General features: G+C 52.2%; 4 protein-coding genes across 6 annotated transcripts; 2 read left to right on the forward strand and 2 right to left on the reverse strand.

Annotated features, from left to right (window-relative positions):
* Positions 1-10,856: 10,856 nt before the first annotated feature.
* LOC134055954 (cytochrome c oxidase subunit 6B1) lies at positions 10,857-17,706 on the reverse strand. Of its 2 annotated transcripts, none has more exons than XM_062512428.1 (4): positions 17,407-17,706; positions 13,511-13,627; positions 11,686-11,786; positions 10,857-11,054 (listed from the first exon to the last, which is right to left on the reverse strand). In XM_062512428.1, exons 2-4 carry the CDS (start codon positions 13,614-13,616, stop codon positions 11,001-11,003), a joined length of 261 nt encoding a protein of 86 aa, XP_062368412.1. In that variant the 5' UTR covers positions 13,617-13,627; positions 17,407-17,706; the 3' UTR covers positions 10,857-11,000. The 2 variants fall into 2 exon arrangements, with proteins under 2 accessions (XP_062368412.1, XP_062368411.1); XM_062512427.1 differs by having other exon boundaries at positions 13,511-13,626; positions 17,384-17,705.
* On the forward strand, positions 17,532-32,453 carry FBL (fibrillarin). Its single transcript, XM_062512338.1, has 9 exons — positions 17,532-17,622; positions 18,709-18,753; positions 19,552-19,716; positions 20,687-20,781; positions 21,588-21,758; positions 23,701-23,833; positions 28,453-28,565; positions 30,482-30,627; positions 32,306-32,453. The coding sequence occupies exons 1-9, from the start codon at positions 17,532-17,534 to the stop codon at positions 32,325-32,327; spliced, it is 981 nt and encodes a 326-aa protein (XP_062368322.1). The 3' UTR covers positions 32,328-32,453.
* LOC134055941 (keratin-associated protein 10-4-like) lies at positions 21,752-23,710 on the reverse strand. 2 transcript variants are annotated; one of them, XM_062512407.1, is made up of 3 exons: positions 23,437-23,710; positions 22,371-23,336; positions 21,752-22,282 (listed from the first exon to the last, which is right to left on the reverse strand). In XM_062512407.1, exons 1-3 carry the CDS (start codon positions 23,627-23,629, stop codon positions 21,930-21,932), a joined length of 1,512 nt encoding a protein of 503 aa, XP_062368391.1. In that variant the 5' UTR covers positions 23,630-23,710; the 3' UTR covers positions 21,752-21,929. The 2 variants fall into 2 exon arrangements, with proteins under 2 accessions (XP_062368391.1, XP_062368390.1); XM_062512406.1 differs by having other exon boundaries at positions 21,752-23,336.
* A 266-nt stretch (positions 32,454-32,719) lies between the features above and the next one.
* On the forward strand, positions 32,720-48,452 carry LOC134055870 (kallikrein-14-like). Its single transcript, XM_062512340.1, has 6 exons — positions 32,720-32,738; positions 44,829-44,976; positions 45,626-45,654; positions 45,739-45,963; positions 46,488-46,624; positions 48,251-48,452. The coding sequence occupies exons 1-6, from the start codon at positions 32,720-32,722 to the stop codon at positions 48,401-48,403; spliced, it is 711 nt and encodes a 236-aa protein (XP_062368324.1). The 3' UTR covers positions 48,404-48,452.
* The last annotated feature ends 22,134 nt before the right edge of the window (positions 48,453-70,586 follow it).

Below are 70,586 nucleotides of genomic sequence, written 5' to 3' on the forward strand. Positions count from 1 at the left end.
GTGTGTCCCCACCAAGGTGTCCATCAGGAGATCGTCCTGTGCTGACCTTCACTGCCCCAAGGACACCTCGTGTAAAATGACCGATGGTCAACCCCGGTGTGTCCATCAGCGACCGTCCTGTCGTGATGTCCAGTGCCAGAAGGGGACAATGTGCCACATGGTCAGTGGGTGGCCGCGGTGTGTCCAGACCAAGACGTCCATCAGGAGATCGTCCTGTGCTGAACTGCAGTGTCCCAAGGACACCAGGTGTGAGATGACCGATGGTCACCCCCAGTGTGTCCAGACCAAGACGTCCATCAGGAGACCTTCATGCCGCGATGTCCAGTGCTCCAAGGACACCAGGTGTGAGATGACCAATGGGTGGCCGCAGTGTGTCCGTCATCAACCCTCGTGTCACGATGTCCAGTGTCCCAAAGACACCGCGTGTCACATGGTCAGCGGGTGGCCACGGTGTGTCCCCACCAAGGTGTCCATCAGGAGATCGTCCTGTGCTGAACTGCAGTGTCCCAAGGACACCAGGTGTGAGATGACCGATGGGTGGCCGCAGTGTGTCCATGACCAACCATCATGTCACGATCTGCACTGTCCCAAGGACACCGTGTGTCACATGGTCAGCGGTCACCCCCAGTGTGTCCAGACCAAGACGTCCATCACGAGACCGTCCTGTGCTGACCTTCACTGTCCCAAGGACACCATCTGCAAGATGATCGATGGTCAACCCCGGTGTGTCCATCAGCGACCGTCCTGCCATGATCTCCACTGTCCCAAGGACACCGCGTGTCACATGGTCAGCGGGTGGCCGCGGTGTGCCCACACCAAGGTGTCCATCAGGAGACCGTCCTGTGCTGACCTTCACTGTCCACAGGGAGCCACCTGCAAGATGACCGATGGTCAACCCCAGTGTGTCCATGACCAATCCTCATGTCACGATCTCCACTGTCCCAAGGACACCACGTGTCACATGGTCAGTGGGTGGCCGCGGTGTGTCCCCACCAAGGTGTCCATCAGGAGACCGTCCTGTGCTGACCTCCAGTGTCCCCAAGGATCCCAATGCCAGATGACCGATGGGTGGCCGCAGTGTGTCCATCATCAACCCTCGTGTCATGATGTCCAGTGTCCCAAGGACACCTCATGCCAGGTGACCAACGGTCAACCCAGGTGTGTCCATCGCCCGCCGTCCTGCAGTGACCTCCACTGTCCCAAGGACACCTCGTGTCAGATGATTGATGGGTGGCCAAAGTGTGTCCAGACCAAGGCGTCCATCAGGAGATCATCCTGCAGTGACCTCCACTGTCCCAAGGACACCAGGTGTGAGATGACCGATGGTCAATCCCGGTGTGTCCATCATCAACCCTCGTGTCACGATGTCCAGTGTCCCAAAGACACCGTGTGTCACATGGTCAGCGGGTGGCCGCGGTGTGCCCACACCAAGGTGTCCAGCAGGAGACCGTCCTGTGCTGACCTTCACTGTCCACAGGGAACCACCTGCAAGATGACCAATGGGTGGCCGCAGTGTGTCCATCAGCCACCGTCCTGTCACGATGTCCAGTGCCGCAAAGGTCACGTGTGTCACATGGTCAGCGGGTGGCCACGGTGTGTCCAGACCAAGACGTCCATCAGGTCATCCTGCAGTGACCTTCACTGTCCCAAGGACACCAGGTGTGAGATGACCGATGGTCACCCCCAGTGTGTCCAGACCAAGACGTCCATCAGGAGACCTTCATGCCGCGATGTCCAGTGCTCCAAGGACACCAGGTGTGAGATGACCGATGGGTGGCCGCAGTGTGTCCATGACCAACCATCATGTCACGATCTGCACTGTCCCAAGGACACCGCGTGTCACATGGTCAGCGGTCACCCCCAGTGTGTCCACACCAAGACGTCCATCAGGAGACCGTCCTGCAGTGACCTCCACTGTCCCCAAGGAACCCGATGTGAGATGACCGATGGGTGGCCGCAGTGTGTCCATCAGCGACCGTCCTGTCGCCATGTCCAGTGCCAGAAGGGGACAATGTGCCACATGGTCAGTGGGTGGCCGCGGTGTGTCCCCACCAAGGTGTCCCCAAAGAGACCGTCCTGTGCTGACCTTCACTGTCCCAAGGACACCTCGTGTAAAATGACCGATGGTCAACCCCGGTGTGTCCATCATCAACCCTCGTGTCACGATGTCCCGTGTCCCAAAGACACCGCGTGTCACATGGTCAGTGGTCACCCCCAGTGTGTCCAGACCAAGGTGTCCAGCAGGAGACCGTCCTGTGCTGACCTCCAGTGTCCACAAGGAACCCAATGCCAGATGACCGATGGGTGGCCGCAGTGTGTCCATCATCAACCCTCGTGTCACGATGTCCAGTGTCCCAAAGACACCTCGTGTCACATGGTCAGTGGGTGGCCTCGGTGTGTCCCCACCAAGGTGTCCATCAGGAGATCGTCCTGTGCTGACCTTCACTGCCCCAAGGACACCTCGTGTAAAATGACCGATGGTCAACCCCGGTGTGTCCATCAGCGACCGTCCTGTCGCGATGTCCAGTGCCAGAAGGGGACAATGTGCCACATGGTCAGTGGGTGGCCGCGGTGTGTCCAGACCAAGACGTCCATCAGGAGATCGTCCTGTGCTGAACTGCAGTGTCCCAAGGACACCAGGTGTGAGATGACCGATGGGTGGCCGCAGTGTGTCCATGACCAACCATCATGTCACGATCTGCACTGTCCCAAGGACACCGCGTGTCACATGGTCAGCGGTCACCCCCAGTGTGTCCACACCAAGACGTCCATCAGGAGACCGTCCTGCAGTGACCTCCACTGTCCCCAAGGAACCCGATGTGAGATGACCGATGGGTGGCCGCAGTGTGTCCATCAGCGACCGTCCTGTCGCGATGTCCAGTGCCAGAAGGGGACAATGTGCCACATGGTCAGCGGGTGGCCGCGGTGTGTCCCCACCAAGGTGTCCATCAGGAGACCTTCATGCCGCGATGTCCAGTGCTCCAAGGACACCAGGTGTGAGATGACCGAAGGGTGGCCGCAGTGTGTCCGTCCTCACCTGTCCTGCCAGGGCCTGCGCTGCCCACGCCGGGTCCGCGCTGTCCCCGCCCTGTCCTGCTCCGATGTCACCTGTGAGCCCGGAGCCACCTGCCAGGTTCTGCAAGGCTGGCCCAGGTGTGTCCCCAAGGTGGCCTCGTGTGACAGCGTCCAGTGTCCACCTGGATCCACCTGCCGGATCGACGGAGCCACGCCCAGATGTGTCCCTGTGCCACTGACCTGCCAGGACCTCACCTGCCCACCTGGATCCACCTGTAGAATGGAGAAATCAATGCCCAGGTGTGTTCCTGTGCCACTGACCTGCCAGGACCTCACCTGCCCACCTGGATCCACCTGTCGGATGGATGGAGCCACACCCAGGTGTGTCCCCAAAGCTCCATCCTGCCAGGACCTCACCTGCCCACCTGGATCCACCTGTCAGATGGATGGAGCCACACCCAGGTGTGTCCCCAAAGCTCCATCCTGCCAGGACCTCACCTGCCCACCTGGATCCACCTGTCGGATGGATGGAGCCACACCCAGGTGTGTCCCCAAAGCTCCATCCTGCCAGGACCTCACCTGCCCACCTGGATCCACCTGTAGAATGGAGAAATCAATGCCCAGGTGTGTCCCTGTGGCACTGACCTGCCAGGACCTCACCTGCCCACCTGGATCCACCTGTAGAATGGAGAAATCAATGCCCAGGTGTGTTCCTGTGGCACTGACCTGCCAGGACCTCACCTGCCCACCTGGATCCACCTGTAGAATGGAGAAATCAATGCCCAGGTGTGTTCCTGTAGCACTGACCTGCCAGGACCTCACCTGCCCACCTGGATCCACCTGTAGAATGGAGAAATCAATGCCCAGGTGTGTTCCTGTGGCAATGACCTGCCAGGACCTCAGCTGCCCACCTGGATCCATCTGTCGGATGGATGGAGCCACACCCAGGTGTGTCCCCAAAGCTCCATCCTGCCAGGACCTCACCTGCCCACCTGGATCCACCTGTCGGATGGATGGAGCCACACCCAGGTGTGTCCCCAAAGCTCCATCCTGCCAGGACCTCACCTGCCCACCTGGATCCACCTGTAGAATGGAGAAATCAATGCCCAGGTGTGTCCCAGTGGCACTGACCTGCCAGGACCTCACTTGCCCACCTGGATCCACCTGTCAGATGGATGGAGCCACGCCCAGGTGTGTTCCTGTGGCACTGACCTGCCAGGACCTCACCTGCCCACCTGGATCCACCTGTAGAATGGACAGAACCACCCCCAGGTGTGTCCCCATCAAGTTGACCTGCCAGGACCTCTCCTGCCCACCTGGATCTACCTGCCAGGACCTGCCCTGCCCACCTGGCCGCACCTGCCACCCCACCTGCGTGTCGGCCCCGCCCCTCGTGTGCCACGTCCTGAGCCGGCGCCGCTTCCGTGCCTTCGACGGCCGGACCTGGCGGCTGCCGCTCACCTGTCCGCTGGCGGCCACCTGCGGGACCTCACCTGCGCTCCAGGTGTGGCTGTCCGGCCAGGTGGGCTCCGGGCCCGGGGCCACTTCGGGAGTGACTGTGGCTGGAGACGGGTTCCAGGTGGAGCTGCGGCACGGAGAGGGAACCATAGCCAGGGTGAGTGTGGCACCTGGCCCAGGTGTGAGACCTGTGCACAGGTGTGTTCTGTCTGTCCAGGTGTGTTCTGTCTGTCCAGGTGTGTTCTATCCCAGGTAGGACACCTGTGCACAGGTGTGTTCTGTCTGTCCACGTGTGTTCTGTTCCAGGTGTGTCCCCTCTGGCCCAGGTGTGAGACCTGTGCACAGGTGTGTTCTGTCTGTCCAGGTGTGTTCTGTCTGTCCACGTGTGTTCTATCCCAGGTATTACACCAGTGCACAGATGTGTTCTGTCTATCCAGGTGTGTTCTGTCTGTCCAGGTGTGTTCTGTCCCAGGTGTGTTCTACCCTGGGTATGACACCTGTGCACAGGTGTGTTCTGTTCCAGGTGTGTTCTGTCTGTCCAGGTGTGTTCTGTCTGTCCAGGTGTGTTCTGTCCCAGGTGTGTTCTACCCTGGGTATGACACCTGTGCACAGGTGTGTTCTGTTCCAGGTGTGTTCTGTCTGTCCAGGTGTGTTCTGTCTGTCCAGGTGTGTTCTGTCCCAGGTGTGTTCTACCCTGGGTATGACACCTGTGCACAGGTGTGTTCTGTCTGTCCACGTGTGTTCTGTCTGTCCAGGTGTGTTCTGTCCCAGGTGTGTTCCCTCTGTCCCAGGTGTGACACCGCTGTTCCAGGTGTGTTCTGTTTGTCCACGTGTGTTCTGTTCCAGATGTGTTCTGTCCCAGGTGTGACACCTGTGCACAGGTGTCTTCTATCCCACGTGTGTCACCTTACCAGGTGTGCCTCCCTTAACCAGGTGTGTCACACCTGACAAGTTGTCTAAGCTGTCCCAGAGGTATCTCACCCGTCCCAGGTGTGTCTCACCTGTCCTAGGTGTGTCTCACCTCTCTCACCTGTCTCAGGTGTGTCCCATCTGTCCTAGGTGTGTCTCACCTGTCCCAGGTGTGTATGCCCTGTCTCACTTGTCCCAGGTGTGTCTTCCCTGTCTCACCTGTCTCACCTGTCTGCAGGTGTCCGGCCACCCCGTGCGCCTCCCGGTGGCCGTGGCCGGGGGCCAGGTGCGGGTGCGGCGCCGGGGGGGGCAGCGCCAGGTGCTGCTCACCTGGGCAGGGCTGCAGGTGAGCCTGGCAGGTGACGGCGCCGTGACCGTGACGGCGACAGCGGCGGCCGCCAGGGGGCTGTGTGGGGCCTGTGCTGGGCAGGACACCTGTGGGACAGGTGAGTGCTGGAGGGGGGCGACACCTGTGGGGCAGGTGAGTGCTGGGGGGGGAACGCCTGTGGGACAGGTGAGCAGCTGGAGGAGGCTCAGGTGAGTCCCAGAGGTATCCAGGTGTATCCCAGGTGGGAATGTGAGTTCCCAGCTGTCTCCAGGTGTATCCCAGGTATGCCCAGGTGTGGCCCAGGTGCCCCCAGCTGTCCCAGGTGTGTCCCAGCTGTCCCCAGGTGTGCCTGGGTGTCCCCAGATGTGTCCCAGGTGTGTCCCAAGTACCCCCAGGTGTCCCCCGGTATCCCCAGGTGTGCCCAGGTGTGTTCCCCTTACCTGTACAGGAGGGTCCCGGACACTTCCCCTCCCCCCCCAGCTGTGTCCGGGCCCCTCCCCCCAACCCCTCTCCCCCTTACTTTCTCTCCCCTCCCCCCAGCCCCTCCCCCTCTCCCCGGCCCCTCCCCCCCCTCCCCAGGTACCTGCCAGGTGCGGCCTCGGCGCTTCCGAACCTTCGACGGCGCGGGGGGGGCGTGGGGGAGGGGCTGCCCCTCCCCCCTCCTGCTGACCCGCACCTGCGCCCCTCCCCCACCCGGCGGCGCCCCTCCCCCACCCCCGCTGGAGGTGTCGCTGGGGGGAGGGGACAGGAAGGTGACAGTGACGGTGACAATGGGACGGCGCAGGTGGCACCTGGAGGAGGGGAGCGTACAGGTGAGGGGGGGAGGGGACGGGGAAGGGGGAGGGGAAGAGGAAGAGGAGGAAGGTGATGGCGCTGATGGGTGAGGGGGTGGGAAAGATTGGGAGGATGAGGATGAGGATGAGGATGAGGATGAGGATGAGGATGAGGATGGATGGACCTGGTTGGATGATGAGGTTGAGGATGATGATGATGATGAAGGATGGATGGAGAGGATGATGATGATGATGTTGAGGATGGATGAAGACGATGCCAACAATGACAATGACGATGATGATGAAGAATGATGATGATGGATGAAGGATGGATTGAGATGATGATGATGGTGATGATGATGAAGAATGATGATGATGAAGGATGGATGGAGACGGTGATGACAGCGATGATGATGATGATGACAACAATGGGTAAAGGATGATGATGATGTTGATGATGGATGAAGATGATGACGATGACAATGATGATGATGAAGGATGGATGGAGATGATGACAATGATGATGATGATGATGGATAAAGGATGGATGGAGACGATGATGATGATGATGATGATGAAGGATGGATGGAGACGATGATGAGGATGATGATGATGATGAAGGATGGATGGAGACGATGATGAGGATGATGATGATGATGAAGGATGGATGGACACGATGATGATGATGATGGATAAAGGATGGATGGAGATGATGATGATGATGATGATGGATGGATGGAGACGATGATGATGATGATGATGAGGATGATGATGATGGATAAAGGATGGATGGAGACAATGATGAGGATGATGATGATGAAGGATGGATGGAGATGACGACAATGATGATGATGTCGATGATGATGATGATGAAGGATGGATGGATGGAGATGATGATGATGATGATGAAGGATGGATGGAGACGATGACGACAATGACGATGATGATGACGATGAGGATGATGATGATGATGACGATGATGATGACGATGATGAAGGTGCCGCTGCCCCTCCCCCCAGCTGGACGGGGTCTCTCTCCCCCTGCCCTTCTGCCTCCCGGACGGCTCCGCCTGCGTCGGCCACGCCCCCGGCCACGCCCCCGGCCACGCCCTGGTGCTGCTGACCCCCGACCTGCGCGTGGCCACCGGCCCCGGGGACGTCCTGGAGGTCACCGCGTCCCCCCGGCTGCGCAACCGCACCTGCGGCCTCTGCGGGGACTTCGACGGCAACGCCGGCAACGACCTCGGGGACAGCGGGAGTGACCACAAGGACACTGGGAAGTGTCCCCAGAGAAGCTGCCGTGAGTGGACACGGGACAGGGACACGGGTGGGGACAGGGACACGGGACAGGGACACGGGACAGGGACACGGGACAGGGACACAGGTGGGGACAGGGACACGGGACAGGGACACGGGACAGGGACATGGGTGGGGACAGGGACACGGGTGGGCACAGCTGGGGCCTTAGTGGGTCCTTCCAGGACTTTGATGTGACCTCCCTATGTCCACCCTTGACCGCTGTGTCCATCTCAGTGTCCATCCCAGTGTCCATCCCAGTGTCCGTCCCAGTGTCCATCCATGTCCCACTGTCCGTCCCAGTGTCCATCCCAGTGTCCATCCATGTCCCAGTGTCCATCCATGTCCCACTGTCCGTCCCAGTGTCCATCCCAGTGTCCATCCATGCTCCGGTATCCATCCCAGTGTCCATCCCAGTGTCCGTCCCACTGTCCATCCATGTCCCAGTGTCCATCCCAGTGTCCATCCCAGTGTCCATCCCAGTGTCCATCCCAGTGTCCATCCCAGTGTCCGTCCCACTGTCCATCCATGTCCCAGTGTCCATCCCAGTGTCCATCCCAGTGTCCATCCATGTCTCAGTGTCCATCCATGTCCCACTGTCCATCCCGGTGTCCATCCCAGTGTCCATCCATGTCCCGGTGTCCATCCCAGTGTCCGTCCCAGTGTCCATCCATGTCCCAGTGTCCATCCATGTCCCAGTGTCCGTCCCAGTGTCCATCCATGTCCCACTGTCCATCCCAGTGTCCGTCCCAGTGTCCATCCATGTCCCGGTGTCCATCCCAGTGTCCATCCATGTCCCACTGTCCGTCCCAGTGTCCGTCCCAGTGTCCATCCATGTCCCAGTGTCCGTCCCAGTGTCCGTCCCAGTGTCTGTCCCAGTGTCCATCCCTGACCTGTGCCCATCCCCCCACAGCTCTCCGGTGTCCCCCCGCTGCCGGCGCCGCCCCTCGGCCACCCCGGGATCTGCACACAGGTGAGAGGACACGGGGATGAAGGTGATGATGATGATGATGAGGGGACACAGGGATGAAGGTGATGATGATGATGGTGAGGGAACATGGGGATGAAGGTGATGATGATGGTGGGGGGACACGGGGATGAAGGTGACAATGATGATGGTGGGGGGGAGGGAAGGAGGGAGAAAATGGCAGTAGTGGGATGAAGATGATGATGGTGGTGGGATGATGATGATGGTAATGATGGGATGATGATGGCGATGGTGGGATGATGATGATGGTAATGATGGGATGATGATGGCGGTGAGACAATGATGGTGGGATGAAGATGAGGGCAGGATGATGATGATGGTGGTGGGATGATGATGATGATGGTGGTGGTGGTGGTGGGATGATGATGAGGATGATGGTGGTGGGATGATGATGATGATGGGATGATGATGAGGAGGATGATGATGGTGGGATGATGATGATGGTGGGATGATGATGATGATGGTGGGATGGTGGTGGTGGGATGATGATGATGGGATGATGGTGGTGGGATGATGATGATGAGGATGATGATGGTGGTGGGATGATGATGATGATGGGATGATGATGAGGAGGATGATGATGGTGGGATGATGATGATGATGGTGGGATGATGATGATGGTGGTGGGATGATGATGATGGGATGATGGTGGTGGTGGTGGGATGATGATGATGATGGTGGTGGGATGAGGATGATGATGGTGGGATGAAGATGATGATGACAGTGGCCACAGTGACCCCTCCCTCCTTCCCTCCCCACCCCCTCCCCGTGTCCCCCCAGGTCGCCTGCTGGAACCACTGGGAGCACTGGGAGCACTGACACGACCCCTTGGAGCACCACTGGGAGCACTGGGAGGGCCACTGGGAGGACTGGGAGGGCTACTGGGAGGGCCACTGGGAGGGCCACTGGGAGGACTGGGAGGGCTACTGGGAGGGCCACTGGGAGGACTGGGAGGAGCCCTGGGAGGTCCACTGGGAGCACTGGGAGCTCCGTTGGCCCCTGGAGCCATCCTGGGGCCACTCCCGGGGATCCCCCTTGGGCCGTGAACTGGACTGGGGACAATAAAGCCACTGGTGTCACCTGGGGGTGTCACTGGTGTCACCTGCGATGTTACTGGGAAAGACTGGGAGGAACTGGGAGGGAGCCCAGATATAGGAGACAACAAGTCTACCCACAGGCTACAACGGGTATGACGCCAGATCCACCCACAGGTTCCAATGGGAATGGCACCAGGTCTACCCGTTAATTACGACAGGAATGACACCAAGTCTACCCATCGGTTACTATGGGAATAACACCAGGTCTACCCATTAACTACTACGGAAATGAATATCCAGACTGCTATAAGGTGGACACCAGGTCTACCCATAGCATGCGGTTACAGGGTCACCAGATTTGCTCATTGATGGCAACGTGGGTGCGACACCAGGTCTACCCGAGGAACGCCACCAGGTCTACCCACATTATATATAATATATATAGCAGACACCAGGTCTACTCATGGAGTAAAATTGTGGGTTCACCAGGTCTACCCACAGAACTGTCACAATAGCGGTGACACCAAATCTATCTAGGGATAGATTTACCCATTGCTGTAAATGATGAAAGGACACCAGGTCTACCATCAGAGTACACATAAAACCATGGACACCAGGTCTGCCTATGGAGTTCAATTGTGGAGACACCAGGTCTACCTCACACACGTCTATGGGGAGAAATTTCGAGGCTTCCTATTGGGTTTGGGGGAGTCCCAAGCGTCTGAGGGAAGGTTCCAGGTGTTTGGGGTTGGCTGGAGGTGTCACCCCATGGTGCTGGAGGAGTCCCAAATATTTTGGGAAGCACCTGTGAGTGAGAGGGAGGGATCTCAGGTGTGTGGGACACCAGGTCTACCCACAGAATGCAATTGGGGAAGATTTTGGGGGCATCACAGGTGACATTTGGAGGTCTCGGGTAACTTTAAGGGGGTCCTGAATGACTCTTGGTGTCCCAAATGCGGCGAATTCCGCTGTCCCCAAATGTCCCAAACCCTCCCAAAACCAAATTCTGCCGTCCCCAAATATCCCAAAATCCCCCAAAATAAAGTGCCAGGCCCAGTTTTTAACCCTTTATTGGCAGTGCCACCACGTGTCCCCTCCCCGGGGGGGTGACACCAGCGTCCCCTCCCTCCTCCAGGCAGTGTCACCTCCCCCCTGTCCCGGTGTCACCGATGTCACCCGGGGGAGGGTGGGGGACGCTCAGATCTTGCCAGGGAAGGTCCCCTCCTCACGGGCCTCGTCCCACGCCGTCACCTGGGGGACATCAGGGACATTTGGGGACACTGGAGGGGCTGGGGACACCTTGGGGACACGCTGGGGACACTGTGGGGATCCTCAAGGACATGGACACACCTTGGGGACACCTTGGAACACTTTGGGGACACCTTGGGACACTTAGGGGAGATCCTGGGGATCCTCAAGGACTCATTGGGGACACCTTGGGGACACTGAAGGACTTGGGGATGCTCTGGGGACACCCTTAGGGACATTAAAAGAACCTTTGGGGACACTGAGAACAGTGGGGATATTCTGGGGACACCTCAGGGACACCTTGGGGACCCTGAAGAACTTGGGGACACCCTGGGGACACTCTGGGAGCCCACAGGGACACTTGGTGACCCTTGGTGACACCTGGGAACACTGGGGATGCTCTGGTGACCCCTGGGGACCCTTGGGGACAATCTGGGGACCCCTGGTGACATTGGGGACACTCTGGGAACCCACGGGGACACTTGGTGATTCTTGGTGACCCTTGGGGACATTCTGGGGACACTGTGGGGACACCGAGGTCATCCTGGGGACGTTCTGGTGACCCCAGGTGACACCAGTGACGCTTGGGGACACTCTGGTGACACCCTGGTGACACTTTGTGGCCAGCACTCACCCACGAGGTGGGACACAGGGACTTGTAGACACGGAAGTACCACTGGCACGGGCTGGCATCGGCCCCACGGGCGGCCATGGCGCGCTGGCACCGCTGGAAGTCTGGGGACATTGGGGACAGTGAGGGGACATTGGGGATGTTTGGGACATCGGGGATGTTGGGGACACTGAGGTGACATCAGGGACATTTGGGGGACTGGGGACATTGAGGACATTTGGGGACATTGGGAGGACACTGGGGACACACTGGGGACATTAGGGATGTTTGGGACATTGGGGACAGTGAGAGGACACAGGGGACATTAAGGGGACACTGGGGATGTTGGGACATTTGGGACATTTTGGGGGGATTGAAGGATTTGGGATATTGAGGGGACACTGGGGACATTTGGGGGGATTGAGGGGTTGGGGACATTGAGGACATTTGGGGGACACCCCAGTGACATCAGGGACAAAAGGGTCACCAGGTCTACCCCGCCAATACTGAGGGGAAAGGAAACCAAAATGTTGGGATTTTTTTAGGGGATTTTGTATGGAATTTCGGGAGGTTTGTCTTTTTTCCGGGGGGTGCCCAGGTGAAGTTTGGGGTGCTCAGGTGAGTCTTGGGGTATCCCAGGTGAATTTTGAGGAATTTGGGAAGATTTTGGGGGTCCAATGTTGGGTCATCAGGTCTACCCAGCCAATAGCAATATATAAATCCACCTAATTTTGAGGTTCTGGGGGAATATTTAGGAGATTTTGGGAGGAATTTCAGAGGGTTTGGGGTTTTTGGGGTGCCCAGGTAAATTTTGGGTTCCCCGTGTGGTTTTTGGAGTGCCTCAGGTGGATTTTCGGGTTCCCCAGGTGAAATTTTTAGGCTTCCCAAATGCTGAGACATCAGGTCTACCCAGCCAATACCAATACAATCAAATCCCAAATTCTGGAATTTTTGGGGTTTTTTTTTGAGTTTTGGGGTTTTTTGGGGTGCCCAGGTGAATTTTGGGCTCCCCGGGTGATTTTTGGGGTGCCCTCGGTGGATTTTGAGGCTCCTCAGGTGAATTTTTGGGAGATTCCCAAAAGGTTAGGACATCAGATCTACCCAGCCTATACCAATACAATCAAACCAAAAATTCTGGAATTTTTGGGGTTTTTTTGAGTTTTGGGGTTTTTTGGGGTGCCCATGTGAATTCTGGGTTCCCCAGGTGATTTTTGGGGTGCCCTCGGTGGATTTTGGGGCTCCTCAGGTGAAGTTTTGGGAGAGTCCCAAAGGTTAGGACATCAGGTCTACCCAGCCAATACCAATACAATCAAACCCCAAATTCTGGAATTTTTGGGGTTTTTCTTTGAGTTTGGGGATTTTTTGGGGTGCCCATGTGAATTCTGGGTTCCCCAGGTGATTTTTGGGGTGCCCTCGGTGGATTTTGGGGCTCCTCAGGTGAATTTTTGTGAGCGTCCCAAAGGCTAGGACATCAGGTCTACCCAGCCAATAGCAATAGAATCAAACCCCAAATTCTGGAATTTTGGGGGTTTTATTTGAGTTTTGGGGTTTTTTGGGGTGCCCAGGTGAATTTTGGGCTCCCTGGGTGATTTTTGGGGTGCCCTTGGTGGATTTTGGGGCTCCTCAGGTGAATTTTTGGGAGCGTCCCAAAGGTTAGGACATCAGGTCTACCCAGCCAATACCAACACAGAAAAACCCCGCGTTTTGCAATTTTTGGGGGGATTTTTTTTTTTTTTTTGAGTTTTGGGGTTTTTTTTTGGGTGCCCGGGTAAATTTTGGGTTCCCCAGGTGATTTTTGGGGTTCCCCAGGTGGGTTTTGGGTTTGTTTTTTTTTTTTTGTTTGGGTTACCCAGGTAGTTCTGCCAGCAGTTGCGGGTCTGGTTCTGGTTGGGGAAGCGGCTGTCGAACGGCGCCGTCTTGTAACGAGCCAGCTTGGTCTTGATGTCCTCAGCCATGGCTAATTAGCCTAATTGGAGATCTTAATTAGCACCTGGCATCATTAATCTTCCTCTAGTGGGCCTTAATTAGCAGCCTGCCTTGATTAATTGAGGTTAGGGGGCTTTCATTGCTCCAAAAAGAAAGGGGGAAATGAAGATTTTGAGGCTCCTCCAGGGGGTTTTGGAGGTGGATAAGGTTGTTAATTAAGATGATCAGCAGCTAATTAATTAGCTAGATAGATAATTAGTGCTTAATCAACTAACTGTCCGTCTAATCTGCAAATCAGCTCATTAAATTACTAATTAAACCCCCCCCCAACAATGAAAAAGAAAGCAATAAAATAAAAGCACAAAGGCTAAAAGATTGTTAACGATGTTAATTAGCAGTTAATTAATTAGTTAGCAGGCTAATGTCTAATTGGTCAATTAGCAATACACAGCATTAATTAACAGCCTTCTAATAGTAATTAGCTCATTAGAAGATTAATTAATCCCACCCTGCTATCAATAATATGCGAATAAAAATGAAATTAAAACAGCAAAAAGAGAAACTGAAGTCATTAATTACAATAATTAACAGCTAATTAATTAGTTACCACGCTGGCCAAGGTGCAATTAGTTAAAATACGTTGGGATAATTAATAAGACTTTGGTAATAATTAGTTCATGAACCGATTAATTAATCCCACCCTGGAATGAATTTATCCTCAAAACCAATGTAAAATACCACTTAAAAATCATTAATTATGGTAATTAACGCCTAATTAATGAGTTAGCAGCCTGGTGACCATCTAATTGATTAACCAACAACTCAGAGTATTAATTAACAAAGCTTTGGGGTTCATTAATTAGCTACTGTCTTAATTAATCCCATCTTGGAATGCAAAGAGGGCCTGAGACCAATAAAAATAACATTATAAGGCCATTAATGTTGTTAATTAGCACCTAATTAACTAATTAGCAGGCTGATTAGCACTTAATTTAATTATTTAGGAACCCACGGTGTTAATAGCTCCCTGGAGTTAATTAATTAATTAATTAAGGGATTCATTCATCCCACCCCAGAGAGAGAAAGATGAAAGAGGATTAGTGGCATAAAGAATAATTAACCAGGCTAATTAGCACCGAATTAATTAATTAGCACTCTCAGGGACTAATCAAGACCCTTTCGGTTTTAATTAACCCAGCCTGGATTAATTAATCCAAGTCTGAAGGGAAAAATAAGAGAAGAAAATGGGGGCAAAGCCAACAGAAGTGAACGTTGGATGTTAATTACTGACACTAATTAACGCTCTGTCAATTAACTGACACTCCCAGGCACTAATTAAGACCATCCCATTTTCAATTAGCCCATCCTGGGCTAATTAACCCTGCCCCAAATTAATTAATTACAACCCCGAGTGAGAAACAAGAGGGTGAGCTGGGGGTAAAGGTAAGAAAAAGGAAAAGAAAAGCTCGTTAATTATGCTAATTATCACCCTATTAATTAATAGGTACCTCCAAGGACTAATTAAGACCCTCCGGTAATTAATTGAGCTCAGTAATTTAACTCTGAGTTAATTAATTATCCCCAGAGTGGAAAAAGAACAGAACAAAATGGAGGTAAAAGCATTTCAAAGGTAATTAAAAAGCAATTAATAACACTAATTAGTGCCCTGTTAATTAGCTAATGCCTCTATCACCTAATTAGGACCCTCCTGAGGTTAATTAACCCAGCCTGAGTTAATCAATCCCACCTCAGACTGAGAAAAGGCAAAACAAAGCTGCGACAGAAATCAAAAAACCTACAAATTAATTCCTGTTAATTAACACACTAATTAACTCATCGGGGCTCTCCAGGGTTAATTAACGACCCCCGGGTTTAATTAATTACAGCTGCAAAGGGGTTAATTGCATTAAAGCAAACGATGACATTAAAGAGAATCATTGATGCGGTTAATTGAAGCTTCAGAAATTAATTATTCAAATTAGCCCCCCCATTAATTAATTAATAATTGATTAATTAATGAGAGCCCCAACCCCCCCCAGGGTTAATTGGATTAATTAGCACTTCTGGGGCCCTGAATTCCTCAATTACTGAGGTCATTAATTGCTAATTAGCACAGCCTGCATAGCCCAGTCCCTCCCAGTCCAAACCAGCGCTCCCAGTTCAAACCAGTTCATCCCATCACGTCCCAGTAACCTCCCAGTTCATCCCAGTAACTCCCCATACCCCTCCCAGTATCCTCCCAGTTTACTCCAGTAAGACGCCATAACCCTCCCAGTTCATCCCAGTCCCCCTCCAGTTCATCCCAGTAACCCCCAGCACCTTCCCAGCGATCCCAGTTCATCCCAGACTCTTCCCAGTAAACCCCCAGCACCCTCCCAGTTCATCCCAGTAACCCCCAGCACCTTCCCAACAATCCCAGTTCATCCCAGACTCTTCCCAGTAAACCCCCAGCACTCTCCCAGTTCATCCCAGTTCCCCTCCAGTTCATCCCAGTAACCCCCAGCACCTTCCCAGCGATCCCAGTTCATCCCAGACTCTTCCCAGTAAACTCCCAGCACCCTCCCAGTTCATCCCAGTAACCCCCAGCACCTTCCCAGCGATCCCAGTTCATCCCAGACTCTTCCCAGTAAACCCCCAGCACTCTCCCAGTTCATCCCAGTTCCCCTCCAGTTCATCCCAGTAACCCCCAGCACCTTCCCAGCGCTCCCAGTTCATCCCAGACTCTTCCCAGTAAACTCCCAGCACCCTCCCAGTTCATCCCAGTAACCCCCAGCACCTTCCCAGCGCTCCCAGTTCATCCCAGACTCTTCCCAGTAAACCCCCAGCACTCTCCCAGTTCATCGCAGTAACCCCCAGCACCTTCCCAGCGATCCCAGTTCATCCCAGACTCTTCCCAGTAAACCCCCAGCACTCTCCCAGTTCATCCCAGTTCCCCTCCAGTTCATCCCAGTAACCCCCAGCACCTTCCCAGCGCTCCCAGTTCATCCCAGACTCTTCCCAGTAAACCCCCAGCACCCTCCCAGTTCATCCCAGTAACCCCCAGCACCTTCCCAGCGCTCCCAGTTCATCCCAGACTCTTCCCAGTAAACCCCCAGCACTCTCCCAGTTCATCCCAGTAACCCCCAGCACCTTCCCAGCGCTCCCAGTTCATCCCAGACTCTTCCCAGTAAACCCCCAGCACCCTCCCAGTTCATCCCAGTAACCCCCAGCACCTTCCCAGCGCTCCCAGTTCATCCCAGACTCTTCCCAGTAAACCCCCAGCACTCTCCCAGTTCATCCCAGTTCCCCTCCAGTTCATCCCAATAACCCCCAGCACCTTCCCAGCGTTCCCAGTTCATCCCAGACTCTTCCCAGTACCCCCCACCAGCACCCTCCCAGTTCATCCTAGTAATTCCCAGTTCATCTCAGGACCTTCCCAGTGCTCCCAGTAAGGCGAAGACCCATCCCAGTATCACCTCCCAGTCCCCTTCCAGTGCTCCCAGTTCATACCAGTAACCCCCGCCAACCCTCCCAGTTCAGCCCAGACTCTTCCCAGTTAATACCAGTAACCCCCACTACCCTCCCAGTCCATCCCAGTAACTCCCCACATCCCTCCCAGTCTCTCCCAGTTCCCCGCAGTCCCTCCCAGTGCTCCCAGTGCGGCCTAACCCGACCCCAACGTCCCCCCGACCCCCTCAGTAGCCCTCCCAGTGTTCCCAGTTGCCCCAAATTGCCCTCCCAGTGCTTCCAGTCGCTCCCAGTTGTCCTCCCAGTGCTCCCAGTGGCCCCCAATCCCTCCCAATTCTCCCAGTACGTCCCAGTCCTCAAAGTCACTTTCACCCGCGCTCGCCGCTCGCCGGAACCAACGAGTCACGCTGGAAGAGCCAGAGAGTCGCCGGAAATGACGTCACCAAAAAACCACAGAGCGCTGCTATCAGGCCGGGGCGTCTCATCTCGGAGGAAAAATGGCGGCGACACCGCCTCAAAAGTGCTGCAGCGTCTGCCGGAATTGCCCGGAAACGGTGCCAAAACGCCACGAGGCGCCGAAAAAGTCCAGTTAGAGCCCAAAATTCCCCATTTTTTTTCTCTTAATCCCCATTTTCTGCCCCAAAGTACCCTCAGGAGCCTCCTTGGGGCGCTCTGAGGGTACTTCCGCCCGTGAAGGGGCGGGGCCTGAGCGTCGGGAGAGGGGTTTGCGCATGCGCGAGACTGGAGGTGGTCTTGGTTTGTGATGTCATTTCCGTTTCCGGCAGAGGCGCGCGAGCCCCGCGTGGAGAAAACAGCGCAATGAGGCCGGGTGGGAAACTGGGACAAACTGGGAGGCACTGGGAAGGACTGAGGAGCACTAGGAGAGGATTCGGGGATAACTGGGATGGGACTGGGGGTTAGTGGGAGGAACTGGGAGGGCAGCTGGGATGAAATGGGAGAGATTGGGGGGGAACTGGGGTGTACTGGGATGGACTGGGAGGGTTTTGGGGGTAACTGGGATATACTGGGGTGGACTGGGAGGGAACTGGGAGGGTTTTGGAGGTATCTGGGGTGGATGGGAGTGGACTGAGAGGGTTTTGGGGGTAACTGGGATATACTGGGATGGACTGGGAGGGTTTTGGGGGTAACTGGGATATACTGGGGTGGACTGGGAGGGAACTGGGAGGGTTTTGGGGGTAACTGGGATGGACTGGGAGGGTTTTGGGGGTAACTGGGATATACTGGGGTGGACTGGGAGGGAACTGAGAGGGTTTTGGGGGTAACTGGGATATACTGGGATGGACTGGGAGGGTTTTGGGGGTAACTGGGATATACTGGGGTGGACTGGGAGGGAACTGGGAGGGTTTTGGGGGTAACTGGGATATACTGGGATCGATTGGGAGGGTTTTGGGGGAACTGGGATATACTGGGGTGGACTGGGAGGGTTTTGGGGGTAACTGGGATATACTGGGATGAACTGGGAGGGTTTTGGGGGAACTGGGATATACTGGGGTGGACTGGGAGGGTTTTGGGGGGAACTGGGATATACTGGGGTAGACTGGGAGGGTTTTGGGGGAACTGGGATATACTGGGTTGGACTGGGAGGGTTTTGGGGGTTACTGGGAGCCTCTAGGGGTGCTCCCAGTTGCTCCCAGTCTGACCAGTTCCCCACAGGTTTCAGCCCCCGAGGGGGACGCGGTGGCTTCCGGGGCCGAGGTGAGTCCCAGTATAAACCAGTACCCCCCAGTGCCCTCCCAGTATAAACCACCAGTCCATTTAATCCTCTCCCAGCCCCTCCCAGTATTCCCAGTTCCCCTCCCAGTCCTTCCCAGTCGCTCTCCCAGAATTGCCAGTTGCTCCCCAGTATTCCCAGTATCCCTAGTAACCCTTCCCAGAATCCCCAGTAACTGCAGTTCTCTCCCAGTCTCTCCCAGTATTCCCAGTTCTCCTCCCAGTATCCCCAGTAATGACTCCCAGTCTCTCCCAGTATCCCCAGTAATGACTCCCAGTCTCTCCCAGTATCCCCAATAGCGATTCACAGTCTCTCCCAGTATCCCCAGTAACAATTCCCAGTCTCTCCCAGTATCCCCAGTTGCCCTTCTGGTCTCTCCTAGTATTTCTTCCCAGTAACCCTTCCCAGTATCCCCAGGAACGACTCCCAGTCTCTCCCAGTATCCCCAGGAACGACTCCAGTATTCCCAGCAACAACTCCCAGTCTCTCCCAGTATTCCCAGTTCTCCTCCCAGCATCCCCAGTAACTATTCCCAGTCTCTCCCAGTATTCCCAGTCTCTCCCAGTATCCCCAGTAATGATTCCCAGTCTCTTCCAGTATCCCCAGTTGCCTTTCTGGTCTCTCCTAGTATTTCTTCCCAGTAACCCTTCCCAGTATCCCCAGGAACGACTCCCAGTCTCTCCCAGTATCCCCAGGAATGACTCCCAGTATTCCCAGTAACAACTCCCAGTCTCGCCCAGTATTCCCAGTAACCCCAGTTCCTTTTGCAGGTTCCCCTTTTCCCCGCGGAGGGGGCGGGGCCCGAGGAGGGGGCGTGGCCCGAGGAGGGGGCGTGGCCCGAGGAGCCCCCAGGGGGCGGGGCCGAGGCCGAGGGGGCGGGGCCAGGGGCGGGGCCCGCGGCGGCTTCAAAGGAGGGAAAAAAGTGACGGTGGAACCACACAGACATGAGGGTAACTGGGGATACTGGGAGGGGAACTGGGGATACTGGGAGGGGAACTGGGGATACTGGGGGCACTGGGAGGGGAACTGGGGATACTGGGAGCACTGGGAGGGGAACTGGGGATACTGGGAGGGGAACTGGGGATACTGGGGGCACTGGGAGGGGAACTGGGGATACTGGGAGGGGAACTGGGGATACTGGGGATACTGGGAGGGGAACTGGGGATACTGGGGGCACTGGGAGGGGAACTGGGGATACTGGCAGGGGATGGACATGGGGCTGTGGGTCCCAGGTGTAACCCAGGTGTAACTCAGGTGTATCCCCAGGTGTATCCCAGGTGTATCCCAGGTGTATCCCAGGTGTAACTCAGGTGTATCCCAGGTGTAACCCAGGTGTATCCCAGGTGTAACCCAGGTGTATCCCAGGTGTAACCCAGGTGTATCCCAGGTGTAACCCAGGTGTAACTCAGGTGTAACTCAGGTGTATCCCAGGTGTAACTCAGGTGTATCCCAGGTGTATCCCAGGTGTATCCCAGGTGTAACTCAGGTGTATCCCAGGTGTAACCCAGGTGTATCCCAGGTGTAACCCAGGTGTATCCCAGGTGTAACCCAGGTGTATCCCAGGTGTAACCCAGGTGTAACTCAGGTGTAACCCAGGTGTATCCCAGGTGTATCCCAGGTGTAACCCAGGTGTAACCCAGGTGTAACCCAGGTGTATCCCAGGTGTAACCCAGGTGTAACCCAGGTGTATCCCAGGTGTAACCCAGGTGTATCCCAGGTGTATCCCAGGTGTAACTCAGGTGTATCCCAGGTGTAACCCAGGTGTATCCCAGGTGTATCCCAGGTGTAACCCAGGTGTAACCCAGGTGTAACCCAGGTGTATCCCAGGTGTAACTCAGGTGTAACTCAGGTGTATCCCAGGTGTATCCCAGGTGTATCCCAGGTGTATCCCAGGTGTAACCCAGGTGTGCCCCTCCCCAGGTGTGTTCATCTGCCGGGGCCGTGAGGACGCTCTGGTCACGCGGAACCTGGTGCCAGGCGAGTCGGTGTACGGAGAGAAACGCATCAGCGTCGAGGTGCGGCACTGGGAGGGACTGGGCTGTACTGGTTTGTACTGGGAGGGACCAGGAGCAAAAAACCCGGCGGTTTTAGGGTGAAAAATGGGAATTTTGGGGGCGAAAATGGAGATTTTGGGGAGAGAAAGGGGAATTTTAGGGATGAGAACGGCACTGGGATGGATCTGGTTTGTACTGGGAGGGACTGGGAGCGAACTGGGAGTGACTGGTTTATACTGGGAAGGACCAGGAGCAAAACCCCAGCGGTTTTAGGGTGAAAAATGGGAATTTTGGGGGCGAAAATGGAGATTTTGGGGAGAGAAAGGGGAATTTTTGAGGTGAGTACGGTCCATACTGGTCTATACTGGTTCATACTGGTCTATACTGGTTCATACTGGTGTGTACTGGTCCCCAGGACGGTGACAGCTCCGTCGAGTACCGGGCCTGGAACCCTTCAGGGGTTTGGGCCTTACTGGGAGCACTGGGAAGGGACAGTGCAAACACAGTGCTGTATACTGGTCCATACTGGTCCATTCTGGTTCATACTGGTTCATACTGGTTCATATTGGTTCATACTGGTCTATACTGGTTCATACTGGTCTATACTGGTTTATACTGGTCCATACTGGTCCCCAGGACGGTGACAGCTCCGTCGAGTACCGGGCCTGGAACCCTTCAGGGGTTTGGGCCTTACTGGGAGCACTGGGAAGGGACAGTGCAAACACAGTGCTGTATACTGGTCCATACTGGTCCATCCTGGTTCATACTGGTCCATACTGGTTCATACTGGTCTATACTGGTTCATACTGGTGTGTACTGGTCCCCAGGACGGTGACAGCTCCGTCGAGTACCGGGCCTGGAACCCGTTCCGCTCCAAGCTGGCGGCCGCGATCCTGGGGGGCATCGACCGCATCCACATCCGGCCTGGAGCCAAAGTCCTGTACCTGGGAGCGGCCTCAGGTACCACCGTGAGCCACGTGTCCGACATCGTGGGACAGGTAACACACCTGAGGGACGCCTGGGGACACCTGGGACAGGTAACACACCTGTACAGGTACACCTGGGTACACCTGTACAAGTACCACTCCTGAGGTACACCTGGGTACAGCTGTACAGGTAACACACACACACACACTTGTACAGGTAACAGACACACACACCTGTACAGTTCACACAAACACCTCATACCTGTACAGGTAACACACATACAGACACCTGGACAGGTAACACACACACGCATCTGTACAGGTAACACACACACACATACACCTCACACCCATACAGGTAACACACACACACACGCTTGTACAAGTAACACACACACACCTGCGCAGGTAACACGCACACACCTGAGTACAGGTAACACACACACACCTGGGTACAGGTAACACACACACCTGAGTACAGGTAACACACACACACCTGGGTACAGGTAACACACACACACCTGGACAGGTAACACGCACACACACCTGGGTACAGGTAACACACACACACCTGGACAGGTAACACGCACACACACCTGAGTACAGGTAACACACACCTGCGCAGGTAACACACACACACCTGGACAGGTAACACACACACCTGGGTACAGGTAACACACACACCTGAGTACAGGTAACACACACACACCTGGGTACAGGTAACACACACACCTGGGTACAGGTAACACACACACACCTGGACAGGTAACACGCACACACACCTGGGTACAGGTAACACACACACCTGGGTACAGGTAACACACACACACCTGGACAGGTAACACACACACACCTGGGTACAGGTAACACACACACACACCTGGGTACAGGTAACACACACACACCTGCGCAGGTAACACACACACACCTGAGTACAGGTAACACACACACACCTGGGTACAGGTAACACACACACACCTGGACAGGTAACACACACACCTGGGTACAGGTAACACACACACCTGAGTACAGGTAACACACACACACCTGGGTACAGGTAACACACACACCTGGGTACAGGTAACACACACACACCTGGACAGGTAACACGCACACACACCTGGGTACAGGTAACACACACACCTGGGTACAGGTAACACACACACACCTGGACAGGTAACACACACACACCTGGGTACAGGTAACACACACACACCTGGACAGGTAACACGCACACACACCTGAGTACAGGTAACACACACCTGCGCAGGTAACACACACACACCTGGGTACAGGTAACACACACACCTGGGTACAGGTAACACACACACCTGAGTACAGGTAACACACACACACCTGGACAGGTAACACGCACACACCTGGGTACAGGTAAGACCCCAGGTGCTCCCCAGGTGCTCCCCTGGTGTCCCCAGTCTCCTGGTACCATCTCCAGGTGATCCTGGGGTGGACGTTGATGACCCCTGGTGACATTTGGTGACATTTGATGGCCTTGGGTGGACATTGGGTGGACATTGGTGACCCTTGGTGACATTTGATGACCTTGGGTGGCCATCGGTGACCTTGGGTGCACATCAGTGACCCTTGGTGACATTTGGTGGACGTTGGTGACATTTATTGACATTTGATGACCTTGGGTGGACATTGGTGACCACTGGTGACACCTGGTGACCACTGGTGACCTTTGGTGACATTTGGTGGACGTTGGTGACATTTATTGACATTTGATGACCTTGGGTGGACGTTGGTGACCATTGGTGACCTTTGGTGACATTTGATGACCTTGGGTGGACATTGGTGACCTTGGGTGACCATTGGTGACCTTTGGTGACATTTGATGACCTTGGGTGGACATCGGCGACCCTCGGTGACATCTGGTGACCATTGGTGACCTTTGGTGACATTTGATGACCTTGGGTGGACATCGGCGACCCTCGGTGACATTTGACGACCCCGGCGGCCCCGAGGTGACGTCGGGTGGCCGCGCCGTCCCCAGGAGGGCGTGGTTTACGCCGTGGAGTTCTCGCACCGCTCGGGCCGGGACCTGCTCAACGTTGCCAAGAAAAGAACGAACGTGGTGCCGGTCATCGAGGACGCGCGGCACCCGCACAAGTACCGCATGCTGATTGGTCAGTGGCGCGGAGGGGAGGGGCGTTCTTGGGGGATTTTTGGGGGATTTTTGGGGGATTTTTTGGGTTTTTTTTTTTTTATTTTTTGGGATTTTTTGGGGATTTTTTGGGGATTTTTGGGGATTTTTTGGGGATTTTTTTTTTTATTTTTTGGGATTTTTTGGGGATTTTTGGGGGATTTTTTGGGGATTTTTTGGGGATTTTTGGGGGATTTTTGGGGGATTTTTGGGGATTTTTTTAGAGATTTTTTTTTTGATTTTTTGGGATTTTTTGGGGATTTTTTGGGGATTTTTGGGGGATTTTTGGGGATTTTTTTAGAGATTTTTTTTTGATTTTTTGGGATTTTTTGGGGATTTTTGGGGGATTTTTTGGGGGATTTTTTTGGGATTTTTTTGGAGGTTTTTTGGGGGTTTTTGATGATTTTTTTGGGGACTTTTTTGAGATTTTTTTGGGGATTTTTTGGGGGATTTTTTGGTGATTTTCTGGGGATTTTTTGGGGGATTTATTTGGGGTTTTTTTGGAGGTTTTTTAGGGATTTTTGGGGATTTTTTGGGGATTTTTTTTTTGATTTTTTGGGATTTTTTAGGGATTTTTTGGGGATTTTTTGGGATTTTTTTGGGATTTTTTGGGGATTTTTTTTTTATTTTTTGGGATTTTTTGGGGATTTTTGGGGGATTTTTGGGGATTTTTTTGGGATTTTTTGGGGATTTTTGGGGGATTTTTGGGGATTTTTTTAGAGATTTTTTTTTTTATTTTTTGGGATTTTTTGGGGATTTTTGGGGGATTTTTGGGGGATTTTTTGGGGGATTTTTTTGGGATTTTTTGGGATTTTTTTGGGGATTTTTTTTTTATTTTTTGGGATTTTTGGGGGATTTTTGGGGGATTTTTGGGGATTTTTTTAGAGATTTTTTTTTTTTTGATTTTTTGGGATTTTTTGGGGATTTTTGGGGGATTTTTGGGGGATTTTTGGGGATTTTTTTAGAGATTTTTTTTTTTGATTTTTTGGGATTTTTTGGGGATTTTTTGGGGATTTTTGGGGGATTTTTGGGGGATTTTTTGGGGGATTTTTTTGGGATTTTTTGGAGGTTTTTTGGGGGTTTTTGATGATTTTTTTGGGGACTTTTTTGAGATCTTTTGGGGGATTTTTTGGTGATTTTCTGGGGATTTTTTGGGGGATTTATTTGGGGTTTTTTTGGAGGTTTTTTAGGGATTTTTGGGGATTTTTTGGGGATTTTTTTTTTTATTTTTTGGGATTTTTTGGGGATTTTTTGGGGATTTTTTGGGATTTTTTTGGGATTTTTTGGGGATTTTTTTTTTTATTTTTTGGGATTTTTTTGGGGATTTTTGGGGGATTTTTGGGGATTTTTTTAGAGATTTTTTTTTTTTGATTTTTTGGGATTTTTTGGGGATTTTTGGGGGATTTTTGGGGGATTTTTTGGGGGATTTTTTTGGGATTTTTTGGAGGTTTTTTGGGGGTTTTTGATGATTTTTTTGGGGACTTTTTTGAGATTTTTTTGGGGATTTTTTGGGGGATTTTTTGGTGATTTTCTGGGGATTTTTTGGGGGATTTATTTGGGGTTTTTTTGGAGGTTTTTTAGGGATTTTTGGGGATTTTTTGGGGATTTTTTTTTTTTGGGGGGGGTTTTTTTGGGGGATTTTTTGGAGTTTTTTTGGGGGATTTTTTGGAGTTTTTTTGGGGGATTTTTTGGAGTTTTTTTGGAGATTTTTTGGGGATTTTTTAGGGATTTTTGGGGATTTTTTTGGGGATTTTTTAGGGATTTTTGGGGGATTTTTTGGCATTTTTGGGGCGTTTTTTGGCATTTTTTGGGGAGGTTTTTTGGGATTTTTTGGGAGGTTTTTTTATGGGGATTTTTTGGGATTTTTTGGAGATTTTTGGGGGATTTTTTGGAGTTTTTTTGGAGATTTTTTGGGAATTTTTGGGGGATTTTTTGGCATTTTTTGGGGTGTTCTTTGGGGATTTTCTGGGGATTTTTTTGGGAATTTTTTGGGGATTTTTTTGGGATTTTTTTGGAGGTTTTTTTGGGGATTTTTGATGATTTTTTGGGAGTTTTTTTGGGGATATTTTTGGGAATTTTTTGGGGATTTTTGGGGATTTTTTTGGGGATTTTTTAGGGATTTTTTGGATTTTTTGGGGGATTTTTTGGGATTTTTGAGGTTTTTTTGGGTATTTTTGGGGTTTTTTGGGGATTTTTTGGAGGTATTTTGGGGATTTTTTGGCATTTTTGGGGCGTTTTTTGGGATTTTTTTTTGAGTTTTTTGGGGGATTTTTAATGGGGATTTTTTGAGGAGTTTTTGGCTTTTTTGGGGAAATTTTGGGGGGATTTTTTGGGGATTTTTTGGAGTTTTTTTGGGACATTTTGGTGATTTTTTGGACGGTTTTTCGGAGGATTTTTTTAGGTTTTTTTGGATTTTTGGGGGATTTTTTGGGATTTTTTTAGAGGTTTTTTGGGGATTTTTTGGCATTTTTTGGGGTGTTTATTGGGATTTTTTGGAGTTTTTTTGGGGATATTTTGGGGTTTTTTTTGGGTGATTTTTGGGGGATTTTTTGGGGGTTTTTTGGCATTTTTTGATGATTTTTGGGGATTTTTTTGGGGATTTTTTGGAGGTTTTTTTGGGGATTTTTTTGGGTTTTTTTGGGGATTTTTTGGACGTTTTTTGGGCATTTTTTTGGAGTTTTTTTTTAATTTTGAGGATTTATTGGCATTTTTGGAGTGTTTTTTGGGGATTTTTTATGGGGATTTTTGGAGGAGTTTTTGGCTTTTTTGGGGGGATTTTTTTGGGGATTTTTGGGATTTTTTGGCTTTTTTTGGGGTGTTTTTGGCATTTTTGGGGCTTTTTTGGGATTTTTTTGGAGTTTTTTTGGGACATTTTGAGGATTTTTTGGGGTGGTTTTTTTTGGATATTTTAGGATTTTTTAGAGGTATTTTTGGGATTTTTGGAGGTTTTTGGGGATTTTTTGGAGATTTTTTGAGAATTTTTTTGGAGGCATTTTTGGGGTGCTTTTTGGGGATTTTTTTTGGAATTTGGAGATTTTTTAGGTTTTTTGGGGGGATTTTTGGGAGTCTTTTTGGGGATTTTTGGGGGTTTTAGGGATATTTTGGGGAATTTTTTTTTTAATTTTTGGGAGATTTTTTTGGAGAATATTTTGAGTTTTTTGTGGGGGGGTTTTTTGGTTTTTTTTTTTAGGATTTTTTTGGGAATTTTTTTTAGGATTTTTTGTGTCTTTTTGGTGATTTTTTAATGATTTTTATAGGGATTTTTTGGGGTTTTTTTGGGGGGAATGATTGGGAATTTTGGGAGGTTTCTGGGGGGATTTTTGGGAGTCTTTGGAGATTTTTTTGATTTTTTTGGGATTTTTTTTTTTTTTAATTTTTGGGAGATTTTTCTGGGGAATTTTTTTGAGTTTTTTGGGATATTTGGGGGAAATTTTATAGGATTTTTTTGTGTCTTTTTGGGGATTATTTGGGATTTTTGGGGGGATTTTTTGGGGTTTTTTTTGGGGAGTGATTGGGAATTTTGGGAGGTTTTAGGGGGGTATTTTTTGGGGGGGGATTTTTTATTTTTGGGAAATTTTTTCGGGGATTTTTTGGGATTTAGTTGAGGATTTTTCAGGAAATTTTGGGGGATTTTTTTTTTTTTTTAGGAGGAATTTTCGAGTTTTTAGGTGGAAATTTGGGATTTTTTGGTTGGAATTCTGGAATCCCAGTTGGATTATTGGGATCCCGGCCGGAATTCCGGAATAATTCGGGAACAATTCCGGTTCCCCGGGTGTTGCAGAGCAGGAATTTTATGGGAATTTCAATTTCCTGGGTGGAATTTTTTGGGGAATTTTGAGGTTTTTGGGATTTTTTTTCCAGAATTTTGGGATTTTTTCGGGAATTCCGGAATAATTTGGGAACAATTCAGGTTCCCCAGGCGTTGCAGAGTAGGAATTTTATGGGAATTTCAATTTCCTGGGTGGAATTTTTTGGGGAATTTTGAGGTTTTTGGTATTTTTTCCCAGAATTTTAGGATTTTTTTCCAGAATTTTGGGAATTTTTCCGGAATTCCGGGATAATCCGGGAACAATTCCGGTTCCCCAGGCGTTGCAGAGCAGGAATTTTATGGAAATTTCAATTTCCTGGGTGGAATTTTTTGGGGAATTTTGAGGTTTTTGGGATTTTTTCCCAGAATTTTGGGATTTTTTCCCAGAATTTTGGGATTTTTTTCCAGAATTTTGGGATTTTTTTTCCGGAATTCCGGGATAATCCGGGAACAATTCCAGTTCCCCAGGCGTTGCAGAGCAGGAATTTTATGGAAATTTCAATTTCCTGGGTGGAATTTTTTGGGGAATTTTGAGGTTTTTGGGATTTTTTCCCAGAATTTTGGGATTTTTTCCCAGAATTTTGGGATTTTTTTCCAGAATTTTGGGATTTTTTTTCCGGAATTCCGGGATAATCCGGGAACAATTCCAGTTCCCCAGGCGTTGCAGAGCAGGAATTTTATGGGAATTTCAATTTCCTGGGTGGAATTTTTGGGGGGAATTTTGATATTTTTGGGATTTTTTTCCCGGAATTTTGGGAATTTTTCGGGAATTCCGGGATAATCCGGTTCCCCAGGCATGGTGGACGTGATCTTCGCCGACGTGGCTCAGCCGGACCAGACGCGGATCGTGGCGCTGAACGCTCATCACTTCCTGCGCTGCGGGGGGCACTTCCTCATCTCCATCAAGGTACAGACCAGTATGCACCAGTATAAACCAGTATGGACTAGTATGAACCAGTACGGACCAGTACAGGGCACTGGGAGTGGGAATTTGGGCTGCTGGAACCAGTAATGGGGCACTAAAAACCAGTTAGAACCAGTTCAGGGATACTGGGATGGAGATCTAGAGATGTTAGAAACCAGTATGGACCAGTATAAACCAGTATGGACCAGTATGAACCAGTACGGACCAGTACGGGGCACTGGGAGTGGGAATTTGGGCTGCTGGAACCAGTAATGGGGCACTAAAAACCAGTTAGAACCAGTTCACGGATACTGGGATGGGGGTCTGGGAGGGCTTAGAAACCAGTATGGACCAATATTATCCAGTAAGTACCAGTACAGACCAGTACGCACCAGTATAAACCAGTACGGGGCACTGGGAGTGGGAATTTGGGCAGTTAGAACCAGTAACGGGGCACTAAAAACCAGTAAGAACCAGTTCAGGGATACTGGGATGGGGGTCTGGAGAGGTTGGAAACCAGTATGGACCAGTATAAACCAGTACAGGGCTTTGATAGTGGGAATGGGGGAGTTAAAACCAGTGACAAACTGGTTTAAATAGATTCTGACGGGGTTTAACTGGTTCTAAGTGGTTCTTACTGGTTTTAACTGGTTCTGAGTGGTGGGAACTGGTTCTGACCGGTGGGAACTGGTTCTGACTGGTGGGAACTGGTTCTGACTGGTTGTAAGTGCTGCTGAACTGGTTTTAAGTGGCATTCAACGAGCGTGAAATGGTTGGAAGTGGTTAAAACCAGTTGGAACCGGTTCTAACTGGTGCTGAACCGGCTCTAACTGGTTCTGAACCAGTTCTAGCCCGCGTATAACTGGCTCTAACCGGTTGGAACTGGTTTGAACTGGTTGGAACCGGCTCTAAGCTCTGTAAAGCTGGCCTGAACTGGCTCTAACCGGTTCAAACTGGCTCTAACTGGTTGGGACTAGTTCTAACCGGTGTAAAACCGGCTCTAACCAGTGTAGAACCAGTCCTAACCAGCTGGAACTGGGTCTAACTGGTATAAAACTGGTTCTAACCAGTTGGAACTGGCTCTAAGCGGTGTAAAACCGGCTCTAACCAGTTGGAACTGGTTCTGACTGGTTGGAACCCGCCATAAGCATTGTAAAACCAGCCCTAACCAGTTCAAACTGGTTCTAACTGGTGTAAAACCGGCTCTAACGGGTTGGAACTGGCTCTAACTGGTGTAAAACCGATTCTAACCAGCTGGAACCGGCTCTAACCGGTGTAAAGTCCGATCTAACCAGTTGGAACCGGTTCTAACTGGTGTAAAACCAGCTGGGACCGGCTCTAACCGGTGTAAAACCGGCTCGAACCGGTTGGAACCGGCTCTAACTGGTGTAAAACCGGCTCTAACCGGTTTGAACCGGCTCTAACCGATGTAAAATCGGCTCGAACTGGTTGGAACCGGCTCTAACCGGTGTAAAACCGGCTCTAACCGCTTTGAACTGGCTCTAACCGGTGTAAAACCAGCTCTAACCGGTTGGAACCGGCTCTAACCGATGTAAAACCGGCTCGAACCGGTTGGAACCGGCTCTAACCGGTGTAAAACCGGCTCTAACCGGTTGGAACCGGCTCTAACCGGTGTAAAACCGGCTCTAACCGGTTGGAACCGGCTCTAACTGGTGTAAAACCGGCTCTAACCGGTTGGAACCGGCTCTAACTGGTGTAAAACCAGCTGGGACCGGCTCGAACCGGTGTAAAACCGGCTCGAACCGGTTGGAACCGGCTCTAACCGGTGTAAAACCGGCTCTAACCGGTGTAAAACCAGCTCTAACCGGTTGGAACCGGCTCTAACCGGTGTAAAACCGGCTCTAACCGGTTGGAACCGGCTCTAACCGGTGTAAAACCGGCTCGAACCGGTTCCTCAGGCCAACTGCATCGACTCGACGGCGCCGGCCGAGGCCGTGTTCGCGGGGGAGGTGAAGAAGATGACGGCCGAGAGGATGAAGCCGCAGGAGCAGCTGACCCTGGAGCCCTACGAGAGGGACCACGCCGTGGTGGTCGGCGTTTACCGGTACTGGTTTATACTGGTTTATACTGGTTTATACTGGGAGGGCAACAAAAAACCCCAGGAAGTTTAGGCACAAAAATGGTGGTTTTAGGGTGAAAAATGGGGATTTTATGGGGAAAAATGGGAATTTTTGGGAGGGCACTGGGTTGTACTGGGAGGGCACTGGGTTGTACTGGGAGGGCACTGGGTTGTACTGGGAGGGCACTGGGTTATGCTGGGAGGGCACTGGGTTATACTGGGAGGGCACTGGGTTGTACTGGGAGAGTACTGGGTTGTACTGGGATGGAACTGGCCTATACTAGGAGGGACTGGGAGGGCCATGGGTGTGAAACTGGTCTGTACTGGTCCATACTGGTTTGTACCAGTCTGTACCAGTCCATACTGGTTTATATTGGTCCATACTGGTTTGTACCAATCCATACCTGTCCATACTGCTTAATACTGGTCTGTACTGGCCCATACTGGTTTATACAAGTCTGTACTGGTCCATACCAGTCCATGCTGGTTTATACTGGTCCATACCAGCCCATACTGGTCTATACTGGACCATGCTGGTTTATACTGGTACATACTGGTTTGTACCAGTCCATACTGATTTATACCAGTCCCTACCAGCCCATACTGGTCTAAACTGGTTTATACTGGTCCATACCAGTCCACACCAGTTCACAGTGATTTGTACCAGTCCACACTGATTTATACCAGTCCCTACCAGCCCATACTGGTCTAAACTGGTTTATACTGGTCCATACCAGCCCCTACTGGTCCATACTGGTTTTTACCAGTCCATACTAGTCCATACTGGGCCATACCAGTCCATACTGGTCTATACTGGTTTATACTGGTTTATACTGGTTTATACTGGTCCATACCAGTCCATACTGGTCCACAGTAATTCATACCAGTCCATACTAGTCCATACTGGGCCATACCAGTCCATACTGGTCTATACTGGTTTATACTGGTTCATACTGGTTTATACTGGTCCATACCAGTCCATACTGGTCCACAGTAATTCATACCAGTCCATACTAGTCCATACTGGGCCATACCAGTCCATACTGGTCTATACTGGTTTATACTGGTTCATACTGGTTTATACTGGTCCATACCAGTCCATACTGGTCCACAGTAATTCATACCAGTCCATACTAGTCCATACTGGGCCATACCAGTCCATACTGGTCTATACTGGTTTATACTGGTTCATACTGGTTTATACTGGTCCATACCAGTCCATACTGGTCCACAGTGATTCATACCAGTCCATACTAGTCCATACTGGGCCATACCAGTCCATACTGGTCTATACTGGTTTATACTGGTTCATACTGGTTTATACTGGTCCATACCAGTCCATACTGGTCCACAGTAATTCATACCAGTCCATACTAGTCCATACTGGGCCATACCAGTCCATACTGGTACGTACCAGTTTGTAGCAGTCCACACTGGTTTATAGTGGTCCATACCAGCCCATACTGGTCTATACTGGTTTATACTGGTTTATACTGGTCCATACCGGTCCATACTGGTCCACACTGATTTATACCAGTCCATTCTAGTCCATACTGGTCTATACTGGTTTATACTGATCCATACCAGTCTATACCGGTCCACACTGGTTTATACTGGTCCATACTGGTTTATACCGGTGCTCACTGCCCCTCTCTCCCCCCAGGCCCCCTCCGAAGGAGAAATGACGTCATCGCACCCTCGGCACGCCTGGGGGCGCCAGCAGCAGGGGCGTGGCCTAGACCGGAAGTTGTCTGCCCAGTACCGGAAGTGGGCGTTGCCGAGCCCGGAAGTTGTCTCGGTTTTGGAGGGTGGGGGGCGGGGCCTGAGCGGGTTTTTTGGTAAATAAAGGAAAATTGATTAATTGGCGTCGTTAATTAAGTAATTAGGGCTTAATTAATGGATTGAGGGTGGTTACATGGGGTAGTTAAAGGGACTTGGCGGATTTAATGGAGTTATTAATTAACAGACTGATCAATTAAAGGTCACAATAATTAAATGGGATTAGCTACTGGTGATTAATTAGCTTCGATTAATTAGGGAAAATTAATTGCTGCGTGGGTTTAATTAAATCCCGGGCATGCTGATTAGCAGAACAGGTGATTTCTGGGGGGTTATTAATTAATGTTTATTAACTAATTAGTGGGGGGGATGAATAATTACAGGCCTTAATTGGAGTTAATGACTTAATTGCGGATTGAGTTAATTACGGGCACAGCTGGGTTTTAATTAATGACTGGGGTTTATTTCTTGCATGGGGGACGTTAACTGGGGTTAATGAATTAATTAACGGCAGGGGTTCGTTAATTAACGGCAGGGGTTCGTTAATTAATGGAAGTTGTTCGTTAATTAACGGCAGGGGTTCGTTAATTAACGGAAGTTGTTCATTAATTAACGGAAGTTGTTCGTTAATTAACGGCAGTGGTTTGTTAATTAATGGAAGTTGTTCATTAATTAACGGCAGTGGTTCGTTAATTAACAGCAGTGGTTCCTTAATTAACGGCAGGGGTTTGTTAATTAACGGAAGTTGTTCGTTAATTAACGGAAGTTGTTCGTTAATTAACGGAAGTGGTTCCTTAATTAACGGAAGTTGTTCATTAATTAACGGCAGGGGTTCGTTAATTAACGGAAGTTGTTCGTTAATTAACGGAAGTGGTTCCTTAATTAACGGAAGTTGTTCATTAATTAACGGCAGCGGTTCGTTAATTAACGGCAGGGGTTCGTTAATTAACGGAAGTTGTTCATTAATTAATGGAAGTTGTTCATTAATTAACGGAAGTTGTTTAATTAACGGCAGTGGTTCATTAATTAATGGCAGAGGTTCGTTAATTAATGGAAGTTGTTCATTAATTAACGGAAGTTGTTCGTTAATTAACGGAAGTTGTTCGTTAATTAACGGAAGTTGCTCGTTAATTAACGGAAGTTGTTTAATTAATTAACGGAAGTTGTTCATTAATTAACGGAAGTTGTTCGTTAATTAACGGCAGGGGTTCATTAATTAACGGAAGTTGTTCAATTAACGGAAGTTGTTTAATTAATTAACGGAAGTTGTTCCTTAATTAACGGAAGTTGTTCATTAATTAACAGCAGTGGTTCATTAATTAACGGAAGTTGTTTAATTAATTAACGGAAGTTGTTCATTAATTAACGGAAGTTGTTCAATTAACAGAAGTTGTTTAATTAACGGAAGTTGTTCATTAATTAACGGAAGTTGTTCATTAATTAACGGAAGTTGTTCGTTAATTAACGGAAGTTGCTCGTTAATTAACGGCAGCAGTTCGTTAATTAACGGAAGTTGTTCATTAATTAACGGAAGTTGTTCATTAATTAACGGAAGTTGTTTAATTAACGGAAGTTGTTCATTAATTAACGGCAGGGGTTCGTTAATTAACGGAAGTTGTTTAATTAACGGAAGTTGTTCATTAATTAACGGAAGTGGTTCCTTAATTAACGGCAGTGGTTCGTTAATTAACGGAAGTTGTTCGTTAATTAACGGAAGTTGTTCGTTAATTAATGGCAGAGGTTCGTTAATTAACAGAAGTTGTTCATTAATTAACGGCAGTGGTTCATTAATTAACGGAAGTTGTTTAATTAACGGAAGTTGTTCATTAATTAATGGCAGTGGTTCATTAATTAACGGAAGTTGTTCGTTAATTAACGGAAGTTGTTTAATTAACGGAAGTTGTTTAATTAATTAACGGAAGTTGTTCATTAATTAATGGCAGAGGTTCGTTAATTAACGGAAGTTGTTCAATTAACGGAAGTTGTTCATTAATTAACGGAAGTTGTTCAATTAACGGAAGTTGTTTAATTAATTAACGGAAGTTGTTCATTAATTAACGGAAGTTGTTCATTAATTAACGGAAGTTGTTCATTAATTAACGGAAGTTGCTCGTTAATTAACGGAAGTTGTTCAATTAACGGAAGTTGTTCATTAATTAACGGAAGTTGTTCATTAATTAACGGAAGTTGCTCGTTAATTAACGGAAGTTGTTCAATTAACGGAAGTTGTTCATTAATTAACGGAAGTTGTTCATTAATTAACGGAAGTTGTTCAATTAACGGAAGTTGTTCAATTAACAGAAGTTGTTCATTAATTAACGGCAGGGGTTCATTAATTAACGGAAGTTGTTCATTAATTAACGGAAGTTGTTTAATTAATTAACGGAAGTTGTTCGTTAATTAACGGAAGTTGTTCATTCGCTGCGCAATTGATTAATTGCCATTTTAATTGGTGGGGTTAATTAATGACGGGGTTAATTAATGGTGGGGAAAGAAGTCCTGGGGGGGTAGAACTGGGAGGGGATACTGGGATGGGTCTGGGCCTTACTGGGAGCACCGGGATGAACTGGGAGGGCACTGGGGGTTACTGGGATGAACTGGGAGGGGATTGAGGGTTACTGGGATGAACTGGGAGGGCACTGGGATGAACTGGGAGGGGATTGAGGGTTACTCAGATGAACTGGGAGGGCACTGGGGGTTACTGGGATGAACTGGGAGGGGATTGAGGGTTACTGGGATGAACTGGGAGGGCACTGGGGGTTACTGGGATGAACTGGGAGGGGATTGAGGGTTACTCAGATGAACTGGGAGGGCACTGGGGGTTACTGGGATGAACTGGGAGGGGATTGAGGGTTACTCAGATGAACTGGGAGGGCACTGGGGGTTACTGGGATGAACTGGGAGCACTGGGAAGGGACACGGATGAGTCTGGGCCTTACTGGGATGAACTGGGAGGGCACTGGGGGTTACTGGGATGAACTGGGAGCACTGGGAAGGGACTGGGAGGGGACACTGGGATGGGTCTGGGCGTTACTGGGAGCACTGGGATGAACTGGGTGAGAACTGGGGGTCACTGGGATGAACTGGGTGGGAACTGGGGGTCACTGGGATGAACTGGGAGGGCACTGGGGGTCACTGGGATGAACTGGGAAGGGATTGGGGGTTACTGGGATGAAGTGGGAGGAGTGGTGGGGGTTACTGGGATGAACTGGGAGCACTGGGATGAACTGGGAGGGCACTGGGGGTTACTGGGATGGACTGGGTGGGAACTGGGGGTTACTGGGATGGACTGGGAGAGGATTGAGGGTTACTGGGAGGAGTAACTGGGGATACTGGGATGGACTGAGGGAGTGCAGAGGGTTACTGGGAAAACTGGGAGGCACTGGGATTGCACAGGGAGGGACTGGACTGAACTGGGATTGGACTGGGATGAACTGGAACGGAACTGGGGGTTACTGGGACGGACTGGAGTGGGTTACTGGGAGGGACTGGGAAGGGATTGAGGGTTACTGGGATGAGCTGGGAGCACTGGGAAGGGACAGGGAGGGGATACTGGGATGGGTCTGGGCATTACTGGGAGCACTGGGATGAACTGGGTGAGAACTGGGGGTCACTGGGATGAACTGGGAGGGACTGGGATGAACTGGGAGGGAACTGGAGGTTAGTGGGATGAACTGGGAGGGGTCTGTGAAGTTACTGGCATGGACTGGTCCTTACTGGGAGCACTGGGATGAACTGGAGGGGAATTGGGAAGGACTGGGAGTTGCTGGGATGAACTGGGAGGGAGTGGGATGAACTGGGGATTACTGGGAGCACTGGGATGAACTGTGATGAACTGGGCTGAACTGGGATGAACTGGGAGTTTCCCAGTTTAAAGCCCCGGAGGTGCTGACTCAGCATGGCCCTTCCCAGTCCCTCCCAGTTTGGGACTGGGGCCAACTGGGATCAGGGAACTGGGAGAGCCCGTCCTGCCTGGGGCAAACCGGGAGGGACTGGGGGGAACTGGGATCAACTGGGAGAGACTGGAGTGGACTGGGGGATACTGGGATATACTGGGGTGGACTGGTGAAGGCAGTGGGGGATACTGGGAGAGACTGGGAGGGAACTGGGAATGAACTGGGAGTGACTGGACTGAACTGGGATGAACTGGGATTGAATGGGAATGAACTGAAATGGACTTGGATGGACTGGAATGAACTGGGAGGGACTGGAGGTAACTGGGGATGAACTGGGATGAACTGGGATTGAACCGGGATTGAACTGGGCTGAACAGGGACTGAACTGGGATTGAACTGGGACTGAACTGGGATTGAACTGGGACTGAACTGGGCTGAACTGGGACTGAACTGGGATTGAACTGGGACTGAACTGGGCTGAAGTGGGATTGAACTGGGGATGAATTGGGCTGAACTGGGACTGAACTGGGATTGAACTGGGCAGAACTGGGCTGAACTGGGATTGAACTGGGGATGAATTGGGCTGAACAGGGACTGAACTGGGATTGAACTGGGACTGAACTGGGACTGAACTGGGACTGAACTGGGATTGAACTGGGACTGAACTGGGACTGAACTGGGACTGAACTGGGCTGAACTGGGATTGAACTGGGATTGAACTGGGACTGAACTGGGATTGAACTGGGATTGAACTGGGACTGAACTGGGCTGAAGTGGGATTGAACTGGGGATGAATTGGGCTGAACTGGGACTGAACTGGGATTGAACTGGGACTGAACTGGGCTGAACAGGGACTGAACTGGGATTGAACTGGGACTGAACTGGGACTGAACTGGGACTGAACTGGGCTGAACTGGGATTGAACTGGGATTGAACTGGGACTGAACTGGGATTGAACTGGGATTGAACTGGGACTGAACTGGGATTGAACTGGGCAGAACTGGGACTGAACTGGGACTGAACTGGGATTGAACTGGGACTGAACTGGGCTGAAGTGGGATTGAACTGGGGATGAATTGGGCTGAACTGGGACTGAACTGGGATTGAACAGGGACTGAACTGGGCTGAACTGGGACTGAACTGGGACTGAACTGGGATTGAACTGGGACTGAACTGGGATTGAACTGGGACTGAACTGGGACTGAACTGGGATTGAACTGGGACTGAACTGGGCTGAACTGGGACTGAACTGGGACTGAACTGGGATTGAACTGGGACTGAACTGGGACTGAACTGGGACTGAACTGGGATTGAACTGGGATTGAACTGGGACTGAACTGGGATTGAACTGGGACTGAATGACCCATTCTGGGATTTCCTCCCCAATTTTGGGGATTTTCCCCCCATTTTTTTTGGGATTTCTTCCCCAATTTTTTGGGATTTCTTCTCCATTTTTTTAGGAATTGCTTCCCCATTTTTTTGGGAACTTCTTCCCCAATTTCAGGAATTTTTTTTCCCCATTTTTAGGAATTTCCTCCCCAATTTTTTAGGAATTTCTTCCCCATTGTTTGGGGAACTTCTTCCCCATTTTTTGGGATTTCTTTTCCATTTTTTTAGGAATTTCTTCCCCATTTTTTTCGGGAACTTCTTCCCCAATTTCAGGAATTTTTTCCCCATTTTTTGGGGTTTCCTCCCCAATTTTTTGGGATTTCTTCTCCATTTTTTAAGGAATTTCTTCCCCATTTTTTGGGATTTCTTTTCCATTTTTTTAGGAATTTCTTCCCCATTTTTTTCGGGAACTTCTTCCCCAATTTCAGGAATTTTTTCCCCATTTTTTGGGGTTTCCTCCCCAATTTTTTGGGATTTCTTCTCCATTTTTTAAGGAATTTCTTCCCCATTTTTTTCGGGAACTTCTTCCCCAATTTCAGGAAATTTTTTTCTCATTTTTTGGAATTTCCTCCCCAATTTTTTTGGGATTTCCTCCCCATTTAATTTTTTTTTTTTTTTTTTTTTTGAAGGGGGGGTGGGGGAGGGGAATTTTTTCCCATTTTTCCGGGCCGGCTCCCGGGAATTGCCGCTCCCAATCCCGGAAGGGATTTTTTTGGGATTAGAGAGGCGCCTCCTCCTCCTCCTCCTGCCGACAATTCCCGAGGATTGCCGAGAATTCCCGAGGATTCCCGAGGATTGCCGAGGATTCCCGAGGATTGCCGAGGATTGCCGGGATCGCGATCGGGATCGGGACAGGTGAGAATTCCGGAATCGGGAATTTTTGGGGTTTTTCCAAAGGAATTTTTTTTTGGTGAGATTTTCCCGGGGGGAAATTTCAGGTGATCCCGGGGGAATTTTGGGATTTTCGAAAAAAAAAAAATAAAAAATAAAAAAAATCCGGGAATGATTTTGGGGTTTTTCAAAGGAATGTCGGGATTTTCCAGGGGGATTTGGGGATTTTTCAGGAGAATTTTGGGGATTTTCCGGGAGAGTTTTGGGATTTTCCGGGAGGATTTTGGGATTTTCCGGGAGGATTTTGGGATTTTCCGGGGGCATTTTGGGATTTTCCGGGAGGATTTTGGGATTTTCCGGGAGGATTTTGGGATTTTCCGGGAGGATTTGGGGATTTTTCAGGAGAATTTTGGGATTTTCCGGGAAGGATTTCGGGGTTCCCAAAGGAATTTTGGGATTTTCCGGGAGAGTTTTGGGATTTTCGGGGGAAATTTTGGGATTTTCCGGGAGGATTTGGGGATTTTTCAGGAGAATTTTGGGATTTTTCCGGGAAGGATTTCGGGGTTCCCAAAGGAATTTTGGGATTTTCCGGGAGAATTTTGGGATTTTCCAAAGGAATTTTGGGATTTTCTGGGAGGATTTTGGGATTTTCCCGGGAAATTTGGGATTTTCCGGGAGAATTTTGGGATTTTTCCGGGGAAATTTGGGATTTTCCGGGAAGGATTTCGGGGTTCCCAAAGGAATTTTGGGATTTTCCGGGGAAATTTTGGGATTTTCCGGGGAAATTTTGGGATTTTCCGGGGGCATTTTAGGATTTTCCAGGAGGATTTTGGGATTTTCCGGGAGAGTTTTGGGATTTTAGGATTTTCCAGGGAATTTTGGGATTTTCCGGGGAAATTTGGGATTTTCCGGGAGGATTTTGGGTTTTTCCGGGAAGGATTTCGGGGTTCCCAAAGGAATTTTGGGGATTTTCCGGGAGAGTTTTGGGATTTTCCGGGAGGATTTTGGGATTTTCCGGGGAAATTTTGGGATTTTCGGGGGGAATTTTGGGATTTTCGGGGGGAATTTTGGGATTTCCGGGAGAATTTTGGGATTTTTCAGGAGAATTTTGGGATTTTCCGGGGAAATTTTGGGATTTTCTGGAAGGATTTTGGGATTTCATGGGAGAATTTTGGGATTTTCCAGGGAATTTTGGGATTTTCCGGGGAAATTCTGGGATTTTCCGGGAGGATTTTGGGATTTTCCGGGGAAATTTTGGGATTTTCGGGGGGAATTTTGGGATTTCCGGGAGAATTTTGGGATTTTCCGGGAGAATTTTGGGATTTTCCGGGAGAATTTTGGGATTTTCCGGGAGGATTTTGGGATTTTCTGGGGAAATTTTGGGATTTTCCGGGGAAATTTTGGGATTTTCCGGGATAATTTCAGGTGATCCCGAGGGAATTTCTTCTCCCAAATTCCCATTTTTCCCAAATTCCCCAATTTTCCAAATCCAAAAATTCCTGGTTTTTAATCCCATTAATTAATTAATCCCCGATCCCATCAATTAATTAATTCCAAATCCCATTAATTAATCCCCAATCCCAATAATTAATTAATCCCCAATCCCATTAATTAATTAATCACCAATCCCATTAATTAATTAATCACCAATCCTATTAATTAATTAATCACCAATCCCATTAATTAATTAATTCCCATTCCCATTAATTAATCCCAATCCAATTAATAAATTAATTAATCCCCAAAAACATTAATTAATTCTGAATCCCATTAATTATTAATCCCCAATCCCATTAATTATTAATCCCCAATCCCATTAATTAATTCCCATTAATTAATTCCCAATCCCATTAATTAATTCCCCCATCCCATTAATTAAGTAATCAATCCCCAAAGCCATTAATTAATTCCAAATCCCCTTAATTAATTTATTAATCCCCGATCCCATTAATTAATTAATTCCCAACCATTAATTAATTAATTCCCAACCATTAATTAATTAATTCTCATTAATTAATCCCCAATCCAAATAATTAATTCCCCAATCCCATTAATTAATCCCCAATCCATTAATTACTTAATCCCCCATCCCATTAATTAATTAATCCCCAAACCCATTAATTAAAGCTCAATCCCATTAATTAATTAATTAATTCCCCGATCCCATTAATTCATTAACCCCCAATCCCATTAATGAATTAATTAACCCCCGATCCCATTAATTAATTAATCAATCTCCAATCCTATTAATTAAATCTCAATCCCATTAATTAATTCCCCAATCCCATTAATTAATTAATCCCCAAACCCATTAATTAAAGCTCAATCCCATTAATGAATTAATTAACCCCCGATCCCATTAATTAATTAACCCCCAATCCCATTAATTAATTCATTAACCCCCGATCCCATTAATTAATTAATCAATCTCTGATCCTATTAATTAAATCTCAATCCCATTAATTAATTCACCAATGCCATTAATTAATTAATTCCCAAACCCATTAATTCATTAACCCCCGATCCCATTAATTAATTAACCCCCAATCCCATTAATTAATTCATTAACCCCCGATCCCATTAATTAATTAATCAATCTCCAATCCTATTAATTAAATCTCAATCCCATTAATTAATTAATCCAAAAAACCCATTAATTAAAGCTCAATCCCATTAATTAATTAACCCCCAATCCCATTAATTAATTCATTAACCCCCGATCCCATTAATTAATTAATCAATCTCTGATCCTATTAATTAAATCTCAATCCCATTAATTAATTCCCCAATCCCATTAATTAATTAATCCCCAAACCCATTAATTAAAGCTCAATCCCATTAATTAATTAACCCCCAATCCCCTTAATGAATTAAGTAACTTCCGATCCCATTAATTAATTAATCAATCTCCAATCCTATTAATTAAGTCTCAATCCCATTAATTAATTCCCCTATCCCATTAATTAATTAATCCCCAAACCCATTAATTAATTAACCCCCGATCCCAATAATGAATTCATTAACTCCCGATCCCATTAATTAATTAATTAACCCCGATCCCATTAATTAATTAATTAACCCCCGCTCCCATTAATTAATTCATTCATTAATTAATCCTTCCCCCATTCCAGGGATGTGGCTCCTGCTGCTGCTGCTGCTGCCCCCGGCCTCAGGTGAGACCCCGAAACTCACCTGGGGAACCCCAAACTCACCTGGGGAACCCCAAACTCACCTGGGGAACCCAAAACTCACCTGGGGACCCAAAACTCACCTGAGGGACCCCAAACTCACCTGGGGAACCCCAAACTCACCTGGGGGACCCAAAACTCACCTGGGGAACCCCAAACTCACCTGGGAACCCAAAACTCACCTGGGGAACCCAAAACTCACCTGGGGGACCCCAAACTCACCTGGGGAACCCCAAAACTCACCTGGGGGACCCCAAAACTCACCTGGGGAACCCCAAACTCACCTGGGGGACCCCAAACTCACCTGGGGACCCAAAACTCACCTGGGGAACCCCAAACTCACCTGGGGGACCCAAAACTCACCTGGGGAACCCAAAACTCACCTGGGGGACCCCAAACTCACCTGGGGGACCCAAAACTCACCTGGGGAACCCCAAAACTCACCTGAGGGACCCCAAACTCACCTGGGGGACCCAAAACTCACCTGGGGAACCCCAAAACTCACCTGAGGGACTCCAAAACTCACCTGGGGAACCCAAAACTCACCTGGGGGACCCAAAACTCACCTGAGGGACCCCAAACTCACCTGGGAACCCAAAACTCACCTGGGGGACCCAAAATTCACCTGGGGAACCCCAAAACTCACCTGGGGGACCCCAAACTCACCTGGGGGACCCAAAACTCACCTGGGGAACCCCAAACTCACCTGGGGGACCCAAAACTCACCTGAGGGACCCCAAACTCACCTGGGGGACCCAAAACTCACCTGGGAACCCAAAACTCACCTGAGGGACCCAAACCTCACCTGGGGAACCCCAAACTCACCTGGGGGACCCCAAACTCACCTGGGAACCCCAAACTCACCTGGGGGACCCCAAACTCACCTGGGGACCCAAACCTCACCTGGGGGACCCAAAACTCACCTGGGGGACCCAAACTCACCTGGGGGACCCAAAACTCACCTGGGGGACCCCAAACTCACCTGGGGGACCCAAAACTCACCTGGGGGACCCAAACTCACCTGGGGGACCCAAACTCACCTGGGGGACCCGAAACTCACCTGGGAACCCAAAACTCACCTGGGGGACCCAAAACTCACCTGGGGGACCCCAAACTCACCTGGGGGACCCAAAACTCACCTGGGGGACCCAAAACTCACCTGGGAACCCAAAACTCACCTGGGGAACCCAAAACTCACCTGGGGGACCCCAAACTCACCTGGGGGACCCAAAACTCACCTGGGGGACCCAAAACTCACCTGGGGGACCCAAACTCACCTGGGGGACCCAAACTCACCTGGGGGACCCGAAACTCACCTGGGGGACCCAAAACTCACCTGGGGGACCCAAAACTCACCTGGGAACCCAAAACTCACCTGGGGAACCCCAAACTCACCTGGGGGACCCAAAACTCACCTGGGGGACCCCAAACTCACCTGGGGAACCCCAAACTCACCTGGGGGACCCAAAACTCACCTGGGAACCCAAAACTCACCTGGGGGACCCCAAACTCACCTGGGGAACCCCAAACTCACCTGGGGGACCCGAAACTCACCTGGGGAACCCCAAACTCACCTGGGGGACCCCAAACTCACCTGGGGAACCCCAAACTCACCTGGGGGACCCAAACTCACCTGGGGAACCCCAAACTCACCTGGGGGACCCAAAACTCACCTGAGGGACCCAAAACTCACCTGGGGAACCCAAAACTCACCTGGGGGACCCAAAACTCACCTGGGGAACCCCAAACTCACCTGGGAACCCAAAACTCACCTGGGGGACCCAAAACTCACCTGGGGAACCCCAAACTCACCTGGGGGACCCAAAACTCACCTGGGGAACCCCAAACTCACCTGGGGGACCCGAAACTCACCTGGGGAACCCCAAACTCACCTGGGGGACCCCAAACTCACCTGGGGAACCCCAAACTCACCTGGGGGACCCAAACTCACCTGGGGAACCCCAAACTCACCTGGGGGACCCAAAACTCACCTGAGGGACCCAAAACTCACCTGGGGAACCCAAAACTCACCTGGGGGACCCAAAACTCACCTGGGGAACCCCAAACTCACCTGGGAACCCAAAACTCACCTGGGGGACCCAAAACTCACCTGGGGAACCCCAAAACTCACCTGGGGGACCCCAAACTCACCTGGGGAACCCCAAACTCACCTGGGGGACCCAAAACTCACCTGGGGAACCCCAAACTCACCTGGGGAACCCAAAACTCACCTGGGAACCCAAAACTCACCTGGGGGACCCCAAACTCACCTGGGAACCCAAAACTCACCTGGGGAACCCCAAACTCACCTGGGGGACCCAAAACTCACCTGAGGGACCCAAACCTCACCTGGGGAACCCCAAACTCACCTGGGGAACCCAAAACTCACCTGGGGACCCAAAACTCACCTGGGGGACCCAAAACTCACCTGAGGGACCCAAAACTCACCTGGGGGACCCAAAACTCACCTGAGGGACCCCAAACTCACCTGGGGGACCCAAAACTCACCTGGGGAACCCCAAACTCACCTGGGAACCCAAAACTCACCTGGGGGACCCAAAACTCACCTGGGAACCCAAAACTCACCTGGGGAACCCCAAACTCACCTGGGGGACCCAAAACTCACCTGGGGAACCCCAAACTCACCTGGGGACCCAAAACTCACCTGAGGGACCCCAAACTCACCTGGGGAACCCCAAACTCACCTGGGGGACCCAAAACTCACCTGGGGAACCCCAAACTCACCTGGGAACCCAAACCTCACCTGGGGGACCCCAAACTCACCTGGGGGACCCAAAATTCACCTGGGGGACCCAAAACTCACCTGGGGAATCCCAAACTCACCTGGGGGACCCAAAACTCACCTGAGGGACCCCAAAACTCACCTGGGGAACCCCAAACTCACCTGGGGGACCCCAAACTCACCTGGGGGACCCAAAACTCACCTGGGAAATCCAAACTCACCTGGGGGACCCAAAACTCACCTGGGGATCCCAAAACTCACCTGAGTGACCCCAAAATTCACCTGGGGAACCCAAAATCTCACCTGAGGGACCCCAAATACCAGCCGTGCCCCGCCCTGGCTCACCTGGCTGTCCCGCAGGTGCCAGGGTGCCCAGGTGGGTGCTGGATGGACACACCTGTGCCCCGCCCTGGCAGGCCGCGCTCTTCCGGGGGCGTCGCTTCATCTGCGGGGGGACCCTGGTGGCGCCCAGGTGGGTCCTGACGGCCGCGCACTGCCACGCCCCCGGGTACGGACAGGTAACGGGGACACACCTGGGCATGGGGGAGGGGGCACCTGGGCACACCTGGGGGCACCTGGGAACACCTGGGGGTACCTGGGGGCACCTGGGAACACCTGGGGGCATCTGGGCACACCTGGGCATGGGGGAGGGGGCACCTGGGCACACCTGGGCACACCTGGGGGCACCTGGGCACACCTGGGGGTACCTGGGGGCACGTGGGGACACCTGGTCATGGGGGGAACTCACCTGGGGACACCTGGGCACACCTGGGGGCATCTGGGCACACCTGGGCATGGGGGAGGGGGCTCCCAGCACACCTGGGCACACCTGGGGACACCTAGGCATGGGGGGCTCACCTGGGCAGGTACTGGGCTTACCTGGGGTTTAGCTGGGCACAAGGGGAGTGGCTCAAGTCACACCTGGTGTGGGTTGGGCTTACCTGGACAGGTAACAGCCCCACCTGGGGCTCCTGTCTCACCTGTCCGTTACCTGTCCCTCCTGTCCCACCTGCCTCACCTGTCTCACCTATCCTCCATCCCTCACCTGTCTCACCTGTCCTACCTGTCTCTCCTGACTGACCTGTCCCTCCCCTGTCCCTTACCTGTCTCACCTGTCCCTGTCTCACCTGTCCCTCACCTGTCCCCTCTCCCCACAGCCCCATCAGTGTCCGCCTGGGCGGCCGCGGTCGCCACCAGGTGCGCCCAGGTGAGGCCCCTCTGGACGAAAGCCCCTCAGGTGAGGCCGGTCCAGGTGAGCCCCCGGCGGCAGGCGAGGCCTCACCTGCGCCAGGTGAGCAGCGGCGGCGCTCGGTGAGGATCTTCCGCTTCCCCGGCTACAACGAGAGCTCCAAGGACGGCGACCTGATGCTGCTGCGGCTGCAGGTGCCGGCACACCTGAGCCGCCAGGTGAGCCCCCTGCCGCTGGCCCGCACCTGCGCCGCACCTGGCACTACCTGCCAGATCTCCGGCTGGGGCTCCACCACCAGCCCAGAAGGTGAGACACACCTGGGACAGGTGAGGGGCAGGGGACAGGTGAGAGGTGGAATTTGGGGCTTACCTGGCCTCAGGTGAGAGCTCAGATCAGTCATTACCTGCTGAGGTGTGGCCTCAGGTGACCCCAGGTGACCCCAGGTGTGACCCCAGGTGTGACCCCAGGTGACCCCAGGTGTGACCCCCAGGTGTGACCCCAGGTGTGATCCCAGGTGTGACCCCAGGTGTGACCCCAGGTGACCCCAGGTGTGACCCCAGGTGTGACCCCAGGTGTGACCCCAGGTGTGATCCCAGGTGTGACCCCAGGTGTGACCCCAGGTGACCCCAGGTGTGACCCCAGGTGTGGCCCCAGGTGTGACCCCAGGTGTGACCCCAGGTGTGGCCCCAGGTGTGACCCCAGGTGTGACCCCAGGTGTGGCCCCAGGTGTGACCCCAGGTGTGACCCCAGGTGACCCCAGGTGTGACCCCAGGTGTGACCCCAGGTGTGACCCCAGGTGTGACCCCAGGTGACCCCAGGTGTCCCCACAGTGACGTTCCCCCAGGACCTGCACTGCAGCCAGGTGAGGATCATACCTGAGCTCACCTGTCGCCGCATCTACCCCGACTCCATCACCCCCAACATGGTCTGTGCCGGAGAGCCCCGGAGCCGCGCCGACACCTGCCAGGTGAGAGGGGACAGGTGAGAGGGGACAGGTGAGAGGGGACAGGTGAGACTGGGACAGGTGAGAGGGGACAGGTGAGAGGGGTCAGTTTGGGGTGGATTTGTGGGATTTGGACGATCCTGGGTCATTTGGGGTCAATTTGGGTGAATTTGGGGCAATTTGGGTGAATTTTGGGTGAATTCGTGTCGGTTTTGGGTGAATTTTTGTCGGTTTTGGGTGAACTTTTGTCGATTTTGGGTGAATTCGTGTCGATTTTGGGTGAATTTGGGGCGGTTTTGGGTGAATTCGTGTTGGTTTTGGGTGAATTCGTGTTGGTTTTGGGTGAATTTGAGTCGATTTTGGGTGAATTTTTGTCGATTTTGGGTGAATTTGAGTCGATTTTGGGTGAATTTTTGTCGATTTTGGGTGAATTTGGGTCGATTTTGGGTGAATTTTTGTCGATTTTGGGTGAATTTTTGTCGATTTTGGGTGAATTTTGGTCGGTTTTGGGTGAATTCGTGTCGATTTTGGGTGAATTTTTGTCGATTTTGGGTGAATTTTTGTCGATTTTGGGTGAATTCGTGTCGATTTTGGGTGAATTCGTGTCGATTTTGGGTGAATTTTTGTCGATTTTGGGTGAATTTTTGTCGATTTTGGGTGAATTCGTGTCGATTTTGGGTGAATTCGTGTCGATTTTGGGTGAATTTTTGTCGATTTTGGGTGAATTTTTGTCGATTTTGGGTGAATTCGTGTCGGTTTTGGGTGAATTTTTGTCGATTTTGGGTGAATTCGTGTCGATTTTGGGTGAATTTGGGTCGATTTTGGGTGAATTTGAGTCGATTTTGGGTGAATTTTTGTCGGTTTTGGGTGAATTTTTGTCGATTTTGGGTGAATTTGGGGCGGTTTTGGGTGAATTTTTGTCGATTTTGGGTGAATTCGTGTCGATTTTGGGTGAATTTTTGTCGATTTTGGGTGAATTTTTGTCGATTTTGGGTGAATTCGAGTCGATTTTGGGTGAATTTTTGTCGATTTTGGGTGAATTCGTGTCGGTTTTGGGTGAATTTTTGTCGATTTTGGGTGAATTTTTGTCGATTTTGGGTGAATTCGAGTCGATTTTGGGTGAATTCGTGTCGATTTTGGGTGAATTTTTGTCGATTTTGGGTGAATTTTTGTCGATTTTGGGTGAATTCGTGTCGGTTTTGGGTGAATTTTTGTCGATTTTGGCTGAATTCGTGTCGATTTTGGGTGAATTTTTGTCGATTTTGGGTGAATTCGTGTCGATTTTGGGTGAATTTGGGTCGATTTTGGGTGAATTTTTGTCGGTTTTGGGTGAATTTTTGTCGATTTTGGGTGAATTTTTGTCGATTTTGGGTGAATTTTTGTCGATTTTGGGTGAATTTGGGCTGTTTTTCTCCTACCTGGAATCCTTTCCAGTCCATTTCCCTCCATTCTGCGCCGTTTCCTCCAATCCCGGCTGAATTTTTTGGGGCAATTTCCCCCAGTTCCCGCCGGGTTTTTTTTTGTTGTTTTTTTTTTCCCCCGCTATTTCAGCGCCGATTTTTCCCTTAATTTTTTTTTTTTTTATTATTATTTTTGAGTCTCACTTCTGAACCAACCCCTTCTCCCCTCCCAAAATTTTTCTCCCTCCAGGGCGACTCCGGGGGTCCCCTGATGTGCAACGGGCGCCTGCAGGGAATCACCTCGTGGGGTCCGGGGGTGTGCGGGGACCCCCGAAAACCGGGCGTGTACGTCAACCTGTGCCGCTACGGCCGCTGGCTGCACGACACCATGGCCCACAACTGACCCAAAATCCCCAAAAAATCCACCCCAAAAAATGGCCGGGTCCAACCCCCCCCCCCCACTCCAAAAAAAAAAAAAAAAAAAAAAAAAAAAAAAGAGGGATGGGAGTGGGGAAAAAAAAAAAAAAAAAAAATCTGCACCAAAATCTGAGTTACGGCCTCAAAGTTCAAAATAAAAAATGAAATATCGACCCCCAAAGTGCTGGTGTTGGGGAGCGTAAAAATAAAAATTAGCCGCAAGGAAATCTCGGTGTGCTGAAGCTCAAAATTCCCCCCCCCAAAAAAAAATTGCAGCCTGATATCCCAAAAATCTTCCCAAAAATCTGTTCAAAATACCGCCCCAAAATTCCCAAAAATCCACCCCCAAAAAAATGTCCATAATCCACAGCAAAATCCACTCCAAAAATAAACAAAGTTCCACGGAAAAAATCCAAAAATTCCACCCGAAAATGCCAAAAATCTGCACTGAAATACCCCAAAAAAAAACCCCCAAAAATTCCAGAGATTCCAGCCCAAAATCCCAAAATTCCAGCCCAAAATCCCGGTGTCCAGAACCTCAAAATCCCCAAATTTCCATCCACAAATCCCAGGAAATCCACCCCAAAAATCCCCAAAATTCCGCACTAAAAATCTCAAAAATCCATCAAAAAATCCACCCCAAAAATAAACAAAATTCCACTCAGAAATCCCAAAAATTTAATCCAAAATATCCAGAAGTCCGCACAGAAAATTCCAATAAAACCCACTCCAAAAATCCCAAAATTCCAGCCCAAAATCCCGGTGTCCAGAACCTCAAAATACCAAAAACTGCACCCTGAAATCCCAAAAATCTTCCCAAAAATCCCCCCAAAACACCGCCCCAAAATTCCCAAAAATCCACCCCCAAAAAAATGTCCATAATCCACAGCAAAATCCACTCCAAAAATAAACAAATTTCCACGGAAAAAATCCAAAAATTCCATCCGAAAATGCCAAAAATCTGCACTGAAATACCCAAAAATAACCCCCCAAAAATTCCAGAGATTCCAGCCCAAAATCCCAAAATTCCTCCCCAAAATCCCAGGTACAACCCCAAAACTCCATTCCAAAAATCCATCCAAAATCCCGGTGTCCAGAAACCCAAAATCCCCAAAATTTCGCCCCAAAATAAAAAAAATGTCACCCCAAAATAAAAAAGTCACCCCAAAAGTTGGCCCCAAAGATCCCAAAAATCCTCCCAAAATTCCACGCCAAAATCCCAAGAAATCTCCCTGAAAATCCCAGTCAGAACCCCAAAAATCCCAAAAAATTTCACCCCAAAATTCCACCCCAAAATCCCAAATTCCACCCCAAAAATCCACCCCAAAATCCGGGTGTCAGGAAACCCAAAAATCCCAAAACTTCCGCCGGAAATTCCCAAAATTCCACCCCAAAATCCCCAAAATTCCGCCCCAAAATCCCACCCCAAATATCCATCAAAATCCTGGTGCCCAGAAACCCAAAATTCCCAAAATTCCACCCAAAACTCCACCCAAAATCGACCCCAAATTTCCCAGAAATCCCCAAATTCCCCAAATCCATCAACGCCCCGCCCCCAGCATGACCACGCCCACCCAGAATTGGCTCCGCCCACAAGAGGAAATCAATGGCCACGCCCCAAATCAGCCCCACCCAACACTGGCCACGCCCCGGAACTCTAAACCACCAACTTGACCACGCCCACGAAATAAACGGAAGCTCCGCCCCAAAGTGTCCACGCCCTTCAAATGGCTCCGCCCCTTTAAAGAGCCCCGCCCCCTCGAGGGGTCACTGGAGTGGGGTCAGTGGGTGGGGGAGGTGCCCAGTGAGAGACCAGTGAGTGACCAGTGAGTGACCGGTGAGTGACCAGTGAGTGACCGGTGAGTGACCAGTGAGTGACCAGTGAGAGACCAGTGAGTGACCGGTGAGTGACCGGTGAGTGACCAGTGAGAGACCGGTGAGTGACCAGTGAGAGACCGGTGAGTGACCGGTGAGTGACCGGTGAGAGACCGGTGAGTGACCAGTGAGTGACCGGTGAGAGACCGGTGAGTGACCAGTGAGTGACCAGTGAGAGACCAGTGAGAGACCAGTGAGAGACCAGTGAGTGACCAGTTAGAGACCAGTGAGAGACCAGTGAGAGACCAGTGAGTGACCAATGAGTGACCAGTGAGTGACCAGTGAGAGACCAGTGAGAGACCAGTGAGAGACCGGTGAGTGACCGGTGAGTGACGTCATGTTGGCCACCCAGTGTTCCCAGTGTTCCCAGTGTTCCCAGTGTTCCCAGTGTTCCCAGTATCCTCAGTGCCACCCCCGCTGTCACCCAGTGCCACCCCCGCGTGTCTCCTGTGTCACCTGCGGTGTCAGCGCGGGCCAGGGCGGGGGTGGCGCGTCCCCTCCCGGCCCCGGAGGTGACACCTGGTGACACCGGGGTGGGGGAGGGGTCATTACCTGGCCGGCGACACCGGCGGGACCGGTCCGGCCCCTCCCCCGCCCGGGTGGTGGCACTGTCACCGTCAGTGTCACCGTCAGTGTCACCTGCCTGGCGCTTGGGGACTGCTGGGGTCCCCTCGTGTTCCCTCAGGTCTCCCTTCAGGTGTCACCTGTGTCCTTTCTCTGTCCCTTCGTGTCCCCTTGTGTCATTGATGTCCCCTCAGGTGTCCCCTTGTGTCCGCTCAGGTGTCACCCGTGTCCCCTCATTGTCCCCTCCTGTCACTTCAGGTGTCCCCTCAGGTGTCACCTGTGTCCCCTCCAGTGCCCTCATGTCCCTTCAGGTGTCACCTGTGTCCCTTCAGGTGTCCCCTCGTGTCCCCTCAGGTGTCACCCGTGTCCTCTCATTGTCCCCTCGTGTCACCTCAGGTGTCCCATCAGGTGTCCCTCGTGTCACTTTGTGGTCCCCTGTGTCACCTGGTGTCCCCTCAGGTGTCCCCATGACCCCTCAGGTGTCTCCTCAGGTGTCCCCTGGGAATTTGGGGACGCCGGGCCGGGCCGGTCACACCTGGTCACACCTGGTCACACCTGGCCAGGCTGGACACGCCCTGGGAAGGGCCTGGAATGGCCGGGACAGGTGAGGCCAAGTGGGACCTGGGGGGGGGGGGGGGGGGGGGCGGGGACACACACACCTGGGGAACACACCTTGGAGGGGGGGACACACACCTGGGGGGGACACACCTGGGGGGGGGGACACACCTGGGGGGGGGGACACACACCTTGGGGGCAGGGACACACCTGGGGGATACACCTTGGAGGGGGGGACACACACCTGGGGGGGACACACCTTGGGGGCAGGGACACACCTGGGTGGGGATGGGATGGATGGGACAGGAATGGGGATGAGGATCGGGATTGGGATGAGGATCGGGATTGGGGTCGGGATCCGGATCAGGATCAGGATCAGGATCAGGATCAGGATCGGGAGCGGGATCAGGATCAGGATCAGGATCAGGATCAGGATCAGGATCGGGAGCGGGATCAGGATCAGGATCTGGATCAGGATCAGGACTAGGATCAGGGTCAGGATCAGGATCAGGATCTGGATCAGGATCAGGACTAGGATCAGGGTCAGGATCAGGATCAGGATCTGGATCAGGATCAGGACTAGGATCAGGGTCAGGATCAGGATCGGGATCAGGATCTGGATCAGGGTCAGGATCAGGATCAGAATCAGGATCCGGATCTGGATTAGGATCAGGATTAGGATCAGGATCAGGATCAGGATCAGAATCAGGATCCGGATCTGGATCAGGATCAGGATCAGGATCAGGACTGGGACTGAGATCGGGATCAGGATCAGGATTGTGATGAGGATCAGAATCAGGATCAGGACCCGGATCGAGATCAGAACCAGGACCAGGACTGTGATCAGGATCGGGATTGGGATCAGGATCAGGATCAGGATCAGGACCGGGACCAGGATCAGGACTAAGATCAGGACTGTGATCAGGATCGGGATTGGGAGCAGGATCAGGATCGGGATCAGGATCAGGATCGGGACCAGGATCAAGATCGGGACCAGGATCAGGATCAAGATTGGGATCAGGATCAGAACCAGGATCCGGATCAGGATCGGGATTGGGATCAGGATCAGGATCGGGATCAGGATCGGGTCCATAACCAGGATGGGAACCTGAGATCAGGACCCAGACGCAGGACTGGGATCAGGATTGGGATCGGAACCAGGACTGGGATCAGAATCAAGACCGGGATTGAGATTGGGGTCAAGAGCAAGACCAGGATCAGGATCAGGATCGGGATCCCGATCAGGATCAGGATTGGGACTGGGATCAAGATCGGGATCAGGATCAGGATCGGGACGGGGATCTGGACCAGGATCCGGATCAGGATTGGGACCAGGATCAGGATCAGGATCGGGATCAGGATCAGGATCGGGACCAGGATCAAGATCGGGACCAGGATCAGGATCAAGATTGGGATCAGGATCAGAACCAGGATCCGGATCAGGATCGGGATCAGGATCAGGATCAGGATCAGGATCAAGATCAGGATCGGGATCAGGATCAGGATCAAGATCAGGATCAAGATCAGGACCAGGATCGGGATCAGGATCAAGATCAGGACCAGGATCGGGATCAGGATCGGGACCAGGATCGGGATCAGGATCGGGATCAGATCGGGATCAGGATCGTGATCAGGATCAGGATCAAGATTGGGATCAGGATCAGGATCAGAACCAGGATCCGGATCAGGATCGGGATCAAGATCAGGATCGGGATCAGGATCAGGATCGGGATCAAGATCAGGATCGGGACCAGGATCAGGATTGGGACCTGGATCAGGATCAGGATCAGGATCAAGATCGGGATCAGGACCAGGACCGGACTCAGCAGTGGGGGAGGGGCGGATCCTCGGGGACATCAAAGCCGGGCCCCCCCTCCCCCTCCCCCACCCCCGCGCTCATCCCGTGGGATCCTCCCGGGGGATCCTCCCACGGCTCCTGAGTCACCTCCCCTCCCCCACCCCTCCCCCACCCCTCCCCCACCCCTCATTCCCATAAATGTTCCCTGCTCGGCTCTTCCCGGATCCTGCCCGGCCCCGTCCCTCGCTCCAGGTGAGTCCCGCTCCAGGTGAGCCCCGGGAATTCCGGCATTCCCAAGGCTCCAACCCCATTTTTTAAATTTAGGGAAAGCCGCCAAATCCCGCCTTTCCCACGGAATTCCCGGGATTTGTTTTTTATTTTTTTTTTGGGGGGGGTGTAGGGAGGAGGTTCCCGAAATCCCGAACTCCCCAATCCCAAATCCAGTGGGAGGAGAAAATCCGAGACGCCAAAAATTCCCTCCAAAAATCTCACCTGGATCCCCCCAAAATCCCACCTGGATCTCCCCAAAATCCCACCTGGATCTCCCCAAATTCCCACCTGGATCCCCCCAAATCCCCCAAAATCCCACCTGGATCTTCCCAAATTCCCACCTGGATCCCCCCAAATCCCCCAAATTCCCACCTGGATCTTCCCAAATTCCCACCTGGATCCCCCCAAATCCCCCAAAATCCCACCTGGATCTTCCCAAATTCCCACCTGGATCCCCCCAAATCCCCCAAATTCCCACCTGGATCTTCCCAAATTCCCACCTGGATCCCCCCCAAATCCCCCAAAATCCCACCTGGATCTTCCCAAAATCCCACCTGGATCCTCCCAAAATCCCACCTGGATCTTCCCAAAATCCCACCTGGATCCTCCCAAATTCCCACCTGGATCCCCCCAAATCCCCCAAATTCCCACCTGGATCCCCCCCAAATCCCCCAAAATCCCACCTGGATCTTCCCAAAATCCCACCTGGATCCTCCCAAAATCCCACCTGGATCTCCCCAAAATCCCACCTGGATCTTCCCAAATTCCCACCTGGATCCCCCCAAATCCCCCAAATTCCCACCTGGATCCCCCCAAATCCCCCCAAATCCCACCTGGATCTTCCCAAATTCCCACCTGGATCCCCCTAAATCCCCCAAAATCCCACCTGGATCCCTCGGGAATAACGAGGGGGGGGGGGGTGGGGCCACATTTAACCCCCTCATTCCCATTTTTTTTTTCCCTCCAGGAATGGCTCCCGATGGACCCGGAGCCTTCGGCTTCATCCCCATCCTCCTCCTCCTCCTCCTCCTCCTCGGAGGCTCCGTCCCGGCGCGGGCTCAGGGAACCGGGAATGGCAGCCAGGAACGTGAGTGGGGGAATTTTGGGATGGATTTCGGGAATTATCCCCGGAATTCCGGCCTGGAATTTGGGGATACTGGAAATTTCGGGGATGGGGGATGGAAATTTCCTCCTCTTCCTCCTCTTCTTCCTCCTTCCCTGGAATCTTTGGGAATTTTGTCAGTTTTGGGTCAGGTTTTTTGGGGGTTTTTTTCGGGGTTAATTTTTGGGAAAAGCGGTTTTGGGGTTTTGGGGAATTCCCACTGGGAATTCCGAAGGATCCCACTGGGAAACGTCCCCATCCCGATCTTCTGGGATCCATTCCTGAATGGAATTCCCGGCAATTTTGTGACGGCAACGTCGCATCCGACCCCATCCCGACACTTCTGGACCCAAATCCCGCGATTCCCAAACCCTCTCAGGACTGGATTCCCAAATTTCCCGGTGGGTCGGAGAATTCCCAGGAGAGGTTTTTCCAGGAATGACCACTGGCAGTGGCTGGAGGATCCCCAAAAAAACCCCAAATCTGGGACTTGTCCTCCCATAAAACCCCAAATCTGGGATTTGTCCTCCCAAAAACCCCAAATCTGGGATTTGTCCCCCCAAAAACCCCAAATCTGGGATTTGTCCTCCCACAAAAACCCCAAATCTGGGACTTGTCCTCCCATAAAACCCCAAATCTGGGATTTGTCCCCCCAAAAATCCCAAATCTGGGATTTGTCCCCCCAAAAACCCCAAATCTGGGATTTGTCCTCCCACAAAAACCCCAAATCCGGGATTTGTCCCCCCAGAACCCCAAATCCGGGATTTGTCCTCCCAAAAAAACCCCAAATCCGGGATTTGTCCCCCCAAAAACCCCAAATCCGGGATTTGTCCTCCCAAAAACCCCAAATCTGGGATTTGTCCTCCCAAAAAAACCCCAAATCCGGGATTTGTCCCCCCAAAACCCCAAATCTGGGATTTGTCCTCCCAAAAAAACCCCAAATCCGGGATTTGTCCCCCCAAAACCCCAAATCCGGGATTTGTCCTTCCATAAAACCCCAAATCCGGGATTTGTCCCCCCAAAACCCCAAATCCGGGATTTGTCCTCCCAAAAACCCCAAATCCGGGATTTGTCCTCCCAAAACCCCAAATCTGGGATTTGTCCCCACAAAACCCCAAATCCGGGATTTGTCCTCCCAAAACCCCAAATCTGGGATTTGTCCCCACAAAACCCCCAAATCCGGGATTTGTCCCCCCAGAATTCCAGGCTGGGGCCGTGGGAGGCAGTTCCGGGACCGGATTCCAGGCCCGGGAGGCTCCTGAGGTCCCCACCAGTTCAAACCAGTCCCACCAGTCCATTCCGATGTCCCAATCGCCCGGAGGAGCCCGAGGCGGCCGCGGGTGGGACAGCGAGGGGGGAGGGAGGCGGCCACCAGGGGACAGGGGTCGTGAGTCCAGGTGTTCATGGGGACCAGGTGGTCACAATCCAGGTGGTCACGGGGACCAGGTGGTCACGGGGTCCAGGTGGTCACGGGGTCCAGGTGGTCACGGGGTCCAGGTGGTCACAGGGTTCAGGTGATCACAATCCAGGTGGTCACAGGGTCCAGGTGGTCACAATCCAGGTGTTCACAGGGTCCAGGTGGTCACAGGGTCCAGGTGGTCACAATCCAGGTGGTCACGGGGACCAGGTGATCACAGGGTCCAGGTGGTCACGGGGTTCAGGTGGTCACGGGGTCCAGGTGGTCACGGGGTCCAGGTGTTCAAGGGGTCCAGGTGTTCACAGGGTCCAGGTGGTCACAGGGTCCAGGTGGTCACGGGGTCCAGGTGGTCACAATCCAAGTGGTCACAGGGTCCAGGTGTTCAAGGGGTCCAGGTGATCACAGGGTCCAGGTGGTCACAGGGTCCAGGTGGTCACGGGGTCCAGGTGGTCACGGGGTCCAGGTGGTCACAGGGTTCAGGTGGTCACAGGGTCCAGGTGTTCACAGGGTCCAGGTGGTCACAGGGTCCAGGTGGTCACGGGGTCCAGGTGGTCACAATCCAGGTGTTCACAGGGTCCAGGTGGTCACAATCCAGGTGGTCACGGGGTTCAGGTGGTCACAGGGTCCAGGTGGTCACAGGGTCCAGGTGGTCACAATCCAGGTGGTCACGGGGACCAGGTGGTCACGGGGACCAGGTGTTCACAGGGTCCAGGTGGTCACGGGGTTCAGGTGGTCACAGGGTCCAGGTGGTCACAGGGTTCAGGTGGTCCCAGGGTCCAGGTGCTCAAGGAGCCCCTTTCCCCAGGTGACCCCAGGTTACCCCGGCCTCACCTGGGCCCCTAATTCCTCGTTCTTCTCCCACCTGGAGTGGCCGGAATGTCCAGATTCCACCCGGAGCCGCTCTGGCCCCGCTGGCCCCTCAGGTACTGCTCACCTGGGCAGGTGAGGGACCCTGACCCCGCCCAGGTGAGATACCCTGACCCCACCCAGCTCACCTGGGCAGGAGAGGGACCCTGACCCCGCCCAGGTGAGAGACCCTGACCCCGCCCAGCTCACCTGGGCAGGAGAGGGACCCTGACCCCGCCCAGGTGAGAGACCCTGACCCCACCCAGCTCACCTGGGCAGGAGAGGGACCCTGACCCCACCCAGGTGAGAGACCCTGACCCCACCCAGCTCACCTGGGCAGGAGAGGGACCCTGGCCCCGCCCAGGTGAGAGACCCTGACCCCGCCCAGCTCACTTGGGCAGGTGAGGGACCCTGACCCCGCCCAGCTCACCTGGGCAGGAGAGGGACCCTGACCCCACCCAGCTCACCTGGGCAGGAGAGGGACCCTGACCCCGCCCAGGTGAGAGACCCTGACCCCACCCAGCTCACCTGGGCAGGAGAGGGACCCTGACCCCGCCCAGGTGAGAGACCCTGACCCCACCCAGCTCACCTGGGCAGGAGAGGGACCCTGACCCCACCCAGGTGAGACAGCCTGACCCCGCCCAGCTCACCTGGGCAGGAGAGAGACCCTGACCCCGCCCAGGTGAGAGACCCTGACCCCGCCCAGCTCACTTGGGCAGGTGAGGGACCCTGACCCCCCCCAGGTGAGAGACCCTGACCCCGCCCAGCTCACTTGGGCAGGTGAGGGACCCTGACCCCCCCCAGGTGAGAGACCCTGACCCCGCCCAGCTCACTTGGGCAGGTGAGGGACCCTGACCCCCCCCAGGTGAGAGACCCTGACCCCGCCCAGCTCACTTGGGCAGGTGAGGGACCCTGACCCCCCCCAGGTGAGAGACCCTGACCCCGCCCAGCTCACCTGGGCAGGAGAGAGACCCTGACCCTACCCAGCTCACCTGGGCAGGTGAGAGACCCTGACCCCCCCCAGGTGAGAGACCCTGACCCCACCCAGCTCACTTGGGCAGGTGAGGGACCCTGACCCCACCCAGGTGAGAGACCCTGACCCCGCCCAGGTGCTGGTGATGATGATGACATCACAGGTGAGGATGATGTTGATGATGTCACAGCTTCCAGGCCACCTGATTGGCCGGTCCAGCTGAGCGGGTCACATGACCACACCTGCATAACCAAAATCCGCTGATTTGGACCCAAAAAAAGCCCCCAAAGGTGCCAAAATCGGAGTTTTTGGGGTTTTCTGGCGGAACCTCCCACCCGAAATGGAAATTTTCCCTTTTCCTTTTGGATTGACCCCATTTCCTCCCCACTTCCTTTTTTCCCCAAATTTTTCCTCTTTTTTCCCTTTTTCCCCACTTTTTTATTTATTTATTTTTATTTTTATTTTTTTTTACCATTTCTTTGCGATTTTCTCACCCTTTCCCTCATTGTTTTATGATTTTCCCGTTTTGTTTTTTTTTTTTTGGACAGAATTCCCATTTCTTCCTTTCCCCCTCCTTTTTTTTTTTTTTTTTTTTTTTTGGCCATCTCTTTGCCATTTCTCTCCCCGTTTTTTCCCATTTTCCCCAATTTTTTCCCCAATTTTATCCATTACCCCACATTTCTCTCCCCATTGTTCCCATTTCCCCCATTCTCCACCATTTTTTTCCCATTTTTTCCCAATTTTTCCCATTTCCCCCCATTTTCCCCATTTCCCCATTTGTTTCCATTTTCCCCATTTTTCCACATTTTTCCCATTTCCCCCAGTTCTCATCCCATTTTCCCCATCCCCCATTTCCCATCCCCCATTCCCCATCCCCCATTCCCCATTCTCCATTTCCCATTTCCCATTCCCATTATTCCCATTATTCCCATTATTCCCATTATTCCCATTTTCCCCATTCCCCATCCCCCATTTCCCATTTCCCATTCCCATTATTCCCATTATTCCCCATTTTTCCCATTATTCCCATTATTCCCATTATTCCCCATTTCCCGTTATTCACATTATTCCCATCATTCCCGTTATTCCCGTCATTCCCATCATTCCCATTCCCATTATTCCCATTATTCCCCATTTCCCATTCCCATCATTCCCGTTATTCCCATTATTCCCATCATTCCCATTATTCCCGTTATTCCCGTCATTCCCATCATTCCCATTCCCATCATTCCCATCATTCCCATCATTCCCGTCATTCCCATTGTTCCCGTTATTCCCATCATTCCCCATTCCCATTATTCCCTTTATTCCCATTATTCCCGTCATTCCCGTCATTCCCATCATTCCCATCATTCCCGTCATTCCCGTCATTCCCGTTATTCCCGTCATTCCCATCATTCCCGTCATTCCCGTCATTCCCGTCATTCCCATCATTCCCATTCCCATCATTCCCATCATTCCCATCATTCCCGTCATTCCCATTATTCCCGTTATTCCCCATTCCCCATTCCCATCATTCCCATCATTCCCATCATTCCCGTCATTCCCATCATTCCCATCATTCCCGTCATTCCCATCATTCCCATTCCCATCATTCCCATCATTCCCATCATTCCCGTCATTCCCATTGTTCCCGTTATTCCCATCATTCCCCATTCCCATTATTCCCTTTATTCCCATTATTCCCGTCATTCCCGTCATTCCCATCATTCCCATCATTCCCGTCATTCCCGTCATTCCCGTTATTCCCGTCATTCCCATCATTCCCGTCATTCCCGTCATTCCCGTCATTCCCATCATTCCCATTCCCATCATTCCCATCATTCCCATCATTCCCGTCATTCCCATTATTCCCGTTATTCCCCATTCCCCATTCCCATCATTCCCATCATTCCCATCATTCCCGTCATTCCCATCATTCCCATCATTCCCGTCATTCCCATCATTCCCATTCCCATCATTCCCATCATTCCCGTCATTCCCATCATTCCCGTCATTCCCATCATTCCCATCATTCCCATCATTCCCGTCATTCCCATCATTCCCATCATTCCCATCATTCCCATCATTCCCGTTATTCCCATCATTCCCGTCATTCCCATCATTCCCATCATTCCCATCATTCCCGTCATTCCCATCATTCCCATTCCCATCATTCCCATCATTCCCGTCATTCCCATCATTCCCGTCATTCCCATCATTCCCATCATTCCCATCATTCCCGTCATTCCCATCATTCCCGTCATTCCCATCATTCCCATCATTCCCATCATTCCCGTCATTCCCATCATTCCCATCATTCCCATCATTCCCGTTATTCCCATCATTCCCGTTATTCCCATCATTCCCGTCATTCCCATCATTCCCATCATTCCCATCATTCCCATCATTCCCATTCCCATCATTCCCATTATTCCCGTTATTCCCGTCATTCCCATCATTCCCATTCCCATCATTCCCGTCATTCCCATCATTCCCGTCATTCCCATCATTCCCATCATTCCCATCATTCCCATCATTCCCATCATTCCCGTTATTCCCATCATTCCCGTCATTCCCATCATTCCCATCATTCCCATCATTCCCATCATTCCCATTCCCATCATTCCCATTATTCCCGTTATTCCCGTCATTCCCATCATTCCCATTCCCATCATTCCCGTCATTCCCATCATTCCCGTCATTCCCATCATTCCCATCATTCCCATCATTCCCATCATTCCCGTCATTCCCGTCATTCCCGTCATTCCCCATTCATTTCCCGTTTCCCGTTTCTCCCCGCAGTTCCCGAGGAGGACGAGTCCCGGATCATCGGGGGCCGGCCCTGCTCGGTTGCCCAACGCCCGTTCCAGGTGGCCCTGACCAAGCGGGGCCAGATCCTGTGCGGGGGGAGCCTGGTGGGGGCACGGTGGGTGCTGACAGCGGCGCACTGCAGGCAGCCCCTCAGGTGAGCACACCTGGGCACACCTGGGCACACCTGGGGACACCTGGGATACACCTGGGGACACCTGGATACACCTGGGATACACCTGGATACACCTGGGGACACCTGGATACACCTGGGATACACCTGGGATACACCTGGGGACAGCTGGGATACACCTGGGATACACCTGGGGACACCTGGGGACACCTGGGATACACCTGGATACACCTGGGGACATCTGGGATACACCTGGATACACCTGGGCACACCTGGTGGGGGCACGGTGGGTGCTGACAGCGGCGAACTGCAGGCAGCCCCTCAGGTGAGCACACCTGGGCACACCTGGGGACACCTGGGGACACCTGGGGACACCTGGGATACACCTGGGATACACCTGGGATACACCTGGATACACCTGGGGACACCTGGTGGGGGCACGGTGGGTGCTGACAGCGGTGCACTGCAGGCAGCCCCTCAGGTGAGCACACCTGGGCACACCTGGGGACACCTGGGGACACCTGGATACACCTGGGGACACCTGGATACACCTGGGATACACCTGGATACACCTGGGGACACCTGGATACACCTGGGATACACCTGGGATACACCTGGGGACAGCTGGGATACACCTGGGATACACCTGGGGACACCTGGGGACACCTGGGATACACCTGGATACACCTGGGGACATCTGGGATACACCTGGATACACCTGGGCACACCTGGTGGGGGCACGGTGGGTGCTGACAGCGGCGAACTGCAGGCAGCCCCTCAGGTGAGCACACCTGGGCACACCTGGGGACACCTGGGGACACCTGGGGACACCTGGGATACACCTGGGATACACCTGGGATACACCTGGATACACCTGGGGACACCTGGTGGGGGCACGGTGGGTGCTGACAGCGGCGCACTGCAGGCAGCCCCTCAGGTGAGCACACCTGGGCACACCTGGGGACACCTGGGGACACCTGGATACACCTGGGGACACCTGGATACACCTGGGGACATCTGGGATACACCTGGATACACCTGGGATACACCTGGGCACACCTGGTGGGGGCACGGTGGGTGCTGACAGTGGCGCGCTGCAGGCAGCCCCTCAGGTAAGACCTGGGAGATACCTGAGAGACACCTGAGTACACCTGGGATACACCTGGATGGTGACACATGTCCCACCCAGCCTGTGCTGGAGCCACCTCACCTGTCTCACGATTTCCACCTCACCTGTCCCCCCTCACCTGTTCCCATCTCACCTGTCTCCTCTCACCTGTCCCCGCAGGGACCTGCAGGTGCTGATCGGGACCAACACGCTGCGGGCAGGTTCGGGCCAGGTGCGCCGCGTGTCCCGCCTGCAGGTGCACCCCGCCTACAACCCCCGGCGCAACGACAACGACTTCATGCTGCTGCAACTGGACGCACCTGTGCGCTTCGGGCCCCGCGTCAAGAAAATCCGCGTGGCCACCAGGTGTCCTCGGGCCGGCCAGAACTGCAGCGTGTCCGGCTGGGGCACCACCAAGTCACCTGGAGGTACCTGGGCACAGGTGGGGGGGTGGGGAGGTCACAGCTGTGTCCCAGGCGTGTCCCAGGTGTGTCTCAGGTGTTCCTGGGTGTATCCAGGATGTGAAAGGGGCACAGGGGCTGTCACCTGGACAGGTGAGCTCTGAGCAGCTCCCAGAGCGGGTCTGGAATGGGGAAATCCCAGAGATTTTGGGGTTCCAGGTCACCTGTGCTCACCTGTGTCACCTGTGTGTAACCTGTCTCACCCATCTTACCTGTGCTCACCTGTGCACACCTGTGTCACCCGCGTCAGCATTCTCACCTGTCTCACCTGTGCAGCCAAGCTCCCGCGGGACCTGCAGTGTGCCCAGGTGCAGACCGTCGGCCCCGAGCAGTGCGCCCGCGCCTACGGCAGCGCCGTCACGCCCAACATGTTCTGTGCAGGTGTGCCCCAGGGCGGCGTCGACTCCTGCCAGGTGAGACCCCCAGGTGTGCCCATAGATATCCCCAGGTGTGCCCAGGTGTGTCCCTAGATGTCCCCAGGTGTGTCTCAGGTGTGCCTCACTTGTCCCTCACCTGTCCCACCTGTCTCCCTCATGTCTCCACCTGTCCATATCACCTGTGTCTCTCACCTGTTTCCCCTGTCCTATCCATCTCACCTGTCCCACCTGTGTTTGTCTCACCTGTATCTCACCTGTCTCACCTGTGTGTCTCACCTGCGTCAGTATCACCTGTGCGTCTCACCTGTGTCACTCTCACCTGTGTCTGTCTCACCTGTGTCAGTATCACCTGTGCGTCTCACCTGTGTCACTCTCACCTGTGTCTGTCTCACCTGTGTCAGTATCACCTGTGTGTGTCTCACCTGTGTCAGTCTCACCTGTGTGTGTCTCACCTCTGTTAATCTCACCTTTTTCACCTGTGTGTGTCTCACCTGTGTCTCACCTGTGTGTGTCCCACCTGTGTGTGTCTCACCTGTGTCAGTCTCACCTGTGTCACTCTCACCTGTGTCTGTCTCACCTGTGTCAGTATCACCTGTGTGTCTCACCTGTGTCAGTCTCACCTGTGTGTGTCTCACCTCTGTTAATCTCACCTTTTTCACCTGTGTGTGTCCCACCTGTGTGTGTCTCACCTCTGTTAGTCTCACCTGTCTCACTTGTGTCTCACCTGTGCGTCTCACCTGTGCGTGTCTCACCTCTGTTAGTCTCACCTGTCTCACCTGTGTGTGTCTCACCTGTGTGTGTCCCACCTGTGTGTGTCTCACCTGTGTCAGTCTCACCTGTGTCACTCTCACCTGTGTCAGTCTCACCTGTGTCAGTATCACCTGTGTGTCTCACCTGTGTCAGTCTCACCTGTGTGTGTCTCACCTCTGTTAATCTCACCTTTTTCACCTGTGTGTGTCTCACCTGTGTCACTCTCACCTGTGTCAGTCTCACCTGTGCATCTTACCTGTGCATGTGTCACCTGTGTGTGTCCCACCTGTGTGTGTCTCACCTCTGTTAGTCTCACCTGTCTCACCTGTGCATCTCACCTGTCTCACCTGTCTCACCTGTGCGTGTCTCACCTGTGTGTGTCTCACCTGTGTGTCACACCTGTGCATGTCTCACCTGTCTCACCTGTGCGTGTCTCACCTGTGTGTCACACCTGTGCGTGTCTCACCTGTGTGTGTCTCACCTGTGTCAGTCTCACCTGTGCGTGTCTCACCTGTCTCACCTGTCTCACCTGTGCGTGTCTCACCTGTGTCAGTCTCACCTGTGCGTGTCTCACCTGTCTCACCTGTCTCACCTGTGCGTGTCTCACCTGTGCAGGGTGACTCCGGGGGCCCGCTGGTGTGCGGGGGTTACCTGCAGGGCGTGGTGTCCTGGGGCATGGCCGTGTGCGGCCAGCGCGGCCAGCCAGGTGTGTACAGCAACGTGTGCCGGGCCAGCGGCTGGATCCGACGGCTCATCCGGGAGTGACCACGGAGTGACCCCTGACCCCTGAGTGACCCCTGAGTGACCCCTGACCCCTGAGTGACCCCTGACCCCTGAGTGACCCCGAGTGACCCTGAGTGACCCCTGACCCCTGAGTGACCCCTGACCCCTGAGTGACCCCGAGTGACCCTGAGTGACCCCTGACCCCTGAGTGACCCTGAGTGACCCCTGAGTGACCCCTGAGTGACCCCTGACCCCTGAGTGACCCCTGGGTGACCCCTGAGTGACCCCTGACCCCTGGGTGACCCCTGACCCCTGAGTGACCCTGAGTGACCCCTGGGTGACCCCTGACTGACCCCTGAGTGACCACTGAGTGACCCCTGGGTGACCCCTGAGTGACCCCTGACCCCTGAGTGACCCCGAGTGACCCCTGAGTGACCCTGAGTGACCCCTGAATGACCCCTGAGTGACCCCTGACACTGAGTGACCTCCAGTGACCACCAGTGACCACCAGTAACCACCAGTGACCACCAGTAACCACCAGTGACCACCAGTGACCACCAGTAACCACCAGTGACCACCAGTGACCACCAGTGACCACCAGTGACCACCAGTAACCACCAGTGACCACCAGTAACCACCAGTGACCTCCAGTGACCACCAGTGACCACCAGTGACCTCCAGTAACCACCAGTGACCACCAGTGACCACCAGTAACCACCAGTAAAAACCAGTGACCACCAGTAACCACCAGTGACCACCAGTGACCACCAGTGACCACCAGTAACCACCAGTGACCACCAGTGACCACCAGTAACCACCGGTGACCACCAGTGACCACCAGTAACCACCGGTGACCACCAGTAACCACCAGTGACCACCAGTGACCACCAGTGACCTCCAGTGACCACCAGTGACCTCCAGTAACCACCAGTGACCACCAGTGACCACCAGTAACCACCAGTGACCTCCAGTGACCACCAGTGACCTCCAGTAACCACCAGTAACCACCAGTAACCACCAGTGACCTCCAGTGACCACCAGTGACCACCAGTAACCACCAGTGACCTCCAGTGACCACCAGTAACCACCAGTAACCACCAGTGACCTCCAGTGACCACCAGTGACCACCAGTAACCACCAGTGACCTCCAGTGACCACCAGTGACCACCAGTAACCACCAGTGACCTCCAGTAACCACCAGTAACCACCAGTAACCACCAGTGACCTCCAGTGACCACCAGTGACCACCAGTAACCACCAGTAACCACCAGTGACCACCAGTGACCACCAGTAACCACCAGTGACCTCCAGTGACCACCAGTGACCTCCAGTAACCACCAGTAACCACCAGTAACCACCAGTGACCTCCAGTGACCTCCAGTGACCACCAGTAACCACCAGTGACCACCAGTAACCACCAGTGACCACCAGTAACCACCAGTGACCACCAGTGACCTCCAGTAACCACCAGTGACCACCAGTGACCTCCAGTAACCACCAGTGACCTCCAGTGACCACCAGTAAACACCAGTGACCTCCAGTGACCACCAGTGACCTCCAGTAACCACCAGTGACCACCAGTAAAAACCAGTGACCACCAGTAACCACCAGTGACCACCAGTGACCTCCAGTGACCACCAGTAAACACCAGTAACCACCAGTGACCTCCAGTGACCTCCAGTGACCACCAGTGACCACCAGTAACCACCAGTGACCACCAGTGACCTCCAGTGACCACCTGTGACCACCAGTGACCACCAGTGACCACCAGTGACCTCCAGTGACCACCAGTAAACACCAGTAACCACCAGTGACCTCCAGTGACCACCAGTAAACACCAGTGACCACCAGTGACCACCAGTAAACACCAGTGACCACCAGTGACCACCAGTGACCACCAGTAACCACCAGTGACCACCAGTGACCTCCAGTAACCACCAGTGACCTCCAGTGACCACCAGTGACCACCAGTAACCACCAGTAAACACCAGTGACCACCAGTGACCTCCAGTAACCACCAGTGACCTCCAGTGACCACCAGTGACCACCAGTGACCACCAGTGACCACCAGTAACCACCAGTGACCACCAGTGACCTCCAGTGACCTCCAGTAACCACCAGTGACCACCAGTGACCTCCAGTGACCACCAGTAAACACCAGTGACCACCAGTGACCACCAGTGACCTCCAGTGACCTCCAGTGACCACCAGTGACCACCAGTAAACACCAGTGACCACCAGTAACCACCAGTACCCACCAGTGACCACCAGTGACCTCCAGTGACCTCCAGTAACCACCAGTGACCACCAGTGACCTCCAGTGACCACCAGTAAACACCAGTGACCTCCAGTGACCACCAGTGACCTCCAGTGACCTCCAGTGACCACCAGTGACCACCAGTAAACACCAGTGACCACCAGTAACCACCAGTACCCACCAGTGACCACCAGTGACCTCCAGTGACCTCCAGTGACCACCTGTGACCACCAGTGACCTCCAGTGACCTCCAGTGACCTCCAGTAACCACCAGTGACCACCAGTGACCTCCAGTGACCACCAGTAAACACCAGTGACCACCAGTGACCTCCAGTGACCACCAGTAACCACCAGTAACCACCAGTGACCTCCAGTGACCACCAGTAAACACCAGTGACCACCAGTAACCACCAGTACCCACCAGTGACCACCAGTAAACACCAGTGACCACCAGTAACCACCAGTGACCACCAGTAAAAACCAGTGACCTCCAGTGACCACCAGTGACCTCCAGTGACCACCAGTGACCACCAGTAACCACCAGTGACCACCAGTAAAAACCAGTGACCTCCAGTGACCACCAGTGACCTCCAGTGACCTCCAGTGACCACCAGTAAACACCAGTGACCACCAGTGACCACCAGTGACCTCCAGTAACCACCAGTGACCTCCAGTGACCACCAGTAACCACCAGTAACCACCAGTGACCACCAGTGACCACCAGTGACCACCAGTGACCACCAGTAAACACCAGTAACCACCAGTGACCTCCGGGCACTGGGAGTTGGGAGGAATTTGGGCAAATAAAGGAAATTTTCCAAAAAGGAACTGAATGACATGGACTGGTTTGTACTGGGAGGGACTGGGAGGGACTGGAGGTTACTGGGAGGGCACTGGGATGAACTAGGAGGTTACTGGGATGGACTGGGAGGAACTGGGAATGGGTTGGTATGAACAGGTAGGGACTGGGACAGAGGGGTTTTGTTACTGGGAGTACTGGGAGGAACTGGGGAAAGTCCATGAGGTTCCCAGTCCGTTACTGGTCCTGTACTGGTGTAACTGGGAGGGGGCGGGGCCCGGGGCCATTCCCAGTCCGTTACTGGTCCGTTACTGGTGGAACTGGGAGGGGGCGGGGCCCGGGGCCATTCCCAGTCCGTTACTGGTCCGTTACTGGTGGAACTGGGAGGGGGCGGGGCCCGGGGCCACTCCCAGTGCTTTACTGGTCCGTTCCCAGTCCGTTACTGGTCCGTTCCCAGTCCGCTACTGGTCCTGTCCTGGTGGAACTGGGAGGGGGCGGGGCCTGGAGCCACCCCCGATGACGTCACCGGGTTAAAAATAACCCCGGCCTGGAACGGGACCGAGCCGGGGGATCCGGAGCTTCCAGTCAGGTACTGGGACAAACTGGGACGAACTGGGACGGATTGGGGGCGACTGGGAGGCACTGGGGAGGACTGGGATGAACTGGGAGGGACTGGGATGAACTGGGAGGGGCTGGGGGGGCGGGGCTGGGTTCCCCCCCGTCCTCTGGGTGACCTTGGGGGGGGGGGGGGGGGGCGCTCCCAGTAACGCCCAGTGGCTCCCAGTAACTCCCAGTAAGCCCCGGAGTCCTCCCAGTAAGTCCAAGAAGCTCCCAGTTTATCCTCCCAGTAACCCCCGTAACCCCCCAGGGGCTCCACCAGTAACTCCCAGTTTGTCCCCCAGTAACTCCAGTGCCTCCCCACAGCTCCCAGTAACTCCCAGTAACCCCCACAGAGTGCCCTCAGCAACTCCCAGTAACTCCCAGTAAACCCCAGAGTCCTCCCAGTAAGTCCAAGAAGCTCCCAGTTTATCCTCCCAGTAACCCCAGTAACCCCCTAAGGGCTCCACCAGTAACTCCCAGTAACTCCAGTGCCCCCCCCCAGCTCCCAGTAACTCCCAGTGACCCCCAGAGTCCTCCCAGTGTTCCCCAGTAGCTCCCAGTTAATCCTCCCAGTAGCTCCCAGTAGCTCCCAGTTAATCCTCCCAGTAACCCCCAGGGGCTCCACCAGTAACTCCCAGTAACTCCCAGTTTGTCCCCCAGTAACTCCAGTGCCCCCCCCCAGCTCCCAGTAACTCCCAGTAACCCCCAGAGTCCTCCCAGTGTTCCCCAGTAGCTCCCAGTTAATCCTCCCAGTAGCTCCCAGTAGCTCCCAGTTAATCCTCCCAGTAACCCCCAGGGGCTCCACCAGTAACTCCCAGTAGCTCCCAGTACCTCCCAGTTTGTCCCCCAGTAACTCCCAGTTTGTCCACCGCTAACTCCCAGTAACCCCCCAGTAGCTCCCAGTAACCCCACAGGGGCCCCACGGGTAATTCCCAGTAGCTCCCAGTAACCCCCAGTTTGTCCCAGTTCCCCTCGGCTGGGGTGGGGGAGGGGCCAAGGTCACGTTTCCCGGCAACGGCCCCTCCCCCATTGCCCAATTCCTCCCAGTTTGTCCCAGTTTGTCCCAGTTTGTCCCAGTTTAACCCAGTCCTGCCCAGTCTGGGCAGAAATTTTCCCAAATTTTTCCCAAATTTTTCCCCCAATTTTTTTTCCCAATTTCCCCCAAATTTTCCCAAAATTTCCTTTGATTTTTTTTCTTGCATTTTTTTCAAATTTTCCAAAGATTTTCCCCAATTTTTTCCCAATTTTCCTTTTTTCCTTGGATTTCCCCAAATTTTCCCATTTTTTTCCATTTTCCCCCCATTTTTTCCCAGATTTTTCCTCCTTTTCCCCCATTTTTCCCCATTTTCCCCATTTTCCCATTTCCCCATTTTTCCCATTTTTCCCCAAATTTTCCCATTTCTCCCACTTTTTCCAAATTTTTCCCATTTTTTCCCATTTTTTCCCCAATTTATCCCCAGTTTATCCTCCCAGTAACCCCCAGGGGCTCCACCAGTAACTCCCAGTAGGGAAAATTTGAGGAAAATTTGGGGAAAATTTGGGAAAAATTTGGGAAAAATTTGGGAAAAATTTGGGGGAAATTTGGGGGAAATTTGGGGAAAATTTGGAAAAAATTTGGGGGAAATTTGGGGAAAATTTGGGGAAAATTTGGGAAAAATTTGGGGAAAATTTGGGAAAAATGGGGAAAACCTGGACGAAATTTGAGGTAAACTGGGGAAAATTTGGGCAATCTGGGGAAATTTTAGAAATTTGGGGGAAATTTTGGGGAAATTTGGGAGAAATTGGGAAAAATTGGGAAAATTGGAGGAAAATTTTGGGGTAATTTTGGGAGAATTTTGAGAAATCTGGGGGAATTTGGTGAAAATTTGTGGGAAAATTGGGTGAAATTTGGAAAATTTTGGGGAAAATTGGGGGAAATTTTGGGGAAATTTTGGGGAAATTTGGGCAAAAAATTTGGGGAAATTTGGGGAATTTGGGGAATTTGGGGGAAAATTTGGGAATCTGGGGGAAATTTTGGGGAAATTGGAGGAATTTTGGGGGAAGTTTGGGGGAATTTGGGTGAATTTTTTTGAAATTTGGGGGATTTTGGGGGATTTGGGGGATTTTGGGGAAATTTTGGGGATTTTTTTTTTGGAATTTGGAGAATTTTGGGGAATTTTAGGATTTGGGGAATTTTGGGGGAATTTCGGGAATTTTGGGGGATTGGGCAGCGAGGCTCTCACCTGTGCAGGTGCGCTCGCCATGGCTCCGATAGCGCCGGGCTCAGGTGAGCGGGGACGGCTGTGACGTCATGGGGGGGGGGGGGGGGGCGCGAGGCGGTGACGTCACCGCGCTGTCGATGACGTCATCGCGCCCCGCCCCTCCCCCCCAGAGCCGGCGAGGACGGAACAGGAGAGGTTCGAGTACGGTGAGTGGGGGAGGGGCCAGGTGTGAGTTCAGGTGTGAACTCAGGTGTGAGCTCAGGTGTGAGTTCAGGTGTGAGTTCAGGTGAGAGCTCAGGTGAGAGCTCAGGTGTGAGTTCAGGTGTGAGTTCAGGTGTGAGTTCAGGTGTGAGTTCAGGTGAGAGCTCAGGTGAGAGCTCAGGTGTGAGTTCAGGTGTGAGTTCAGGTGAGAGCTCAGGTGAGAGCTCAGGTGAGAGCTCAGGTGTGAGCTCAGGTGAGAGCTCAGGTGAGAGCTCAGGTGAGAGTTCAGGTGAGAGCTCAGGTGAGAGTTCAGGTGTGAGCTCAGGTGTGAGTTCAGGTGAGAGCTCAGGTGAGAGCTCAGGTGAGAGT

This window comes from Cinclus cinclus, chromosome 36, assembly GCF_963662255.1.
Source record: "Cinclus cinclus chromosome 36, bCinCin1.1, whole genome shotgun sequence".
In the NCBI taxonomy this organism is placed as follows: Eukaryota; Metazoa; Chordata; class Aves; order Passeriformes; family Cinclidae; genus Cinclus; species Cinclus cinclus.

Excerpts from the sequence above, each read along its gene's own strand:
- FBL (XM_062512338.1), top strand. The coding sequence starts at position 17,532 with ATGGCGGCGACACCGCCTCAAAAGTGCTGCAGCGTCTGCCGGAATTGC. Across the intron at positions 23,834-28,452 it reads CAAGTACCGCATGCTGATTG|GCATGGTGGACGTGATCTTC; the intron begins GTCAGTGGCGCG and ends CCGGTTCCCCAG. Across the intron at positions 30,628-32,305 it reads GTGGTGGTCGGCGTTTACCG|GCCCCCTCCGAAGGAGAAAT; the intron begins GTACTGGTTTAT and ends CTCTCCCCCCAG.
- LOC134055941 (XM_062512406.1), bottom strand. The coding sequence starts at position 23,629 with ATGTCCACCCAAGGTCATCAAATGTCACCAAAGGTCACCAATGGTCAC. Across the intron at positions 23,337-23,436 it reads GTCACCAACGTCCACCCAAG|GTCATCAAATGTCAATAAAT; the intron begins GTCATCAAATGT and ends TGTCCACCCAAG.
- LOC134055870 (XM_062512340.1), top strand. Across the intron at positions 44,977-45,625 it reads GCGCACTGCCACGCCCCCGG|CCCCATCAGTGTCCGCCTGG; the intron begins GTACGGACAGGT and ends CTCTCCCCACAG. Across the intron at positions 45,964-46,487 it reads CTCCACCACCAGCCCAGAAG|TGACGTTCCCCCAGGACCTG; the intron begins GTGAGACACACC and ends GTGTCCCCACAG.
- LOC134055954 (XM_062512428.1), bottom strand. The coding sequence starts at position 13,616 with ATGGCTGAGGACATCAAGACCAAGCTGGCTCGTTACAAGACGGCGCCG. Across the intron at positions 11,787-13,510 it reads CTGCTGGCAGAACTACCTGG|ACTTCCAGCGGTGCCAGCGC; the intron begins GTAACCCAAACA and ends CAATGTCCCCAG. Across the intron at positions 11,055-11,685 it reads CCCTGTGTCCCACCTCGTGG|GTGACGGCGTGGGACGAGGC; the intron begins GTGAGTGCTGGC and ends GATGTCCCCCAG.